The sequence below is a fragment of the Rhinolophus ferrumequinum genome, chromosome 11 (assembly GCF_004115265.2).
Source record: "Rhinolophus ferrumequinum isolate MPI-CBG mRhiFer1 chromosome 11, mRhiFer1_v1.p, whole genome shotgun sequence".
Classification (NCBI taxonomy): domain Eukaryota; kingdom Metazoa; phylum Chordata; class Mammalia; order Chiroptera; family Rhinolophidae; genus Rhinolophus; species Rhinolophus ferrumequinum.
This window is the reverse complement of record NC_046294.1, coordinates 42,863,074-42,935,162: the sequence shown is the minus strand read 5'-3', so window position 1 is coordinate 42,935,162 and position 72,089 is coordinate 42,863,074. Positions and strand designations below refer to the sequence as shown.

General features: G+C 35.1%; 2 protein-coding genes and 1 non-coding gene across 3 annotated transcripts; all 3 read left to right on the top strand.

Annotated features, from left to right (window-relative positions):
- The first annotated feature begins 20,364 nt into the window (after nucleotides 1-20,364).
- Nucleotides 20,365-67,431, top strand: IPO7 (importin 7). The gene is made up of 25 exons (XM_033120211.1): nucleotides 20,365-20,622; nucleotides 34,321-34,402; nucleotides 37,670-37,823; nucleotides 38,272-38,430; nucleotides 41,984-42,140; nucleotides 44,721-44,810; nucleotides 47,086-47,180; nucleotides 47,289-47,373; nucleotides 49,173-49,307; nucleotides 49,946-50,045; nucleotides 51,311-51,387; nucleotides 51,559-51,675; nucleotides 54,286-54,375; nucleotides 54,784-54,949; nucleotides 55,144-55,304; nucleotides 56,373-56,501; nucleotides 58,109-58,175; nucleotides 58,257-58,382; nucleotides 58,822-58,919; nucleotides 60,282-60,377; nucleotides 61,073-61,293; nucleotides 61,403-61,608; nucleotides 62,398-62,604; nucleotides 64,341-64,457; nucleotides 65,289-67,431. Exons 1-25 carry the CDS (start codon nucleotides 20,539-20,541, stop codon nucleotides 65,384-65,386), a joined length of 3,117 nt encoding a protein of 1,038 aa, XP_032976102.1. The 5' UTR covers nucleotides 20,365-20,538; the 3' UTR covers nucleotides 65,387-67,431.
- On the top strand, nucleotides 29,290-30,101 carry LOC117030257 (rho-related GTP-binding protein RhoG-like). Its single transcript, XM_033120212.1, has one exon. The coding sequence runs from the start codon at nucleotides 29,347-29,349 to the stop codon at nucleotides 29,695-29,697; it is 351 nt and encodes a 116-aa protein (XP_032976103.1). The 5' UTR covers nucleotides 29,290-29,346; the 3' UTR covers nucleotides 29,698-30,101.
- LOC117031436 (small nucleolar RNA SNORA23) lies at nucleotides 54,523-54,704 on the top strand. The gene has a single exon (XR_004424571.1). It is a non-coding gene; the product is annotated as a small nucleolar RNA SNORA23 (small nucleolar RNA).
- Nucleotides 67,432-72,089: the final 4,658 nt, after the last annotated feature.

The following is a 72,089-nucleotide window of genomic DNA, read 5'->3' as shown; positions in this document are numbered from 1 at the left end:
GCGCCGTAGAAACACAGCGGGTTTGGAAAGGGCTCGGGCCGCCGCCGTCATGTTAATGAGACATGACGCTCGCCGTCCGCACCTTCAGGGCGGTAGGAAACCACCCCTGACGGTGACCGGAAGAGCTGAGTCAGCTCAGGCGACGCCGCGAGGAGCGGCGGGAAGGGCGGAGGCGCCCGCGCCGTGCGCCGCAGCTCCAGGGCCCCGCCACCCCCCGCCTCCCGCGCGCGGCGTCGGACCAGTCTGCACCCCCGGCTGCAGGCTGAAATCCCCGGCAATCCAGTCACCACCACCCGGCTCAGGAGAGATCTGGAGCAGGTTTGCGGTGATCCCGCCAGAGAATTGGAATCTGAGACCACAAATTGAAATCTTGAAGTGGCCCCAAGCAACATATGCAAGCAACATAGGTTTCAGTGGAAGCTACTGACCTTGTGAAAGGAGACATAGGACTAAGTCTCAAAGACTGGTTAGATTTTGAAGATCAAAGGGGCTTGCGCAGGACCAAAATTGATTTGCCTGACTCAGTTCCAAAATGCAAATTAAAAAACACACACACAATTATTTTTTAATGCAAGAACAAAACTTCCAGAACTCCAAGAGAAAATAAACCTTGGTTTCAGAGATAAATTTCTAACAAGATAGGAGCATTGCAGAGGGACTTTCTAGGGGTGCCTGATAAACTTGATATGAAGGTCTTTTGCTGGTTTCTCCCCACTCCTCCACTACTGAGGCCAGAACTATATATATATATATATATATATATATATATATATATATATATATATATAATATAAATATATATAATATATATAAAAATATACATACAAAAATATATATTAAATATATATATATATATATATATAATTTTTTTTTTGGTAAGGAGGGTGTAGCCCATGTGGGGATCAAACTGGCAACCTCGGTGCTACCAGCACCATGCTCTAACCAACTGAGCTAACTGGCCACCCTCAGGACCCATTTTTGTATAATAATACTTTATTGGTTTTGTTCAAGTTTCTTTTTTAGTCAAAAAACAATACTATAGAAATTTTCGGGAGAAAGCATACCTAATTATAGTCCCTAAACTGGAAACCACGATTTCTTTTGCTTCTCTCAACATTTTATTCACAAGTTTTTATACAGCTGCATCATAGCTGTAATTTTCTATTTTACTGTATTCAAGAAGGTTACATATACATTTGCCCATGTCTCACAGATCTCCAGGATCACTACTTTAAATAACTGCCTTTTGCTCACCATATAAACTACTAAAATATGTTACTGTTGGTGTGCTTGTAGGTTGTTTATTAGCTGGAGTTGATCTTGTCAGTGTTTATCCTCCATCAGGAAAGGTTCTCAATGGGCAAAATGGTGGAAACTTATGAGGAAAAGTGGCTGCCAACCATTGCACTATAGGAAAGTTTATTTTTAAGAGTTGGCATCATTTCCCCAGATATTCATTAGATATTTTATCCCACTTGGATCATTACAGCCTTTGTTTAATGCTATAACTGACTGTGATAGTATACATTGAAAAACAGTAGACCTGTCAGGAGACTGACCTAGTAGGGTTCAGAATTGTGTCTGAGATATTTTCAGATTTCCATCAAGCAGTTTGTGTTCAAGTCCCACTGTTTACTTAGTCTTCTATGTAATTCAAAACAAGTTATTTAAACTATTTCAGTCTCAGTTTCTTATTAAAAAAATGGGGATAATAGTACACACTTCATTGTTGTGACAATTACATTGAGATCATATTTGTAAAGTGAGTGCTTAGAATGATGCTTGCACATAGTGGTCAATAAATGTTTATTTATAAATAAATATTATCTTTTTGCTATCAAAGAGAACCATGGCTCTGTACTGAGTAATTACAAGCACATCTGCTACGGCCTCCAAGGCTGAAATGGTGGAAGTGTTTCCTTGTGAACTCTCCCTACCATTTGAAAATTAACTCAATATGGAAGTCTTCTTAATCAGATCAGTAATTTCATAGTTAGAGAAAATGGATAAAGCTGAAAATAGATACAATGTTACAAGATCTTTTATTTATTTTTAAGATTTTATTGGGGAAGGGGAACAGGACTTTATTGGGGGAACAGTGTGTATGTACTTCCAGGACTTTTTTTCCAAGTCAAGTTGTTGTCCTTTCAGTGTTAGTTGTGGAGGGCGCAGCTCAGCTCCGGGTCCAATTGCAGTTGCTAGTTGCAGGGGGCGCTGCCCACCATCCCTTGTGGGACTCGAGGAATTGAACTGGCAACCTTGTGGTTGAGAACCCACTGGCTCATGTAGGAATCTAACCGGCAGCCTTCGGATTTAGGAGCATGGATCTCTAACCGCCTGAGCCACGAGATCTTTTAAACAAAGTTGCATATTTAGAAATTTAGACGTATCTGGGGCAATGGGACTGAAGGTGGGGGAAAAAGAAAAATTTCAAGAAACTATTACTTTTCCTCATTAGCGCTTCTGTACCACTTTGTAACCATGCACATATATTCTTCACTTTTTTGTCGTTTTGTTTTGGATGTGTGGCCTGAGTACTCACTTTTGAACAATCTGCTTGATGGTTCTTCAAACTGAAAACTAATCTGGTTCTGGTTTAACAGACACTAGACATTTGCTTTTTCATTTTTCTGTCTTAGGCACTGTTTTCAACTGCTGTTATTCATTCATCCATTCAATGGCTATTTGTTAACAGGTTATTATGTGCCAGGCACTATGCTAGATACTGAAGACCTTCTTCAAACAGCCTACCAAACTTGGAACATGTTGAGTGCCAGCTACATAGAATGAATTTTTGTTAAAGACTTCTGTGATTGTGGATCTGTGGGCTTATTGCTAGTGAATCTTGAGATGCTCTAATAGGTAGCTTTCTTTGCAACAGAGCTGCAACTAGAACATTCTACTTCAAATTACAGAGTCCTGCACATGTGAAATAAAGATAGGACTGAATTAGGCCCTGCTGGTGTGGGAGTCTCTTCCACTAATACTGCTTTTCTGGAGCTTTGCCTGAAGATAATGTTACACTAAAGAGCCCTGTGGGCACTTTGCTAAAGAAATTATTTGATTCAAATCAAATCAATTCAAAATTATATATTGAGTGCCTACTACTTACAAGTACTGAGGTAGGAGTGGGAGATGAGCCAAAAATGAAAACAACCTAGGCCTTGAAGCTCATCATATTTTACGAGTCTTATATCTTCCTGAAGATTGTTCTGATCCAGACACTTGTCTTTTTAAAATTTTTCATGGGTCTCTTTTACTTTCAGATTTTTTTTTGTTATAAAAAACACTAAATTTATCTGAGTACTGGACACTATGCTAGGAGCTAAGGATATCATTTCAAAAAATTACATTACTGACTGCAATGCTGTTGGTGTGATCTGAGTTACCCACACACGTGCTTCCTTCCATCAGACTGCATTTGTAGCTATAAAATTTATAATTTTGCTATGTATAGTTGCAAGCATCCTAGTACTACTTTATGACTTCTGGTGTAGTTGTCCATGAACAATTGCATATTGAAATCCATGTTATTTTATTATAAATAATTTCCTTTTATTTTTCTCTTGTATTACAGTTACGGCACTACATTGATTTCTTGAAAAAAACAAAACGTGTGTATATTTAGGCTATAGTATCTGTGGTCCTCATTTAAGAATAGTAGAAAGGACATTACAAAAAGAGAACTGTTAGGGTTCAGAACTACTATCTTAGTCAACTAAATCTAAATGGGTTATCCTGGCACTTATGGCCATCATTGTCTTGTCCCAGGGTTATTCCTCTTTGCTATACCTAAGATTAGGCCAAGTTGTTTACTTGATATTCCCAGTATTGGAGCTGTGCCTTCCACTCCCATGACTCTTGAGGTCACCTTGTTCTATACCACAGAACACTGTCACCTTTGATACATCTAATTGACCAGCCTATTCATAGTCTGTCCAATTACCCAAGAGTGGTTCAATAGGAATGATAATAATTAACCAAATCAATCAAATTTTCTCTTGCAAAGTTTGAATTTGAGACCCAGACAGTAAAGTAGTTAATAGCAGAGTCAGAAGCTGAAAGGCACACAGACAAAAAACTATAACTAAAAGTTATGACACAATATAACAATTGGGGAGTAGACAGCAGTGTTGAGTATACAGACACATAACGAGAAGTTAAGTGGTAGTAGCGGGAGCTGTTGATACAGAGAGAGCATCCCTACATTGTGACAGACCATAGAAAGGGATCCAGACAAAATACCTGATTTTTAAGAGCTGCCTTGGATCCAGCATAGCCTCCAGTTCCCACACTGAATTTAATCCCGTAAAAGGCCTCAGTCCTACATGATTGAGATTCCTGTCTTCTTTATTTTCCCACAAACCTTGAAAGAAATCTTTATCACTTAAAGTAATATGATCTGTGCAACCAAAGATCCTAACTACCACATTCTCTAAACCATGCTCTCCGATTTCTGTGCCTTTGTCATCTTCTCTGCTTGCAATGTTTTGCCATCACAGTCTTGGTATTACAGGTTATGTATCTAGAGTCCAGGTCAGACGCCACCCCTTCCACCCACCCACCCTGATATTTCAACTGCAAGTTAATGACTCCCTCTCTTCAGAGCTCATATTTCTACTTCTTTTAAGAGTATTTCTCACTCCCACCTCTGCATTATATAAAAACATCATTTCTATTACATTATGAGTATCTTGAAGTAATACAATAACTATTTCATCTGTTTCCTTCAGAGCAGAACTAAGCATGGAGCCATACAGAATAGGTGCTTAATTATTTACTGCTATTTCTATTGCTATGTTGCCTTTCTTCTCCCCATTTCTCAGATCTTAATTTTTTCATGGTGTCAGTTATCTTTAAGAACATAGCACTGAACCAAAACTGGTTTGCACATAGTAAAATTTTAATATATGTTTGCTGAATGGAAGATCTAACTTTTACTTGATATCTAGGTAAGCATCACATCTTATGCCCTGGGCATCACAAGGATATACACAAATATTTCAAATTAAATGTTTTCAGTAGTAAACATGCCCCTCCTACTGAATTGCAGATTTCTTCTAAAGGCATTACCACCCTCCAAGTCACTCAGGCTTAAAAACTTTACGTTGTCTTGCCACCACATCTGAAGTTGCCTTGTCATAGTATGTGTTTCCCCAAATGTAGAATATGAAACATAATGCCAGTAGTTTATCTGGAAGTATAATTCCAAAGGGCAGAAATGAGAAGTGAAATTAGGAAGGAGAAAGAACCAATACAAAGAAAGGCTTTTGGTTGTCTACCACTAAGGGAGATTGGCCTGTGGGACTGTGAGATTTATGAAATGTATCTCAGAACCATCTAACCAACTGAACCATCCGGGAAGGGGCAGCCGGATGGCTCAGTTGGTTAGAGCGCGAGCTCTGAATAACAGGGTTGCCGATTGGATTACCACATGGGCCAGTGAGCTGCGCCCTCCACAACTAGATTGAAGGACAACGACTTGGAGCTGATGGGCCCTGGAGAAACACACTGTTCCCCAATAAAATCTATAAAAAAAATAAAGAAGGGAAGAATCAGCAATCATTGCCCATAGGTCAAGGGTTGCCTCACAAACTATTAATTTCCCCACACAACCAGGTTGCACATGCATAAGAGCCAGGCATATTTCTAGTATGCACATTCTGTGATACAGCATCAGAGAAGCTCTGGGGTAGGAATTGAAAGGCCTTTGGCTAGGCCTGAGGTGAGGCTCAGTCACACAGACAGGTTGCATGAATATATGTTAAGAACTGTATTTGCAAGCCACACTTTCATGGATGCTGACAAGATATGAGACTCCTAGATCAGAGACAAAGGACTTTATTACTCAGGCTAATTAGTTTTATATTTGTATCAATGCTCTCCATTTCTGGAGTAGTTGTCAATACTAGTAAGAACTAATTGCTGCCCCTCCAGGGAGGAAGGGATCTGATATAATCAATTTTCCACCAAGTGTCTGGCTGGTCTTCGCAAGGGATAGAGTAATAATGAGGGCTCAGTATCAGTCTCTTCTGCTGGGAGGTTGGGCATTCATTCAGTCACAATAGCCAGATCAACTTTGGTTAGAAGAAACCCAAATGTTGTACCCATGCATAGCCCTTATTCCTACTATTATGGCCACTCCATTTATAGGCCCATTGTTTAAGCACTGAGATGGCCAAGTAGATTGTCTGGCTGATATCCACAGGATAAGTCATTATGCCTACCTGGTTTTTGAGTGCATCTTTTGTAACATTTGTTCTTTGGTGGACACAAAAGAACATTTGTTCTTTGGTGGACACATTATAATGAGACACAAAGATCTATACACTTTGTGCCTATTTCTTTAAGTCCATCCATTCATCTTTCCCCAGAACTCCTTATCCCCATCTTCCAATATTTCTTCTTCTAGGACCCTGATTAATCAGACAAAACATTCACCTCTAGGAGTCCACATATATCCATATCTCAGGCTACTTTCTTTCCATACAAAGTGAATGAATGAATATACTGTTCTCAATTCTACCTACTGGGAAGATTATCCTTCACCACTGTCTTTTAGGGTCAGTGTAGAGCTGTAATGCAGCATAGTCTATTTTTTATTAGTACCAACATATTAACTGACCTTTCTGTGAACTTGACCTAAGCTTCCTGTCCCCATCATTGGAGTGAATTGAAAGAGAGGCTTCAGTGCAGCGAAGGTAAGTGACATAGGAATTTGGGTCATCTGTCATTGTAATTTATTCATGTCTTCTGGTCCTGCTTAGACCCAATTCCAATCTTCATTTCATTCCTCAGCACCTAGAAGTTTCCATCTGCAAATCTTGGATGGTCTAACTCTGTGTGTGTACATCACAGTCCTGAGCCATGTTCTCGTGGGAGACTGCCACTACAGAAACTTGCAGGCTTCACTTCTCTACACAGCTCCCCCCTCTATGAAATCTCACTTCAAAGATTTCAGCAATTTCTCTTGTCTTAAACTTTTATCTCTGCCTCCTCAAATCAGTGGGATCCCTGGGTCCTGCCAGAACCCAGTTCGTTGAGCTGGGTTAGGAATTATTGTCAGACAGATAGACAATCATAGGGCACATTTTGTTAGTTCCTCAGGGATCAGAGTCTTACACTTTTTATTTTCCTTTACCTGAAAATGGATGCCTCACATATTTTGTTGATAAGACTATTCCTGTAGTTACTCCATTATGGTCAGAAGTGGCATGTGAATGGGTTTGTAATTTATATCAATGTCATTATGCTATAAATTTTATTAAGTTGCTTCCTTTTTCACACGACAACTGTTTTCAAGACCTGTTTATATTGCTATAGATACATAAAGACTGTTGCTTTTAACTACAGCATAGTGTTCCAAGGTGTGAATTTACTACTTTTATCTTTCCACTGCCCTGGTAATAGATATCTGGGTTGCCTCCTACTTCCCCCTACAACAATAAAAGCTGTGAAGAATATACTCTGTAATTATAGACCTAGGACTGGGAGTACTGCCTTACAGTATATAAGCATTATTTGATTTTGTTAAGTGCTAACAGATAATTTTCCAAAATATTTGAGTCAGTTTATACTCTCATGAACAGCACACAAGAGGGCCAAATCTTCTCATATACTTTTAAATACTTGGTATTATACAACTTTGTCATTTTTGTTATCCCAATAGAATAAAAATGGCATTTCATTGTTTTATGTTTCACTTATTACCCATGCCCTTGAGCGTTTCTTCATGTCACATTTAGCAATTCAAGCTTCCCCTTCTATGAACTGCATTTTAATAACATATTTCCATTTTTTCTTTGGGTCAAGACCTGATTTGTACTGATTTGCAGGAATTCCACATATATACTTGATAATAATCCTCTGTGGGTTTTAGATGTAAATATAATATCTTTATAGAGTCTGTGACTATTAACTTTATCTATGGTATCTTTTATTGGATAGAAATCGTTATTTTCATATAGGAACATTTTTGGTTTTGAGTTTTAAAAGCCTTTCCCTTCCTCTAAGTAAAGAAAAAAAACCTCTTACTCTTATTCTATTAGCTTCATAGTTGTTCTTTTCAAAATTATGTCTTTAATCTATCTGGGATCCACTTGTGTGTATGGTATGAAGTAGCCATCAAGTTTTATTTCCCTACTTATAAAAAGCCAGTTTTTCCAAAGCCACCCACTAAATAACCTGTACTTTTCCCATTACTTTAGGGTGTCACCTTTCTCATATATAAAATTCCTATTTATATAAGGGTTCAGCTTATGGTTCTGTTCCATTTCCCTATTTGTTTCTAAGTCAGTGACATGTGTGCATGCTTTTAATTACTATGGTTTTATGGTATGTTAATATGGTGTTATTGTGATTATATCTTATTTTCTATTATCATTTCTAGTTGTTTATGGTTGACATAGGTGAATACTATTATTTGTTTCTTTAAAACTTTTTACTGAGGTGTAACATACAAGTATATAATAGAGTGTGCAAATCTTAAGTGAAAAGCTAGATAATTTTTGCATGTGTATGTAATTGTTGTAACCACTATCCAAACAAATACATAGAACATTTCCATCATCCCAGAAGGTTCCTTGTGCCCTCTCCCTGTCAGTATCCCCTCCAGAGGTAACTAACTACTATTCTGACTTCGACAACCATTGATTCATTTTGTCTGTTTTTAAATTTAATATAAGCGATGTCATACAATATGTATTGTTATTGTGACTTATTTCAACATTGCCAGGGAGATTCATCTATGTTGTGTGTGTATCAACAGTTTGTCCTTTTTCATCACAGTGTAGTAGTCCATTGTATGAATTTATGTATCTGTTCCAATAATAGATATTTGGGTCATTTCCAGTTTTGAGCAATCACAAAGAAAACTGCTATAAACGTTCTTGTACATGTCTTTTGATGAACATAAACACTAATTTCTTTAGCGTGTATATCCAGGGTCATATGTATAACTAGTTTTTGTTGGCGCTGCCAAACATTTTTCCAAAGTGATTGTACCAAGTTATACTCCACCTGCATTTCATGAGAGTTCTAGTTGGTCCACATCTTAACCAATACTTTGTATTGTTAATTATTTAAATTTTAGATATTGTTTGGATGAGTAATGCTACCTTATGGTGGTTTTAATTTGCATTTCTTGATGACTAATGACACCAAACATGTTTTCATGTGTTTATTGTCCTTTTTTTTTTTAAAGATTTTATTGGGGAAGGGGAACAGGACTTTATTGGGGAACAGTGTGTACTTCCAGGACTTTTTACCAAGTCAAGTTGTTGTCGTTTCAATCTTAGTTGTGGAGGGTGCCGTTCAGCTTCGAGTTGTTCTTTCAATCTTAATTGTGGAGGGCGCAGCTCAGCTCCAGGTCCAGTTGCAGTTACTAGTTGCAGGGGGCGCTGCCCACCATCCCTTGCGGGAATTGAGGAATCGAACTGGCAGCCTTGTGTTTGAGAGCCCACTGGCCCATGTGGGAATTGAACTGCAGCCTTCGGAGAACTGCTTGAGCCACCGGGCCGGCCCTATTGTCCGTTTTGTTTTTGTCTTTGATGAGATGCTTATTTAAGTCTTTTGGGCATTTTTAAATTGAGTTGTCTGTTTATTTATTTGTTTACTGATTTGTAGAAATTTTTACATATTCTGGATATAAATCCTTACATACTTGGATTGATGTATCTTATTAACATGCCGCTATTTATTTATGTATTTATTTTTAACTTTTATTTATTTTAAGTGTGTTTTTCCAGGACCCATCAGCTCCAAGTCAAGTAGTTGTTTCAATCTAGTTGTGGAGGGCGCAGCTCACAGTGGCCCATGTGGGGATTGAACCGGCAACCTCGTTGTTAAGAGCACCGTGCTCTAACCAACTGAGCTAACTGGCTGCCCCGATTTATTTACTTATTATTTTTAAATAAACTTTTAATCTTAGAATAGCTTTAGATTTCAAAATTATTGCTAAGTTAGTACAGAGAGTTCCCTTATACCCCACATCCAGTTTCCCCTATCTAACATCCTATATTAGAGTGGTACATTTGTCACAATTAATGAACTGCTACTGATACATTATTATTAACTAAAGTCTATGCTTTATTCAGGTGTCCTGTTTTTCCCTAACATTCTTTTTCTTTTCTAGGAGCCCATCCAGAATACTACATGACATTTAACTTTTACGTATACTTGGACTCCTCTTGGTTACGATATTTATTATTTTAAAAAACTTTTCATTATTATGCAATTATAAATTCACAGTAAGTTGCAAAGATAATACAGAGAAATCCTGTGTATTCTTTACCCAGTTTTCCTATTACATCTTGTGTTAGTACATTATAAAAATCAGGAAATTGACATTGGTACAATGTGTGTGTAATAGTTCCATGTCTTATTATCGAATGAGTAGATTTGTGTGACCACTAGTGCAATCAAGATACAAAGCTACTCCATTGCCACACCTTCCTTGTGCTAACCCTTTGCAGTCACACCAGTTCTTTTTCCTCTTCTCTACCACCTCCTCTAACCCTTGATAACTCCTAATCTGTTCTCCACTTTTATAATATTATCATTTTGCCACTATTGATTTTTAAATTGACTTTATTTTTTAGAGCAGTTTTAGGTTTATAGAAAAAGTCAGCAGAAAATACAGAAAGTTCCCATGTACCCCTTCACTCCTCTCCTCACAGTTTCCCCTATCATTCACATCTTGCATTAATGTGGTACATTTGTTATCATTGATGAGCTGATATTGATATGTTATTAACTGAAGTCCATAGTTTATATTAAGGTTTACTCTCTGTGTTGTACATTCTCTGTGTTTTGACAAATGTATAATGACATATCTTTACTATTATAGTTTCATGTGGAACAGTTTCATCACCTAAAAATCCCCTGTGCTCCACCTATTTATTCCTATTTCCCTCCCATGAGCCCCTGACAACCACTCATCTTTTCACTTTTCTCATAGTTTTGCCTTTTCCAGTGTCATGCGGGACGGCCTGCAGGGTCTCTGGTCCCGCTCCCACATAAGAACACAGGATGTGGTTAGGCCAAAAAGGAACACCCATGGAGCCATAGCTAGGGGATTCATACCACTATAGACTCGATGGAGGCTGGAGTCACACGACGTGGCACCTGCTGTCCACTTTTCTGCCTGCCAACCGACCCCTTACTAACTGCAATCCGCTGTGCTAACTGCAATCCGCGCTTGCCAGCCACCATCTTCTTGCTAGCCCCCATTTTCTGCTAGTGTAGCCACAGCAGTTATATTAGTGGCCAATGGCTCGCTGGTTACAGCTGATGGACAACTAGCCATAGCTGATGGCATCCAATCACAGTTGATGGCCGTTTACTACCTGAGCCAGCACCTTTCCATGTGAGGCCGAGAGCCTGGAAACTGCACTCCTGGCTCTATCCCCACATCCAGAATATCAATGTAGTTAGACACATCTAGTATGTCATCTTTTCATAACGGCTTCTTTCACTTAGCAATATGTATTTAAGGTTCCTTTATGTCTTTTTGTGGTTTGATAGCTCATTTCCTTTTATTGCTGAGTGATATTCCGTTGTGTAGATGCACCAAATGGTTTGTGTATCCGTTTACTTATTGAAAAACACCTTGGTTACTTCCAAGTTTTGCCAATTATCAATAAAGCTACAGTAAACATTCAAGTACAGATTTTTGTATGGACATAAGTTTTCAACTCATTTGAGTAAATGCAAGGATTGCTGGATTGTATGGTAACGTTTTAAGTTTTGTAAGAAATCGTAAAACTGTCTTCCAAAGTAGCTGTACCATTTTGCATTCTCATCAGCAATGAATGAGAGTTCATTTTGCTTCACATTCTTGCCAACACTTGGTGTCACTGTTTTAAATTTTGGCCATTTTAATAGGCATATAGTGGTATCTTATTGTTGTGTAAATTTGCAATTCCTTAATAACATAGGATGTGGAGCATCTTTTCATGTGTTTATTTGCCATCTGTATATCTTCTTTGGTGAAATATCTGTTCAAATTACCATTTGTTGAGTTATCTGTACTCTGTGTACTACACGTGCAGGGCTTTTGCTAATCACTTGATATATATGATCTTGCACCAACTTAATGATAAAATTGCTGTTGTTCCTATTTTACAGAAGGAAAAATGGAGGCCCTCAGTCATGTCAAAGCTAGGAAGTTGTAGAGTCAAGATTCAATCCACGTCTGTTTGACTTCGAGGCTAATGTACCTTCTACTAAACCATAATGGTATTGAGGGTCTGTGGCTGACTATAATAATTTTTCCCAGCTAAAAGCTAGCTGCTTCTGAGTTAGCTCTCAATTAGATTGCCTTCCTAGAAAATGAAGGCTACGAAATACCCAAACATAGACCTCCTTCCTGGGAAATGGGGTAATCTGACCTGAGGTTATTTTTCTGGGTATTGCAGCTGAAGCTACCCCACATGTATTCTGACTTTTTCCTCCCTTTCAATCTGCCTGTTGTGCTAACTCTGAATATTAAACGACTGTTAAATATGTCTTGCATATTAAAGGATAAAATAAGTAGCATATCTCTCCCACATTATGAGTGGGCAAATAAAAGGAAATTTTTCCATTGTGAGTGAAAAGAATAATCCTGATGTGTGACTTTTCTTTTGATCCTCATGGCTACTCTGAAAACTTTAGATGATAAAGAGTGTCCACCTGTTCATAGTAGCTAAAAAATTGCAGAGAGTCTATTACATTGTTTTGTACACCTGAAACTAATTTATTAAAAATTGCAGCGTCTTCTGCTTCCAACCATGGTGGACTAACAGTGAACACCTCCTGTTGTAAACAACTAGAAACTGAACAAAATATGTGAAACAACTGTTTTCAGACTTCAAAGAAGAAACAGATTAAGATTGTGTTCCCTGAGAGAAAGAAAACAAATAAGGTAAGTCCAATAGTTTCCCCAGTTTTGTGTCCAAAGGCACAATTTGAACAACAGGGCAGGAAGGGGTTCACAGGAAGATTTGTGGTCTCACTCAGTCAAGGAGACATAGTTTAGGGCATTTAGGGAGGCCAAAGTAGATGGAGATGGTAGAGTAGGGTTTTGAAAGGAGGAAAATACACAGAAAAAGAGCACAAGAAAACCACAAAGAATCTCCCTGAGTCTTTGCTGAATATTAGGATGTACATATATAGGATGTGAAACTCAAAAGATTGGGCAAAAAATAACCAGAAAGCTCTGAGTTGCACAGTCCCTAGAGTTCTCATACGTCTGGGACCCTAGAGTTCCCACCAGCTAGAATATAGAGGCCATATTGATCACTTGGGACATGAATAGAAATCCCAAAAGGCCACACCTTAGTTGTACTGTGAAGTAGCCCTATATAATAAGTGCTAACTTTTATGTACCCTTAAAAATTTTATAAACAAGACTTGTGTCAAACTGAACCATAAATAACTTAATTGTCCACCAGGACAAAAACCTAACAGTCTTTAAAGAAAGACAAGAAAATTCACTCTCTCAGTGACATAAAATTCACAATATACAGTATTCAATAAAAAATTACCAGACCTAGTAAGAAGTCGTAAAATGTGACAGAAATTACACATAATTATGTACACCTGGTACATAATACCAGGAATGAAAGGAGGGATATCACTATAGATACTGCAGACAGTAAAAGAGTAATATATGGATATTATGAACAACATTATGCTAATAAATTTGACAACTTAGGTGAAATGGACAAATTCCTCGATAAACAAAAGTTGTTGAAATTGATCTAAGAAAAAATAGAAAACCTAAATAGTCCTATATCTATTAAAACTGAAATTCACAATTCAAAATCTTTCCAAAAAGAAATCTCCAAGTCTATGATGGTTTCACTGTTGAATTCTACCAAATATTGAAGGAAGAAATAATACCATTCCTACAGAAATTCTTCCAGAAAACAAAAGAGGAAAGAGCACATTTTATGAGGCCAGCATTACCCTGATACTAAAACCAGGTAAAACTATTTAGGAAAAGGAATCTACTGACCTATGTCCCTCATGAAGATAGATACAAATATCCTCAAAAAATATAGCTATGCATATTGAATCCAGCAACATGTGAAAATGGTAATACAACATGACCAAGTGAGGTTTATCCTAGGAAAGCAACATATGAAAATCAATTGATATAATTCACCATAGTAACAGAATAAAGAAAATCCATATGATGATATCAATAACTCTAAAAAATAGTTGACAGAATTCAACACCCTGTTCATGTTAAAAACTCTAAAATACCTAGGAATAAAAGGAAACTTTCAATTTGATAAAAAGAAAAACCTATCGAACTTTCAATTTGATAAAAAGAAAATGAAAAACCTATCGCTAAACAATGGGGAAATAGTAAAACTTTTTATATGCAGAAGACCTGATTACGATGTTTCCCGAAAATAAGACCTACCCGAAAATAAGCCCCAGTTAAGATGGTCAGCCAGATGGACGCATTTCGTACATTATGACGATGTTCCAGAAGATGACATGACTATATTTGAATAAATGAGGATTGTTGGACATGAAAAAATAAGACATCCCCTGAAAATACGCCCTAATGTGTCTTTTGGAGCAAAAATTAATGTAAGACCGGGTCTTATTTTCGGGGAAACACGGCATATACACAAAAAATTCTAAGGAATCTAGAAAAACAAACTACTAACATCAATGTTAGCTTAGCAAAATTGCAAGATACAAGGTCAAAAAAATTGTATTTCTAGATACAAGCAAGCAATAAATAATTGAAAAATGAAAATTTTAAATATCATTAAAAATAATATGAAATATTTAGGGATACATTTAAGAAAATACATTCAAGATCTGTACATTAAGAAAATACATTCACAATACCTGACAGAAAATTTTTTTTTCTTTCCATCACCATATATTTGATCCCCTTTATCCTCATCTACCACCTCCTCCCCCTTACAATTTTAATAGTTTTTTCCTTTCTTAAAATGTATATACATTTTTACACCATATTAGTAATATATAATGAATGTATTTATATAAAATTTTAAAATTTGCAAAAATATAGCACATGAAAATTTTTAACTATCTAAATAAATGGAGAGATATACCATGTTCCTGGATCAGAAGACTCAATATTGTTAAGATGTTAATTTTACCCAAATTAATGTATTGATTAAATGAAATAACTATGAAAATCCCAACAGACATTTTCTAAACTAGAAACTAACAAGCTGAATTTTCCAAATGTATTTGGAAATGCAAATAATCTAGAATAGTTTGAGTAACTTCAGAAAGGAGTAACAAAGTTGGAGGATTTATATTACTTGACTTTATGACTTACTAGGTAGCTACATTAATCAAGACATTGTGATATTGGCATAGGGACGGATAATATATCAATGGAATAGAATAGAGAGTTCAAACATAGATCTACATATATTTGGTCAATTGATATTCAACAAAGGGGCCAAGGTAATTCAATGGTCAAAGCATAAACTTTTCAACAGGTCGTAGTATACTAACAGATCCTGGATATTCATATGCAGAAACAATTAACTTCAATACTCACCTCACACCATAGAGAAAAATTAAGTCAAACTAGATCATATATCAAATATAAATGCTGAAACTATACAATTCCTAGGAGAAAAATCTTTACAATGTTTGGGTGGAAAGATTTCTTTTATAGAACAGAAAAAAGACAGTTATATAAGAGACAATAAATAAATTGGATTTTACCAAAGTAGAATACTGCTTATTGAAGATCAATTAAGAAAGCAAAACACAGATTGAAAAAAGATATTCACAATACAGAAATATGACGAAAAGAATTAAACCCCGAATATCTTACAACTCAATGGCTGGAAGTCAGCAACCCAATTTTTAAAATGCACCAAAGATTGAAACAGACACTTAATAAAAAATGATACAAATGGCTAATAGCACATGAAAAGATGCTCAATATCATTAATCATTAGAGAAATGTATATTGTGAGTAATGACCTACTGAATCACATACCACTACATATTCACTCTACCAGATACAATTAAAAAGACTGAGAATTTACTCTGCTGGTAAAGATGTGGAACAATGGGATGCCCATAAATTGCTGGTGGGAATGTAAAATTGTACAACCAATTTGAGAAATGATTTGTCAGTTTCTTATAAAGTTACTACAATACACACCAGTCATTCCATTCTTAGCTATTTATCAGAGAAATAAAAACGTATATCCACACAAAGATTTGTACACAAATGTACACATCTGCTTTATTCACAATAGCAAAAACCTGGAAGTGACCCAAATGTCCATCAACAGATGAATGCATAATTTTTGTATATCCAGTCAATGGACAGTCATTTAGCAAAAAGGAGAGTATTACTGATTACTCTCAACATCCTGGAAATGATCTCAGAAACATTACAATGAGTGAAAAGGCCAGACACAAAAAGTACTTGCTGAATGATTCCATTTATATGAAACTCTAAGAAAGGCAAATCAAATTGATAGTGATAGAAAACACATCAATGGGTATATGTGGCCTGGGGTTGAACATGCAGGATTAACAGGGAAGGGCAGATAGAGAAAATATTTATGTTGATTGTGGTGATGTTACATGGTGGTGTTACATGGGTGTATAACTTTATGAAAACCCATTCAATTTTATGTAAATTATAATTTGATGAGGTTGATCTTTAAAATTTTTATATGGTTTTGGGCATAAAATTCAATTTTGTGTAGATCAGTGTACTTAAAAGAATGCAATAATAAAATGGTCTGCATGTGACAATTTCAATACAAGATTGTCTTTTCCCTTTCCTTGCATATGCTAAGCTTTAGACACGTATGAGTCAAGCTGATGAATGTGCAGACTTATAGCTGTTGGGATAGATTCTCTCCTTTTTTCTTCACTTTCTTTAACTCTCCTTCCTCACCCTCTTACCTTCCTTTCTCCTCATCCTTTCATTAAAACCAATAACAATTAACTTTTGTATTGAACTTTATAGTTACAAAGCACTTTCCAACTTCATTTGATTCTCAGAATAATTTTAGGAGGCTGGGATAGGAATATTTACTCATTTTACAGATGGAAACAACAAAAATGAGGGCCAGTGAGATAACAATTATACCCAAAGCAGCACAGTTGTCACATGCTTTGGAACATAATTAATAGCTCTTTTCTTAACTTCCTTGTCTTTTTTTAACCCCTTACATTTTGAATTGTTTAGAGTAAAAATCTTACCAAGTTGTAAAAATGAATTCCATTTAGTTAGAAATATAATGATTATCTTCATTGAAAAAACTAAACTTTACGAAAATTTTCATCTAAAATGTTCTGGATATCTGAAATAGACCTAACATAGTAAGAATAGGATGTCTCAGTGATTATGGGATGTCTTGACAAAATCTTGTCACCTCAGACAGATCAGTCTGGGCCTTAATATACCTTTGGTACTTACCATCAAGGGCCTTGTCATTGGTGTTCACCCACAAAATTCTACAATGGAAGGCTGTAAAGGGAAGATTAAATCTTACCTTTCTTTTATATTCTAGCTATCATGGTCGTATCCTGAATCCCCATTTCCTCTCTGCTACCTGCAGCCAGATATGTTTTTTCTGTTTGAATAGTAGAGCTATCATTTATAAGATCAGTTAAACAAATCATACCTGCATTGATCTTTATCTCTTCTTGATTTTTGTCTAATCCTATCCCAGTTCAAAACCACCTTTGAAAATCCATAGTTTATACTTTTCATACTTTTCTGAATTCCTTAGACTTGCCCAGGGAGGCATAGACATAGCTATATTGGCTGTGGCACTGGCAACTGGAATTGAGGGGTGTGATAAGGTTACCTACTTATGTTTATACTGGCCTAATTTAGTGCTTTCCCCATTAATCTTCACACATTTATTTATTGATCACACTCTTTTCTGTGTCTGCCACAAAGAGATAGACGTGGTCCTGTCATGGAGAAGTTCACCTCTAAATTTCCAGTGATATCTGTGTTGCTAGCTTGACAAAATAAAAAGAAACCTACAAATAAGTTTGGTGTGCTAATCTCACTGCCAGGTAAGCTCATGAAGGGTCATAAAGCCAAGCTCCTGAGGTAGATAAAGGAATTCTTTATCTAGATAGAGTCCAGTATCCTATGAGCGCTGTTCTCTCTGAAGCTGAGACACAGGCCCCATTCTAGCTGTAGATCTGCAAATCTTGGTGGTTTTCAGTTCCCAGTACTCAGGGAGAGAGGGAATCAACACTTTCTGAGCACCTTTTATGTGTCAGGTGCTCTTATATACATTGTGTTATGTTGTGATTGTCACAAGTCCATGATGTACAAGTCAATTCTGGAATCTAAAATAGATATGTACTAGAGCAAAGAGGACTGACTTTGGAATCAGGAAGATAGAGGTTTCAGTTCTGGCTCAGCCAGTAGTTCATTCATTCCTTTCTTCATTTATTCACTAAAATATTTATAGAAATGCTGGTAAACATTCAAGATCTGTGGTAGGAGGTGAGGATCTTAAAGTGCATAAAATATAACCCTTGCAGAGCATTTGAGATCTTGCTTCAAGCAATTGTCATCAGTTTTGACATAAACTCAAATAAATTCTTGCAAAAGGTCTCTGTGCTCCCCTTTCTCCTTTTTGCAAACTAAAAACAATAATTGATTTTTTAACAAATTGTGTTTGAAGGCTTATGATTCATTTAAGTATCTATTGTTAAAAAACAAAATTCAACAGAGTAAATTTGAAGATCCAGTTGGATTTATTTAAGCATTCACGAATCAGGCAGCATCCCATCTAGCAACTAGAAGGTCACTGATGAGTTGTTCAAAACGGAAGTTTTTTATAGGCACAAAGAGGGTGAGACTAAGAAATTAAAAGAGTGGATTATTTCAAGTAAGGACACTTTCTATTAGGGGAAAGCAGAGGGTCTTCCTTCCCAGGCAGATTACCTCACTAGTGTTGATCAGGAAATTCCAAACTGATTGATTAGATTATGTTTTTGGAAGAGGGTGAAATTAGATCAGGTATTAAATCTAGGTTTGGTATCATGGGGCTTTCATGATGACATTTTGGGCCTATGGTTTTCTGTTTAACACTATGTTTGCATAACTTTATAACAAAAATAACAGATGTGAAATTATTCAAAATCTCACCATTCTAGAAAGTCAATTACTTTTACTTGCCAGCCTTGTTTCCCAGTCTTTGTCTATGTTACAAAGCTGTACCCTTACATAAATGTTTTTATGTTGTTACAAGGTATGTAATATTTGTAATTTTATATTTAAATGATATAAAATATTTTATTGTATATTAATTAGTAATAAATACGTTAATATGTTATATATTATATGGTGTGAAATTTTTATGAATGGATTCTTGTAACTTGCCCTTTCACTGTGATGGTCAGATATATCTGAATGAATATTTCCATCTGCTGAGTGTGGATGAAAACTTCCAAAAAGGAAGTTTAGGAAAGCAGATGTACATTTTTCTATATTTTTGTGTTTTTCAAGAATGAATAACAATAGGAAATTTTTATACATAAAAAATGTCATTTATTTACAAATTGTTATTATTATTATTAAATTGTTATTATTAATAAATTGTTATTATTAAATGCATATAATAGTCAAAATATCAACTTTTTTTGGTGTGGATTTCTGACACATTTGGAAAAAAAACTTGAAATCAGTTAACACAGCGAGAGTTAACCACTCCCATATTGCTCGACATTTCTCTTGAGAGGAGAAGTGATTCAGTGGGATGAAAACTTTGAAAACAAATGTCCTAGTTTTGAAATGCTAGGTGAACCTCTTACTTTCTAAGTGAGCTTGGGCAAGTTATTTAACTTTCTGAAAATGTTTCTTTAACTGTTTTAAAGAAGGTGGGTTTTAATAGGGATTATGCTTTTATTCCGCATTTCATTTATTTTACTCAATAAAAAGCCATAATTTTTTATTATAATAAACATGTTATGTGATAAATACCTTTTAAACATAAAGCTCATTTAATCTTTTGTTATTTCCTTAGGATAGTCTCATAAATGGGATTACTTGGGTCAAAAATTCTAAACATTTTTATGGTATAAAGAAACAGTCTCAAATTGCTTTTCAAAAGATTTCCTTCTATTACACAACTAGCAGCAATGGATTGCATCACTCATTGCATCGGATTCACCTTATAGCCACTACAAGTATATTATGATGTGAAAATTTGCAATTGATTATTTCAATTTTCTTTCTGTGGAGTCTGACGGTTTTCCTTTTTCATTAGCAAGACTTGTCAGGATGAGACTGCTCAGGGCCACGTGGGCTGCTGACTGCACACGTGGACTACATATCCCAAAGTGCTCCGCGGCGCGCTGACAGGAAGTGTCCGTAGCATCTCCCGCCTCCAGGCCGAGGCGAAGAGGTTCTATCCGGGGCCTTGGCGCTTCTCTTTCCTTTCGCGCCGGTTGCCGCTGCGGAGTGCGGCGGGTCCATGTGCGCAGTGAGCGGCGCTCTTCCTGGCTCAGAAGCACCCGAGCCCCGCGTTTGACCGAGTCCGCGCTGCGATGGACCCCAACACCATTATCGAGGCCCTGCGGGGCACTATGGACCCAGCCCTGCGTGAGGCCGCCGAGCGCCAGCTCAATGAAGTAAGGACGCCGGGTTGGCGGCGGCGGGCAGGCGGTCTGTGTCAGGCCAAGCCCTCCGGGCCTGGCCAGAGACGCGGACGGCGTCGCGGAGGGGCCCGACTGGAGGGGTGGGGCGGGGACCTGACGGCGAGTGCCACGCCGGGGCGCCTCAGGCTGCTACTGCTGCTGCTGCGGTGGTGGCGGCGGCCCAGGCTGCCTTTGCGTCGGATCCTGAGCTGGGCCTCTGGCTGCGGTCGAGGCACGAGGAGCCGGCTGAGGCTAGGCGGGCGTGACCGGCTGGACACATGGCTGGGTCGGATAGCCGACCGCCTTCTGGCTCATTCCTCACTCGTTCCTCGCGCCCAGGAGGGGGCGAAACTCACTGGGAGGTTTTTCAGACGTTTCCGGGAGCAGTCTCTCTGGCGCCGGGTTTTGGAGGGGCTCCTGGGAATGTAGAACTGGTCCATTGGGAGCTGCGCCTGTCAGCTTGTCACTTCACTGGGCTGCACAACTTTCGCCTCTCTGGCTGAGCTGCTAGGGGAAGCTTTCAGCAGCAAGCCCCCGCCTCTAATTGAGCAGGGTGAGGGTAGTGCGAGATACTCACATGAGTCTGATTCACTGCTCTTTAATAATGCCTCAGTCGGGAGGCAGGGCGACGTACTGGCAAGTGTCAGGTGAAGTGCACCCTTCAAGGTAGAGCTGCAACACTAATTTCTTTACTGACCTTGGGCAGGTCGCTTAACCTTTTGATGCTGAGTTTTCCCCATTCATAAAATTAGGCCACAGTGTTGCTGTGCCTGTCAAGTGAGACACTAAGACAGAGTGCCTTGAAACGTGCCAAGCTCCCTATCAAGAAGCTGAGGGTGGCTTCTTTTTTCCCACGTTTTTGAGGGACCCTCAAAACACCCTTGGAAAACAGCCTTATTATGTGGGTATTTTGTGCTATCTTTAGTTTCATTCTCTGTTTATAAATTTCTGCAACTTTTTATATTTTAGTGAGCATTTTAAATGGTTCTTAGAAGGACCGCTTTAACTTCCTATGACAGGTAATTGTCTTTGGTAACCATACTCCTGATTTTGGCAGCTTCACTGAGGTTTAGGGTACATTTTTTTTTTTAACGTAAAGGGAAGTCCTTTAAAATAGAAATTGAATTATTTTATGCTCCTCTTAGTTGGTAGGCAAATCATTTAAAAATGTTTATGTTGACTTAGGAGAAGCTGCACGAGTATTCCTAATTGAACATCATCAATGTACAATGCAACTTTTAGAGATCTCTGCCCTTAAGGAACTTATATTTTAAGACCACCCACAGACTTGAGACAAATTAAGTATAAAATTGTTTTAAAATAAAAAGTTAAATCTATTTTATATGTAAATGAGACCATCATTTGATCATACCAAGAGCTATGCTCAAATTCTGAGTCTCAAAGTAGCTTTGGGAAGGAACTTAAGATTTTTTTGGATAGGAAATAATGAATTGAAACAAGTTCCCAATTTGAACCATTACTAAACTATGGAGGGACTTATGGATCACTTATTAGTTTGATTTATTTTGTGATAGGTTAAGGTGAACATTATTTTGTTTATGAAGTATTAAATGCATGCATAAGCCTAGACACTCTAAAAATTTAGTCATAATATTTCTACCATGACTTTGCTCTAATTGCACATTGTTTTGACTAAACATACTTGCAGGTAATTACCAATTTAAATTATTATTATTTGAAAGAGTTGGTTCCCTTGTAGAAAAATAAAATAAGTAATACTTCCCGCAAATTTGAAAATTTATTCCTCCAGCAGGTATTGAATGTCTAGTTCTATGTACTAACATCTTGTAATAGAGAGCTGGGGTAAGTATTTCACAAGCTAGTTTTTGGAAGATAAACAAATAAAATAATATTCAGAGCATTTTTTACTTAACTGTTAAGCTGCTGTTAGGGTTTTGGAATACTCTGGAATAGTGAACACTATCTTTTCTGTCAAAGGAAATTTGGTATCTGGTCTGCATTTGTGTGATTGTTAGCTATTTATATTTTGTAAATTTCTTTTGATTATTACACCTAGATTTTTAAAGTAATCTTCCTAAGGTAACTTTTCTGTTAGAGTATTCTCATTTCTACATTCTAATGAAGTGATTTCATTTGAATAATTTTTGCTTTGACTTTCTGTGATGGAACCTTGATTTAGGAAATAGGTCCCAGATAAGTCTTGAAGAAGCTTAACTGGTAAGAATAGGAAGGTAACATTTTATATCTGACAGGGTCTTCTTGCTTTGACTAAGTAAGATAGGATGAACCAGTCATTCCATGATGTCTCTACTGAAGCTATATTTTGTTTCATTTAGTTAAAAGAAAAAGATCATTGACATTTGAATGAATCTCTTCAGCTAAGTGAAGTAATCACAGTTCTGTAAAAATTGTAAATGTTATCAAAGTATTATAGTGCAAATAGTTTTTTAAAAAGTGCTCATGCCTCAGTGATTATTTCTTCTGTTTGAAACCCCTTTTACTCAGTTATCTCCCAGACTTGTTCTCTCACTTCTGTCACTGTTCCAACTGTCTCCATATCACTAAAGAGTTCCTGGACGACCACTCTCCCTATCTCCCTTCGCTTGTCTATTCTTTATAGCGTTGATTTATCATCATACATGTTTTACTTAACTATTCTCACTATAATTTTGAATTTCAGGAGATCAGGAATTTTTGTCTTTTATTACTGCCATTCTTTGATTTGTCCATGTTAGGCTTCACTACTTGTAATAGATAACAACATAGGCTTTAGTCTGTTCTACCACCTCTACCTCAAGGATTTTGGGGGTATTTATATATATTTTTATATTACATATAGATAAAATTAAAGTTTCATTAAACTGTTAAAGATATTTCTTTGGCATATTTTCAGAAACATCTGACTTAGTATTCCCCACGGACTTACTCTGTAGTATGTTGAGAATTTTTTTTGAACTGCTGTTAAAATTTTAACAAACTTTGCCTCAGAGCCTGGAGAAAACCATTAAAAAGTAGAAGTATTCTTGGAAATATCACTGAAAACCACTTGAGCCTTTTTTTTAAAACTGCTGAATTCTGAACTAGCTGGAGGATCTTAGGAAAGTTATTTAACCTCTACGTATCATTTTCCCATATATAAAATTAAAGTAGTTACAGTATGTATGTCATTGTGTTATGTGGGTTTAGTGAGATGATGGCATGTAAAAAATTTCAGAAAGCATTTGGCACCTAGTAAATTCTCTCCAGATTATTTGAACTGTCAGTTGATTAACCAATCCAATATGTCATACATTTTCTTTTCTATGTTAGTCTACTAACTTAGTAGTTGTACGTCTCAATGGAAAATGATCAGCACTAATGGCGAAAGAACACCAGTACATATTCTAAGTAGGTATTGTTATTGTAAAATCTAAAATATGTGACATTTGGTATTCATTCACTCAACATTAATTGTTATGGTCCAGAGACTATTTGCTCTTGGGTATACAAAAACTGTGCTTTACTATATGTACAAACACAAACTCAGAAATACTTGTTTCTTCGTTTGTGAGATAAAGATAAAATATCTCTGAAGGTTTGGGGCAGATTATGTTAATAGACATCAGTCTCTGTGGTCTCTTCCTGCTTTAACTACCAGGGTTCTTTATTGAAAACCTTTCTGTGTACAAACCTTTACTCATGCTGCTCAGCTGTCCTGTTAAACTCTTATCACCTAAAACTAACATTTTTCCTCACGAATCCTATCTTAAATGCCATCTTTTCCCACCCTGACCTGTGGTGCTGTATAAACTCAAAACTCATCTTTTTAACATGTTGTATATTCTCCTTTACGTTTTATTTTAACTATTTTAATTTTTGAACCAGATGACTGCTGTCTCTTCTCTAAACATTCATTGACTTTTAATTTATCTCTAGTAGGAATTAAATCTGTAGATCAAGATATTTTTTTTAACCCTGGCGTATTAGCTGAGAGTAGACACTCAACAAGTAATTATTTCTGTTATTTAAAAAACATTTGAGTGCCTATCATGTGGTAAATACTATCTTTGGTGCTGGCGATTCAATACTGTACTCAAGACAAAGTCATGATTGTCTTGTAGCTCACATTTGAGCTTAAATTTTAAATGTAATGTCAGGAAGCGCTTTTTTTTTGAAATACGTATTCTGAATGATAGTTCCCACCCTGGTTCATTTAATAGCAAATATCTTTGTCCTAGGCACGGAGCCAAGAGGTAGATAGAAAGAAGTTCATGATTCCTGCTTTTTTGGAGCTCCATAGTCAACACGGCCCTCATAATACATGCGGTCCAAACTATAATAGAGCTATGTGTAGGTCTTGGATGAGGAAACTATTACATTTGCCTTTGGTTAAGGCAGATACAATGTCAGCATCAATACTCGCTCTTATACTTGCAGCCAAGAAAAATGCCCTAAGCAGAATTCAAAGGCTTACCTAGGAGCCTTTTAAACCCTCAGTTCCTAACTTAATGTGCTAAAAAATGGTTCTGAAGGCAGAAATGCTGCTTTCTTCAATGCTTTATATGAAAAAGTAAGTGAACTTAGCTTTGATAAGTTTCTTGATATATTGTGTTTGTCTTTTAAATTCATAAACTATTGTGAGTCACCTCTGGGATCTTCACAGATGATTACTATTACTACTGTGATATATTTTATTTATAAGTGGTTAATTTGATTTCAATTTAATAAAGGACTTACACATGTTTAATTCATGAAAATCTTAGATCTAGAAAATTGCAAAATCACAGCATGTTTATAGTACAATTTGGTATGTCTAGAAATTCAGCAAAATATTTATGAGAATATAGTGTATATTTTTAAAGACAGTATGTAGTCCGAGCAGGTAACATTCCTTAATTAAGACTGTCATGAAGTAGGTACTGTTTTGAATTTGGGAGAGGGAAAGTCCCTGGATACTTCGGCTGTTAGACAGGAAGTTGACACAGCATGTTAAAGATCTGACAGAGAGCACTATATTAATATTGGTAAGAAAACAATTTTCTTTTTCAGATATATTAGATGTATATATTATTTTACTTATTGTTTCTATCAGCGGCACATAAGTTTGATTTAAAGTGGGTTTTTTCTTTTGGTTGCTATGTAATTTATAATTTAAAAGTTTTTAAAAACTTCTTAGTTGGAAAGCATTTACGTATTACCGCTGTTTAATGAAAGACAGGAGGACACAGTGAAGAGCCTCAGCCTGGTCCTGATTCTACCACTGTGATGACTTAACCTCACTATGCCTCATTTCATGTAGGTAAAATAAAGTATTTGCTTTGTCAAATTCTCTAGTAAAACAGAAAGGTTAGAATTCTTTTTGAATCTTGAAATTGTCTGGTTGTATTTATTTTATGTAAGCTCTGATGTCACAGTGCCCTTAAATTAAGGCTCTCCCTTATAAATTGTGTAAAGTATACCGTGTTTCCCCGAAAATAAGACCAGGTCTTATATTAACTTTTGCTCCAAAAGATGCATTAGGGTGTATTTTCATGGGATGTCTTATTTTTTCATGTACAACAATCTACATTTATTCAAATACAGTCATGTCATCTTCTGGAACATCGTCCTAACATACTAAAGGTGTCTGTCTGGCTGACGATCTTAACTGGGGCTTATTTTCGGGGAAACACAGTAGTAGCTAATTGAAGTCCTCCTTGGTTGTATTCTAATGGAGAGAAATAATAAAAAGTTACCTCTTAAAGAGTAAACTTTAAAAGATACTAACATTAGGTGATTATGTTGGAAAATATGTGTCTAGAGGGGAAACTGATACTGGAGAAAACTGACTTAAGGTTAAATCTGGTTTGGTGAGCTGGTAAACACCCAGGAGAAAATGTCTAGCAGGCAAGGAATGTGGAACTGTAGTTTAGGGCAGAAAGCAGCATTGGAAAAGTAATTTTTTTTCTGCAGGTGAATTGAGAGGAAAGGAGTGTGATCCAGAGATGTGGGGTGGACTGAAGGCTACATTTTGGGCCATGTACATTTCTGGGACTGAGAAACAAGAAAACGGAGATTGGAGAATTGTGCATTAAAAGTAGAACAAAGCCAATAAAATGAATTTCATTTTATTTAAGTAAGAAGGTTGTTTGTGGGCAATTTGGTTTTCTTTTTCCTTAAGTTTCATAAATGTTCTACTGGAGACCGTGAATTATTTTTGTAATAAGTAAAAGCTATTAGAAAAAGAAAGCATTGTTGACATTTTTAAATGAGGGAGTTTAAAGTAAAATGAAGACTTTTGAGGTGCGAAGCTTTTAAAATACTGGTAAACTTGGAGAAAGCAATTTCCAGTTACAGGGTTAGTGTGTGGAATGCTAGTAAAGGAGTGGGGAAAGATTGTAGGTTAAAAGGATAGTAGGGTCGGGGGAAATTTGTTTATGTGGATAGGTGTATTTTTCATTTTTTTTTTCTTTGATAAGATTAGACTATTTTGGGGAGTAGGGAAGCTGCCTGTGGAGTAGTTTTCAGGCCTATTATTACCTGTTGTAATAATAGTTTTCCACCTGTAATGTTTTATAGTCATCTATCCTAGAATTGCACCCCTTATACTGCTTCAGGACCTTATAGTCCTACAGCATAGGTCTAATCATGTAAAAACTTTCAAAAAAAGTTCACACTTACTAGATCTTGATGTGGTCACAACTGCCTATTTGTTTTTGTCTTTGACTATTCTCTTTCATTCTCCTAATAATCTCTTTAATATAACACTCATACTTTTAAAAATCCTTTCTCCCCATTTCTGTGGGTTTAAGTCCTTTAGGGTCTTACTCAAAATTTTATCTGTTCAATTAGAATTAATTTCCCAACCTACCATTATAGTGATCTTTTATCTCAGTAGTGTCTGGCACATAAGGACTACTACTAAGTGGAGTGAAGAATTTTCATGAGATGGATTAAGGGTGAATTAAATTATCTGGGTTGTTGACAGATAATGAGAAGGTGTAAGAAGAAGTTGTCTAAAAAGGTTTTTATGTTATTGTTGGCAGCTTTCAAACTTAAGTATTGGTAGTTTTAGCTCTATGAAATGATGTATAATGGCCCATTTGTTGCTTTAATTCTGGTTCTCTGCTACAAGCCAGAAGCTTGAACAGGGGTATATACGAGTAATTATAGTGCCAGCATTCAGAAGTTACATTTATACTTTGACTCATATAAAAGGTTTATTGTAGCATCTTTTAAGGTCTCTGTCAATGTTTGCCAAACTGTTGAGAATACCATAATTACTCAAATTTTAAAGGGTTTTTGTGATAAAGATTGATGCTAGTGATATTTATACTTATTTTTTAATTATCATAACAACTCCCTCCCCCCTAGATGGTGGTACCTAGGTAAAAACTGAGTTTTTTCTCAGTCTAGTTGTTTCTCAGTCTAGTTGTGTAGGATACAGCTCCCTGGCCCATGCTGGTATTATGAGCCTTGCTATACTGAAATATAAGACCGGGTCTTATATAGTATAAGACCCGGTCTTATGTTAATTTTTGCTCCAAAAGATGCATTAGAGCTGATTGTCCAGCTATGTCTTATTTTCGGAGAAACATGGTACATAGATAACATTTCTTAAAATATGTATACATTTTTTTGGCATCCCTGGTAGATATGCCACATTTTGCTTTTCCAGCTCATCAGTTGATGAACATGTGGGTTGTTTCCATTTTTGAGCTATTATGAATAATGCGGCTGTGGAATGTTCAGGCAAAAGTAGTCTTGTTATTTTTTCAATTGAGGGATAACTTACATATAATACAAGTCTCAAAAATGTGTACAGCTGAGTTAGTTTTTACCTAGGTACCACCATCTAGATCAAGATAAAAACCGGGGGTGCCAAAAAAATGTATACAAGTGGACACTGGTCAGCGTTGCTCAAGCAGTAGTTCGGCGTAATCAGAAGTGTCTGGACGCTGGTGGTAACCACTTTGAGCACCTCTTGTAATTGCAGAAGTCAAAACGTGACTTGTATTCGTCTTTTGTTATCGGTATATACATATTGAATATTACATTGTTATCGGTGTGTGTGTGTGTGTGTGTGTGTATAATTACAATTTTAATACAGTTTTCCTTAAAATGTGTATGCATTTTTTTGGCACCGTCTGTGTAACATTTGCACTGGCCTATAAGTTTCTCTTGACTCTTCCCGATCAATACCTTTCCTCCTCCAAGTTACCATTATTCTGACTTCTGTTAACTATAGATTAGATTTGTCTGTCCTCCAACTTCATGCACATGGAATCACATGGTATGTACCCAGTTAGTCTGGCTTCTTAGCATGTTTTTGAGATCTGTATTGCTTGATTCTGTAGGTTTTTTTTTTTAAGTTACTGTATAGTATTTCATTGTATGAATTGTACCACTGTTTATACATTCACTTGTCATAGGACAGGTATTGTGCATAAGCTCTTATTTCTCTTGAATATATAAGGGTGAAATTGCTAGGTTGTAAGGTAGTTGCATGTTAGAAATTGCCTGTTTTCCAGTATGGTTGTACCAATTTATACATCTACCAGCATTGTGTGAGTTCACTTTTTTTTACCTCCTCACCAGCACTTTGGTGTATTGCATATATTGTTTTGAGGTAGGACTGTCTTGTCACTTGCACTCATTCTTTTGTATGCATTTGCTAATTTTTGTGGAGTGATCAACTCTTCCTCAGGTGTTGCAGATATTTCCCCTTTTTTAAAACATTGTTTTTACTTTTTATCTACTTGATACTAACACTGTTTTATGGATGACTTCTTTCTCAAGCCGCCCGTCGCCCCCCACTTCTCCTGTAGTGGGGAGGGCTCCAGTCCGCCCTCCTATGAGAATGTGCGGCACAAGTGGCACCCAGAGGTGTGCCTCCACTGCCCCGATGTGCCCATCCTCCTGGTGGGCACCAAGAAGGACCTGAGAGCCCAGCCTGACACCGTGCGGCGCCTCAAGGAGCAGGGCCAGGCGCTGGCCAAGCAGATCCATGCTGTGCGCTACCTCGAGTGCTCGGCCCTGCAGCAGGATGGCGTCAAGGAAGTATTCGCTGTCCGGGCTGTGCTCAATCCCACACTGGTCAAGCGTGGGCGGTCCTGCGTCCTCTTGTGACCTTGGCACTCAGCTTAGAGGCTGCCCCTGCCCCCCACTAGTTGTGCCTTGGCGCCTTGTCTGCCCCCAGCTGTGCCTTAAGGACTAATTCTGGCACCCCTTGCCAGGGGGCTCCCTGAATGCCTGTTTCTCCGTAAGGAGGCCCACAGGGAAAAGGGCTGTGGGCCCTGCCCCATTCTGCTTGGGAATACCAGGTATTCTTGAGAGCTCACCCAGGCCAAGGTTGGATCCCTCCCCAAGAAGCCAACCCAGTGCCCCCTCCCCATTTTCCCCTACTGACCAGTTGATCCAGCTTTCTACACAGATGTTGCTGCCTTCCCTCAGGTTAGGGACTCTCAGCTGTCCCTAACCTCTCCCTCACTGCTCTTCGAATTGCTCCCCCCTCAAGATGTTCTTTCCCTGTCCCAGAGGAGCCACAGAATCCTGAGAAGATGAATGTGCCCTAACTTGCCCCCATGTGCCCAGGGCTTATGCATCGCTGACAGGCTCCTACCCCCATCAGTATTGGTAAAAATCTCCTGTGTCTGGTGGCTGGGTGTGTTGGGGGAACTGTTTTATTACTTTCAGCTTTTGGTGTCATGGTTTGTTTTCCCCACCAAGATGATAAAAATACATAGCTTCTTTCCTTCAAGTACTCTAGCAGTTTTGTTTTTTATATTTAAACCTTAAGAAGTTAGAAATTGCTGAAAGTCCTTTGTTAATGTAATGTTTTTGGAATACCTATTGTGCTGTAGGAAGGTGGAAGTTACAGTGAGTGGTATATGCTTACTTTTAACTTACATGTATTGTGTCCAGCCAACAAAAACTGGTGCTTTTTGTTATTGTTATTAACATGACTCCTAAATATAAACCAATAACTTTGATGTGGGGTTCCAGTAGTAGAAAGTGGTCTTTTTCAACTCAGAAGGAAAAACTGCTTTATTGGGACCTCGAGAGTGTTTTATATATACAAAACTATCTGAGCTGTATTTTATGGATTCTCAAGGAACTAAAGATGAATTTGGCAATATTATTTTTATACTCTGCTGGCTTTAGTATATACTCAGAAAAAAATGAAATACTGCTGTGTATGGGTATATAAACAACATAACATGTGTTGTCTTGATATTTGCTAACATGTTTTCTATATTTTATTCCTTACAGCCATCCTGTGAAATATATTATACTAATTTTGTAATTGAGACTTAGATTTGCTGAATCAGCTTGCTCAAGAGTTAAAAATGTAAGAAGTGGCATCACCTATATTTATAACCAGGACTATCTGATTCCAGCAGTCTATTCCAGGAGTTCATAATTTGATGCAGGAGATAAGATATTCTGTAATATAAATGACCTAAAAAGTACCATAGTAATATGGATACCGCGTTTCCTCTAAAATGAGACCTAGCCGGACAATCAGCTCTGATGCGTCTTTTGGAGCAAAAATTAATATAAGACTTGCTCTTATTTTACTATAATATTTTGTAGTAATAATATATATTTTACTATTATATAATATAAGACCCTGTCCTATATTAATTTTTGCTCCAAAAGGTGCATTAGAGCTGATTGTCCAACTATGTCTTATTTTCGGGGAATCACGGTAATAGTGTCCTTTGTGGGGTCATCTGTCTACCCCTTAAATGTAAATACTCTTTTTACTCTATACTGCCCCTGGGTATTCACAGCTGCTTCCAAGGCATTTTTTTTTTTTATTCGTTCAGTTATTCATTTAATAAATTTGTTGAATATCTTAAATGCCAAGCATCATAGGAGGAATTGGATTTACAAACAATATAGTCCTTACTCTCAACGGAGCTTAAAGTCTAACAGGAGAGGCAGACATAAAGCCAGTCTATAAATATAATAATTACAAGTGTAACAAGTGTTAATGGTGCAAAAAAACCCTGGAGATTACGAGATTAATAGGAAGCGCTACTTTAGCTTGAACGATCAGTCAGGAAAGGCTTTTCTAAGGAAATGTTTAAGCTGAAACCCAAAGAATGAAACAACTCTGGTGAAGCATTGGAGAGAAGAGTCTTGATTTGGTAGGTAGAAAGTTGCAGCATGTACAAAGTCTCTGAAATGGGGTAATACGTTTGTTGTTGAAAGAACCTGAAGAAGGTTGGTGCAGTGAGGCAGTAAGGGTTGAGAAAGTTTCTTTAAATGAGGCTGAAGAAATAGGCTGGACAAGATAATACACAACCTGGTAGGCTTTGGAAAATAGAGTACAAAGTTGTCGAAAGGTTTGCTTGCAGGTGATTGGTTTATACAATTTTAAAGCTCATTTGCTGTTAAATAGAGAGAATGGCTGGAGGCAGACATTTAGAGGATGACAGTCACTGGGACCAGGACGATGTTAAGGGGATGCGGAAAGTGCGTGTGTTAATTATATAAGCATTTTGGGTATATAATTGACATGGCCTGATGAGTTGAGATGAAGAGAAAAGTATTAAAGATGACATTCAGACAGGTTTCAGATGTGAATAACTGAGGATAGTGATGAGAAAGGAGGAGGGTTGTAAGAGGTGGTGCAAAGAAATAAGTCACAGTTTTTAGTGGAAAAGATGCTTTGAACATAGTAAATCTGAGAAGCTTGGGAGATAATGAAGTTAGGGATGTTAAGTAGGTCTGTTAAAGTGATCCGGACTAGAAATAACATTTGACATGGATAGTATTTAAAGATGGGTTGGATGAAATCAGCTGTGGAGTGGAAAAGACAGCCTCTGAATCCTAGCACCAGGTTCTAGCATTTGCAGATTAAATAGGATGACAAAAACAGCAAAGGAGCCTGAGAAAAGGACCAGAAAAAGTAGTGTATGAATTGCATAAGTGGAAGGGTGTTTCAAGAAACTGATAGTGGTTAACTGTATTCAGATCTATTTAGAGTACTGAAAGGGGCAAATAAGGCCCCTTCACCCACCTGACTACTCCTGTTCAGGTCTTTAAGTATTACTTCTCTGAGTTAGGAGATTCGCCTTTTGTTTCTTTTGTGTTCTCTACTTCTTTGTTATACTTTATTGCAATTACCTGTTTATCTTGTTTTCCTTTACTAAACTCTTCCCACAAGGTCGTGAAGCCTCATTTGTCTTGTTCAATCCTGTATTCTCAGTTCTCAGCGTAGTGTCTTGCACAAAGAACACCTACATAAATCATTTTTGGAGTGACTGAATGAATAAAGTGTCGTCTAGGTTTTAATGTGAAGACATTTTTTACATCCAAAGGGAATATTTTCTGTTTCGAAAAATGTTTGGGAACGGGGGGAAAGTATGTCAAGAGGAAACTAAAATAAAAATCACTGTTGTTCATGTGATTACGTACAGAAAAATAATAAAACATGGGCTGGAAGGAGAAGAAGACATAGCTGGTGGTTAAATCAGAGAGGGGATGAAACAAAACATACAAGAAACAATTTAACTTGAATATTGAGTTTTTTTAAAAAAATGTCTGAAGTTGAGGGCGGCCGGATGGCTCAGTTGGTCAGAGTGCGGTGCTCTTAACAACAAGGTTGCCGGTTTGATCTCCACATAGGCCACTGTGAGCTGCGCCCTCCACAATTAGATTGAAACAACTACTTGACTTGGAGCTGATGAGTCCTGGAAAAACATACTTAAAAAAAAAAATTAGAAGCAAATATGACAAATTTAGGAATCATTAAGTAACTTTTGTACTGTCAATGAAAGTGACCCAGGTTCATAGTATAAAATTTGGAAAACAGTGTATAAAGAATAGCTCCTTCAACAAATGAGAAACAAGAACTCATAGACATGGACAATAGTTTAGTGGTTACCAGAATGTAAGGGGGTGGGGGGATGGGAGATGAGGGTAAGGGGGATCAAATATATGGTGATGGAAGGAGAACTGACTCCGGGTGGTGAACACACAATGGGATTTATAGATGATGTAATACAGAATTGTACACCTGAAATCTATGTAATTTTACTAACAATTGTCACCCCAATAAATTAAAAAAAAAAAGAATAGCTCCTCCATAATCCTACCACCCCAGAGATAACTACTATATTTGCATTTTTAGTATATTTCATATTTTTCCTGTAGGTGTTGCTTGGCATATGCATATAAAGGTATTTATTAGTTTGTATCCTGCTTTTATTGAATGTTCAGTTACTGATTTTTAAATTCTCTATTGAAATATAACATGCATACAGAAAAGTGATCATAAAGGGTAAAGATGATTAATTTTCACAAATTAAACACTTATATAACACAGCCATGTTAAGAAATAAAACATTAATAGCAATGTGGAAACCACCACCACCCAGGATGTTAATTTTTACTGATTTAGTTTTGTTTCTAGCCACTTAATAGACTATCTCTATGGAGAAATTATTACTGAATTGGGGAAAATAGGTATCAAAGGATATTGTTTTTGTGCTGCTGCCACCAGTGTAGGTTAAGAGTGCTAACTGAGAGGTGCAATGGAATGCAGGCAAATGCAAACATCCAAAATGTTTTAGGAGTTAGGATGTTAAATTTTTTGAGTTCATTTTTCCATGTAGGTGAGTGACGGGAAATAAGGCCAGGACTAATTTATGGAGAGCCTTTTGTGCCAGCCAAGCAGTGGAATAGAGTGCTTGAGAATAATTGTTTGCTGAAATTTAAAATGTATGTTTTTGATTATAGGCACACAAGTCTCTGAATTTTGTTTCAACCCTGCTTCAGATTACTATGTCAGAACAACTGGATTTACCTGTGAGACAAGCAGGCAAGTTTCCTGAATTATTTTCTTGGGTGTATGTAAATATATTGTTTAAACGGTTCATAGTTGAATAGCAGAGGCATCTTGGGATGGTCCTTCAATGATTTTCTTCCCTGAAAATCAGTTTGCTCTTACGTGTTTACTACAAACAGATAATTTTGTTAATTGCTGGCAGAGTAAATTGGTGGCCTTGTTAATTGGTGGCAGAGATCAAAGGAATGTGATATTTCCATGAATTAAAAGAGAAGCTGGAAAGAGAAATTGATGGGTTAATTAAAAGATTCTGTGTATTCCTTGTTTCTGTCCCTGATGGATGATTCTAAGATACAAGTATAAAGATACTTTATACTCTGCTATTGTTCCTTACAGATACTTGCTTTTACTGTTTATTTCAACAATTTGAAAAGTACTATTTCTTAGTTCAGGTTTAAGCAAGATAGTGAGCAATTCCTTTAGTATCAAAGTCTGTGAAAATGTGGCACATTATTTCTGGTATTATCTGTTGGAATAATGGAATTCACATCTTTACATCTTACTAATTTGCAGATGTATTAATTTTATAAGAAATATAAAGTACCAATAATTTTACCCTTCTGGAAAAATCAGTTATATTCTGGTGTTATTTCTTTCTGTGCTTCATTTAGTGTATAGTAAACATTTGCCTTTTTTTTACATAGTGTTAGCCTTAAAATTTATGTTTTACCATAATATGCCATGTGCAGTGAACTATTTCTCAATTGTTAGAATTTAATTTCAGATCTGTTTCATTAACAATTATATTCCCAGTGCCTAAAATACTGCCTGACACACTGAAGGTACTCAGTAAATAAGTGAATGAATGTAATGTAATTGCTTATTATATTTTTAAAAATTGGTATGTAAGTTGCACAAAAATGGAACATTTTTCATGCCTATAAAATATAGTAATTTCACTGGACCCTGGTCAGCAGTAAATCTTTTTTTAAATTTCTAATTAAATAGATAATGGTTGCTTTGATTGTTTTAACTGTCACTGTTTTTTTTTAACGAAGTTGATATTTTCCCATTTGGTTATATTTTAGATAAGAATCTTTGCCTGTAAATCTCAAATATTTTTTTTAATAATATGTTGAAAGTGTTTGGCATTTAGGAGGGACCTTAACACATTTTAGAGACTTAATTATGTGTATTGTGTGTGTTACGTGGCTCTGGTTTCTGGATACCCTGTGGATGAGTGATGTTTGCAATATCCTGTCCTCCACAGCCCTGCTCAGTTCCTGGAGAATAGTGTCTATCGCTGCTTTTATGGAGTCAACCGATCTCATATTTTGTCTTCCTCCTTTCTCGATGCCTTCTATTTTCCCCAGCATTATTGTCTTTTCCAAAAAACCCCTGCCTTCTCATGATGTGCCCTTCAGTTTTGTCATTTTTGTCTTCAGTGTTGTTTCATACTTTAATTAGTTCTAGGATGCACTTGTTCGTCTTTGTGGCAGTCCAGGGTATCAATAGAGCAAAATTAAATAGTTCTAGAAAGTTGTTTATTAGTATGTACAGAACCAGAAGCAACCAAACTACGAAAGTGGTCAAAAATTTTTTAATTATGATCATTACTTTAAAAATTACATCCTTGTAATAATTGAATGATACTCTGTAGAGATTATTTTCATTAAGTGCAGGTGATTATATCCTTAAACAGGCTTTCTCTCTGTTAATAAAAGGATATCAGAATCCCAAGAATCCAAAGCCATTGTTCTTAATGAATACAACTGACTAATATTATCTGTTTACAGATTTATAAATTGCTTTAACAGCTTTGTTCAAATCACACAAATAAATATGTATACCTAACTCCTTTGTGCATTACAATAGAAGGAAATACTCAGAGGCTGCATCAGATCTTCATTTTGATCTTTGTTCTGTTTTGGAGCTGTAAAGAATCAAAATTCTAGAAGTAGTATTAATCTGAAGCATGTCAGTCCCATATACGGAGTCAAGTGTTGTTTACTGTAGATGTAATTTATCTTAAAACTTTTGTTTAAGGGTATTTTGATGTGTAGTCTCTTTTTTTTTGAAATACTACAAGATGGGTATTTTAATTCCCAAGATGAAGCAAAGTAGAATATAAAATCATAGAGTTGTATCAGTTATTTTTATTTAAATAGGTACAGAACTCCAGGTAAGGGTTAAACTAATCAGAGAAGAGCCAGTGTTTTGTAGAATATAGGAATTAATTAACTTTGAATAATTTCCCTTTCCTATACATCCTGTACATTTGTGATGGAGGGTTCCCTCTTCCTGTTTGTCCCCACCATCCTTCCCTCATTTGTGGGGAGAAGACTGGATAAAAAATATTGTTAGTAATCTAGTTCAGTTTGAGTTAACCAGCAATGTACAAGATAGCAGTATGATAGTTGACAGAAAGTGGTAATCTGTAATTTTTGAACCCAGTAAATTCTCTCATAAATAGCGTGAAGTGTGATTGTGGTGTATGATTGAATGCTTAGATTTATAGACTTAAAGAATTTATATATATGTAATTTTTCTGCGATAGAAATCATTTTTGGGTGTATCTTAGTCAGTTGGGCTGCTATAATATAGACTGGATTACTTATAAACAGCAGAAATTTATTTTTCACAGTTCTGGAGGCTGAGAGGTCCAAGATCAAGGCACTGGCAGATTTGGTGTCTGATGAGGACCCACTTTCTGGTTCACAGAATCTTAGTTAGTGGGAAGGGAGAAAGCTCTCTGGGGTCTCTCTTATAAGGGCATTAATTTCATTCATGATATCAGAGCCCTCATGACCTAATCACCTACCAGAGGCCTTAATAGCATCATGTTGGGGGTCAGGATTTCAATATGGATTGGGGGGGGGGGCGCAAATATTCAGTCTATTGCAGTGTTACTAATTGTAAAAGCTCTTTCGGTGTGTGTCTTTAGAGGCTGCAGTTGGTAAAATTAATTTATTATATAGCTTTCCTACAGAAAATAGGATAAAATGTGTTATGAATAAATGTGATATAAAAAGTCTTAACAGTTTAATTTGTGGTGTGTTTATTTGCAAAGTTCTCTTAGGCTGTTTAATAAAAACTGTGGGTGATTACTGTAGCTAAGTATTAAATTTGTGTTTGATTATCAACTTTAAAATACTAGAATGCATTATTTTGTTTTTAAAAGGATAGCTTTACTAACAATGGTTGATCTGAAAGAAATAAATTGAGGTGTGGACACGTTTTTAAGGGATATTCACAGTGCTTTCATAGTAAATACTCTTTCTTTGTCAAAATATATTTTAGGTGTTATCTATTTGAAAAATATGATAACACAGTATTGGCCAGATCGGGAAACAGCACCACGGGATATATCCCCTTATACTATTCCAGAAGAAGATCGACATTGTATTCGAGAAAATATTGTAGAGGCCATTATCCACTCTCCTGAGCTCATCAGGTATATGTGTATATATATATAAATGTATATATATATTTTGTAAACTTACCCATTGTTGCAGGTATATAATTTGTGGGCTTTTTGGGGCAGGAGGGACATTGGGAGGTCTTTTCAGAAGATAGAAACCTGTCATTTTGTAACAAGAAACTTAACAAATGCTGTTATAGGAGAAATTTTTTGTTTTATTTTCTTACTGCAATTGAATTATGTTTATAAAACCAAAAACTTTTAAATTTCATGTAAAACTTGTGAAACACACTGTGATCAGATGAAAGGGGGTAAAGAAAACTATAGAATGCTGTCAGTATAATCTTTTGATATTTGAAATAGTAGGAACAGTTTTTGTTCAGTGACTTATTTGTCTAAACAGCTATTTTCCTTGTATGAGTTAGCAAAATTTTATCTAGGTAGCATTTCTTTCTCCTTATTGTTTATTGTTGACTTTCAGGGTACAGCTTACTACATGCATTCATCATATCATCAAACATGATTATCCAAGCCGTTGGACTGCCATTGTGGACAAAATTGGCTTTTATCTTCAGTCTGATAACAGTGCTTGTTGGCTAGGAATTCTTCTTTGCCTCTATCAGCTTGTGAAAAATTATGAGTAAGTGTCTCTTTCAATTCCTATAGAGTTTTCAGAAGTGGGAAAAGTTTGGAAAATTTAAGCTAATTTGTTTGAACATCTAAAATTACGTTTGGTGTATATATATTTAAAGTAGTGAATTATGTTTATTTTAATTCACAGTTTTCTTTTTGAAATGGCATTCTTATTTTATTATTGTTATTTTTTAAAGATTTATTGGGGAACAGTGTGTTTCTCCAGGAGGCCGCAGCTCGGGTCCAAATTCAGTCGTCATTTTAAATCTTTAGAGCCATCCAGCCGCGGCCCCACCCCCCTCCAAGCTCAGTGGCAGCTCCTTGTCTTTGATCTAGTTGTGGAGGGCACAGCTCACTGGCCCATGTGGGAATTGAACCAGCGACCTCTGTGTTTAGGAGTATGGCGCTCCAACCACCTGAGCCACCAGGCCGGCCCTGTGCTCTTTTTTCTTAATCATTATGTTTCCCTGTTCAAAAACGGAATTATCTCTCTAAGTCCTCAATATGGGCTCCTCATTATGTGCTGGTAAAAGTCCTAAAGATAAGCTTTTTTTAAATGTGAAGGGGATCAGAGTACATTAGAGCTCTTTATTCTGGCTTCCTGTGAATTTTTATCTTAATTTGAGTTCTTGATAAGTTTCAAGAACCTACTTTAAGAAGAATATGTTGGGATTTCATATGACCATTTTTAATCATTGTGTTTTGAGGGATTTACAGTCACCTGTTTCAGTGTTTGCATATTTGAGCAAATTGTAGTTCATATAAGTAGTTGGTATCAGTAAGAAAGATTATTTTAGACCAAGGGATCATTTTAGATCTAGGTTTAGGGATCAAAAACAAAATCTAACCTTAGAAGTTGAGATATGTAGCACTGAAAGTAGTAAGCCAAATTTTGAAGTGATTTTTCTCTTAAGTGTGTGGTGAAAGTAATGAAATTGGTAGGCAAATGAAAGTTTTAATATTTGAAAATTATGTGGCAGGCATGAGGAACACTTACACCATGATGGTGGCTTTATTTCCAGTGCTAACAGCTACACAGATGCCATTGTGAGCCCTCTAATTTTGGGGCTTGTAGTTAGCCTCCGATACCCTTTTTGGGTCCCAACTCAAAGTAGCTGATGAACTGCTGCTTTTGTTCTGAGCAGGAGAGAAATCATTCCATTTACAGCACTGGTACTGGTGTTTTCTTGTGTTCCCACCAGCTACCCATCTTCCTGCTAAGGAATGTTCCAGCTGTTGCTCCAACCTCTGTCAGAGTGCCAGTTGTTGTAGTTCTGGTAAGTGAGTGACTAAAATGAGAGAGAATAAATAATAAGTGGTCATTGTCGTTGAGGAGGTTCAAGTCTCTCCTGTCCTATAATCTTAGCAGGAGAGAGTGTGACAGGAATTTTTTAATAGGAGACACAGGAGGCTGCTACAATATTGGAATTCCAGTTCATTTTCAGCCAGTGTTCGGTTGTGGAGCACAAGGTGTTCACAAGGGATCTGTGTGGACTGAAGCAGTTCTAAGAAAATTCATGGAGAAATTGGAAGTTGTGCCTTCAGGAGCATAGATCCTCAGGAAGTACTTGTCAGTTGAAGGAGCACAGAAGGATCATTTGAAGAGGAAGGCATGTCACACCATGTGGAGTAGTATGAACAAAGAAAGAAAGGTACAGCGGTGGAAATTAGACACTGTCTTTAGTGGGTAGTGAGGTGACTGCTAAATGGTATAGATAATTTCTGTTGAGGTCGGGGATAATTTTGGACTTGAAAGTTGAGACCATGTTAAAGAGGGTTTTGAATGCCATGATGGGGAATTTGGATGTGATCTTTTAGGTACAGAAGAATCATTGAAGATTTTTTTTTAAATAGAAAAGCGATGGGCTGGTATTGAAGGATTTCCTATCAACATGGCTCATCAGATTGACACACCATATAGCCTTGTGGTGGCGGGCTTTTATTAGTGTCACATTTTCACGGGTCCAGGAATTTTCAGGTCTTACGGAATAGTAATTTGTTTCCTACAAAAATTATGTTCATACCCATTAGCTTAGATTAGCAACCAGTACCACCCAGCTCCCAGTTCACCACTCAATGTAGAGAGGGAGGTAGAAGAGAAGAATGTCTAACGTGGAATACCTTGTCAATGTGAGATATCACCTGGGTTGCATAAATGGAGAGAGGTGCGTAATATAGTTTTCAACCTTTATTGTTAAAAGGGAATATTGTCTATAATTATTATCGTTTGTATAATCAGATTGGATAGTGCAAATGGGTTCCTTTTACAAATTGTTTTATTGACTCAAAGATATGTACAGATAACCTTTTAAAGTGTATGCTAGATATACTTTCTCAACACATTAAAATACTTAAAATAACCTGTCAGTTAATTGTTTAACAGTCTTAGTTTTTATTAGTGTGAATATTTCTCTTGGTGTTTTTTTATTCTTGGAAATTTACTTTGGTTCTCATTTCACCCAATAGCAAAAAAGAATCCAGCCTTTTAAGACTTTCTACCTTCTAAAAATGTGCTCAGATATGTAATTCTTAAATATATTTTCCATCTTCAAAAAGTCTACCAGTAGATAAAACTGGATTCTGGTAAGGGAAAACCAATTTAAAGCAGTTTATATAATGTAATCTAGAAATAATGGAAGCTGGAGTTTCTTTCCCATGGTTCTAAACTATAAATTCAATTATTTAATTTCTCTTTTGAAATAAACCAATAGACCTTTTAACAACACAGTTAAAATGTTAAGGAATCTATATGCAAAAATGTCTCAATTAGTTCAGTAATTCTTTACCCATGACCTTGGAGGAAAATGTGGTTTAGAATTCAGGGATTTTTGGGTTTTAGAAAGGTAATAAGGTTTATATATGTTCTGTGAGTTCCTATTGAAATCTGTACCAGCAACTCAGTAGTCAGACGTATTATTATACCTACTATAAAAATATGTGAAGATTCACTCCAAAAGAGATAAACATCATAGATAACCTGTTGACGTCCCATTTTGTTGCCAAATGGTTTATAATAGAACTGGGTATAATGCTTTTAGAAGTAGAATCTTTTCTGCTTTGTAGATGCTACTCTGCTTTAATACGCTTGGTATGTAAATTATATAAGGTTAGTAAAATATAATTGATTTTATATCTATCAGCTGCTAATGTTTAAAAGCCAAATCATTGTAGCTCCTCAGTTGTACCAATATTCAGAATTAGATACAGCATAGTCAAGTTGTTAAGAGGGCATCCTTGGATCTCAGCTGCTGAAGTTCATACCTAGATGTATATAATAGGAAAGATATTTAACTTCTGTGCCTCAGTTTCCTCAGCTATTGAAGTGAGGATACTAATGGGGCCTTGAAGATTATGACCTCATGATAAATGCTCATTAAATTTTAGATATTCTATTGAGGTTTTCTCAAGTTTTTGCTTATTGTTTGGTTACATGGTAGGTTTTTTTCCTTCTATTTACTTATAATCGTGTGAAGAAACAAGTAGTTTAAATTTATATCTCATATGTGAATTGTGAAATAAAAATAAATTCTTACAGAATTAGTTTGTATTCCTACCCAAAGGTACAAGAAATCAGAGGAACGGAGTCCGTTGGTAGCAGCAATGCAGCATTTCCTGCCAGTGCTAAAGGACCGTTTTATTCAGCTTCTTTCTGATCAGTCTGATCAATCTGTTCTTATCCAGAAACAAATTTTCAAGATCTTCTATGCTCTTGTTCAGGTAACTTTTATAAAGCAATTTTTATATATAAAAAGTCTGTGTGGCTAGATTAAGTGGATGATTTGCTTCTCAAATATAAATTGTCAAAATTATAAGTCTAATCAAACATACTTTCCCAATTATACAAACAACCAATAAATCTTATAAGTGATCATTCTTAAGTTCTCTTAAAGCAATCCAACACTGTTTACAAAATAAGTAAATTTATCTTACACCTTTTACCTTAAGAATTCACAAGTCTGACATCAGTTACTTGGTTACAGTTTATATCTAACAAGTACTCTGAGATGGCAAATATGCATAGATTGTCCCAATAAATACAAAACCTATTCCTAAGCTTACACAAGAATACTAATACTGTGGGCTTGGCTGGCACAGAATAATGGACGTCATGCTTGTATATTCTAAGTCTTTCTGAGATAAATGATATCCACTAAGGAAATGATTGTGTCTATATTCTCAGTGGAATGTAATTACTTATGAAACAGTTTTTGATCAGTATTAAAATTCTGGTTCTTTTTGTGGTGTAGAGCCAGAGAAGGATTCATCTCATCTACTAGGACCTTTGGTTCAATTCAGGCCTTTACTTACTTTTTAAACCCCATTTGAATAGACCTTGTGACTTTACCTCCACTAAGATTGTAACTGACTCCATTGCTTGTTTGGATTTTGCATGTTTTTGCTAGATCTTTAAAGACAACCTACCCTATTTTGCCATGTATAATGCGCTCCTGTATACACACCCACATTTTTTGCACCCAGACTTTCAGGGGAAAAATCTTTCGTTTTAACTTTTTTTAAAAAAAAAAAAGATTTTATTGGGGAAAGGGAACAGGAGTTTATTGGGGGAAACAGTGTGTACTTCCAGGACTTTTTTGCCAAGTCAAGTTGTCCTTTCAATCTTAGTTGTGGAGGGTGCCATTCAGCTTTAAGTTGTTGTCTTTTCAGTCTTAGTTGTGGAGGGCGCAGCTCAGCTCTAGGTCCAGTTGCCTTTTCTAGTTGCATGGGACGCAGCCCACCATCTCTTGAGGGAGTCAAACCGGCACCTTGTGGTTGAGAGGATGCCCTCCAACCAACTGAGCCATCTGGGAGCTCAACGGGAGCTCAGGTCAAGGTGCTGTGTACAATCTTAGTTGCAGGGGGCGGGGCCCACCATCCCTTGCGGGACTCAAGGAATTGAACTGGCAACCTTGTGGCTGAGAGCCCACTGGCCCATGTGGGAATGGAACCGGCAGCCTTCGGAGTTAGGAGCATGGAGCTCTAACCGCCTGAGCCACCGGGTGGGCCCCTCGTTTTAACTTTTTAATTCAAATCTTTATTTGTTTACATTTAGGGTACTTGTTTTTTGTATTATAAAGGAATTTGGGCATTCATTTTTTAACATGATGGTACAAGAAATTTTATGTAACAAATAATTACAAAACAGAAGAGCAGATACAAAGTATAAGAAATTTTATGTACCGGTAACAAATTTATGACATTTACACATCATGGAAGGCCTCTTTGTGGTTGCAAGTTCGTCAGAAGTTCAACAAAACCAATTACCATATTCCAGGGTATTATTTTGTATATGGATATTGTTATTGATTTCTAGAGTTACACTTTTTTATTTTTAAATTAAAGTTTATTCGAGTGACTAGAGTTACACTTTTAACTCATAAGCATAAAAAACAGAATTAAAAATGTATAGATACGGAATTAGTACTACCCATGTATAATGCACATCCTTATTTTTCCATCAGAAATTTGGGCCAAAAAAGTGCACATTATACATGGCAAAAGACGGCAATGTCTCTCTTAACCTAAGGGCACTTGGCTATTCCATTGGCTCCTTCTTATGTAATTCTTTTTAAAGTGATTTGGATAGACAGCATGTATACATCTGTTTTTGTTTTTTTTCCCCCTAACTTGTAGGATCCCAACTTTTAGATTAAAAATAAGTTTTTTGTATAATATGTTTTAGGGCATAGGGTAGAATACTTACCTGTGCAACAAATTTTTTGAGACAGCATACCCTGATATAAAAATACAGCCCTTTCTCACTTGTGAAAATAGATGTCCTAAATTCTAAATAGGATATTGATTTTATGAGCCTATTAAGAGATAGTATTTGTTCCAGTACTGTTGCGAAATGGATCAACAGTAAGAAATCAGTTTCTGTGATTAACTCTTATATGGAAAGAGAGGCCTGTAACCATCTTTGAGGACGCCAGATAAAGTATTTGATAAAATTTTAGTAACCATTCCTGATTTTGAAAAAAACAAACTACTAAGAATCCTGAAATAGAAATTTCCTTAACTTGATAAAAAATGTTTACTAGAAATCCACAATAAATAATCACCTTATGGTGAAAATAAGATATATTCCTAGTAATTTGAGACTAAGACAAGGATGCCCACTGTTGTTGCCACAATTCAGCAGTGTAGATAACTAACCAAATCAGCCAGATAAGAAGTTTGCCTGTGTACTAAAAACAAGAAATGTGGATTGAATAAAGTACTTTTTGTAAGTTTTTGTAAAAGGAAATGGGATTTTCTTTTGTAAGGATTTCAAAAATTGATTCTTGATTTTTAATTTAGTATACACTGCCATTGGAACTTATAAACCAACAGAACCTGACAGAATGGATAGAAATTTTAAAGACTGTTGTGAACAGAGATGTACCTAATGTAAGTCTTTTTGTTTTTATATATTACTAAACATAAATACTTAATTATCTTTGGAGAATTTTAACTGCTATTTCCTGTAACATTCTTTATAAAAGCATGCAATTTGTGATGTAAAGTTTTATAAAGAGACACCGGTTCATTTGTTTACATATGTGCATATACTAAGTAAAAATTTATAAAGGGTTATTTCATATATTATTAAGTGCTTATACATATGATTATTTCATTCTAATTCTTCTATTTCTTATCGTCTCAGTTTTTAATTAAGAGCTCATAATATTTATCACCTCACAGTTACAAATTTTTTTCTTGTGACATGAACTTGTTGTTACTCTCTTAGCGATCTTCAAATACGTAATACAATATTATTAACTGTAGTCACCCTGGCTATACATTATATCTTATAACTGGAACTTTGAACCTTTTGACCACCTTCCTAAACTTACTATGGTAATCATTTCACAATACATACATGTATGAAATCATTGTGTTATGCACCTTACACTAATACCATGTTATATATAAATTATGCCTTAAAGATTGACAGTTCATAGCTAGATTGTTAGCCTAGTAATTTGTCAGACACCCATGAACGGGGGAGAACTTATAAGTTAATCAGACTTCATAGTTTTATAGAGATATAACTCACATATGATAAAATTTTACCCTTTCAAAGTGTCCAATTCAGTGGGTTTTAGTACATACAAAATTATCCAACTGTGTTATTTAACCACAATTTTTTTAAATAACCACAATTTTTCTTTATAACCTAGTTTTCTAGAGAGGTGAGGAATTTACAATCCTGAATACCCAGTATGTTTTTAGTGCTTTTACATGTCTTACTTATTTGATCAAAAAAAAGAAACAGTTCTGCTGAATTAATTTTAAACAGGGACATGGAAGGGTTGTGTAATTTATCCAGCCTAATTTTATTAGTGGCATAAGTAAAGTAAAACTAACCAGTTTGGTAGTTTATTGCTGAATTTTTTATTTAAAAAAAAGAAAATGCAGAAGAAATAAATAGGACATTTCTCCCACTCCATAGGAAACTAGTTTGATGAGTATTTTTTTGTGCACACATAATAGAACTATATAAAATATAACTTTAAAAGTTTTCATATATAATGTACCTTTTTTGGTATAATTTATAATCATGCACATGCACATATTATAAGAAAATAGTTCAATGAGTTATGACAACCATATGCATCCATGTAAATATTTCACCTAGAATGTTTACTCGTAGCTGGTTCTCGTCATCCCTACTATCGCCATTCTCATTTCTAGTACCAGTTTTGCCTGTTCTAGCACTTAATATAAAAGTAATTTTTTGTATCTACCTTCTTTTGCTTACTATATTTATCAGATGTATTCGTGTTGTGTTGTGGTTGTTTTTTATTGTCAAGTAGTATCCCATTGTATGGATATAATACAGTTTATCCATTCACAATTTGGTGGACGTCTAGGTGGTTTCAGGATTTTAGTATTAGATAAAGCTGCTATGAATGTTCTTACACAAGTCTTTTTGTGATCACATATTTTCATTTTTCTTGAGTAAGTACCAAAAATTGAATTGGGTCATGGAGTGGGTGTATGTTTAACTTTGTAAGGAACTTCCAAACTGATTTCCAAAGTGGTTTTCCCATTGCTTTCACTGCCAATATATGGGAATTTTAGTTGCTTCGTAGTCTCACTTCCTCATCGTAACTTAAAAATATGTCATGGATGTCTTAGGTCAATATATAATGACCCAATCCATTCTTTTAATGGTTGTATAGTAGTCTTTTATGGATGTTCTGTAACTAAACATCTCATTATTAATGTTAAGTTCTTGACAGTTTGTCACTATAACAAATAGTTTTGTAAATGAATGTTTTCACACATATATCTGTGTATTTATACTAATATTTCTGAAACTAGATTTCTGAAATGGAGTTTCTTATCCCCTTTTGATTTGAACTGTACTGGTTTTGGTTAAGCTACTTGCCTTGGTCTTGATTTTATGTTGTTAGGGTCTTGACCAAAATGTTTGGGTTAAAGCTTTTATAAGAGTTTTAAAAAGCATATCCTTTGTAAAGTAGTTGAAGCAGTGGGAATACTTATATTTAAATAAGGGTTAGTACTTTTCCAAATCTACGTTTTTATTATGAAAGGCCAACATTGGTAGAGCATTCATTTTTTGTGTGTGAATCTGTTCTTACCCCATACTGTTTCTCTTAGATTGCATCATCTCTTTCATCTCTTACTATCATTAATAAATGTCTCTTTAAATAAGGAAACACTTCAAGTTGAAGAAGATGATAGACCTGAGTTACCATGGTGGAAATGTAAGAAGTGGGCTTTACATATTTTAGCAAGGCTTTTTGAAAGGTAAGCTCCTTGATATAATGATGTAAGTTTATTTTTTCAGGCTTTTAGTTTGTAAGTCCTGATATAAAGCATTATAAAGAAACAATGGGCATGTTAATGTTCTTTTAGATATGGAAGTCCTGGCAATGTTTCCAAGGAGTATAACGAATTTGCTGAAGTATTTCTGAAGGCCTTTGCTGTTGGTGTCCAGCAAGTAAGTCTGAGATAATTTTTCTAAGTAGAAATATGGCATTTATTAAGTTAATTTCTGTCTTGCTTATTTCTACTTTCTTCAACATCCAGAGATTACATGTAGCAATCTTGAACATTTTGAATCCTATAACAGTTCTCAAACATTTGTGCTGTGGTCTTAGGATTCTTAAATTATTGAGAACCCTAATGAGCTTGCATATATAAGGGTTATACCTAGTGATATTTACCGTGTTAGAAATTAAAATGCTAATACAGTACTAATTCATTTAAAAATAGTAAACCCATTACATATTAATGTAGAGTACATGTTTTTTGTTAAAAATAGCTATTTTCCAAAATGAAAAATTTTTAGTAAGAGGAAATGGCATTGTTAAACATTTTTACTAATATCTTGAATGTCTGGCAGCTGTATACTCATCTACCTCTGTATTCAATCTGTTTCAATGTGTTATGGTGGACAGTTTGGTCTTAGGTATGAGAAGTTGGAAAAGGAAAGAATATTTTAATAGATTTTTCACATAATTGTGGAAATTCTTAAATATCACACCAAAATTTGACAATGGTAGTTTCTTAAAGGTTAACTGTAGTGCAGAGTTTGAAAGTAACTGAACATTTCATAGTCTGTTGCAGTAACACCCATTGGTCTATATTGCACTTTATCCACGCATGATTTTGTAACATTCTGCAGTGGTCATTTAGAGAATGTTGACTTGTTGAATGAGTGAAGATTTTCACCATTTCATTTTGCAATTAAAAAATCACATTCGTTAATACCACCACCAATCTCATCAGAAATATCTTTAAATACTGGAAAGCTATCAATTGAATCTAACAGTGGATTTAAAATTTTGAGAAGTCTAATTTTTCCTTGAAAGCTTAGATTTTAACAACAGTAACATATTGTCGGTTATTTCTTTCAAGTGACAGGCTACTTTTGTTCATTTTTGAGAAGAAAAAAAAAATCTGCCATACACACTAGTCTAAATAACCATAATTTGTGTATCAGTTTTTCTTTCAAGTATATAATAGTGTTCGATGGAAGAAGCTACTATTTTAGTATTTCTTCTAATAATTGTCCCTCAGTATGTAGAAGTGCTATGTATATACTTCCCTTTTAATAATAATAATAATAATTCTGGTTCATTAAGGACTTTTTTTTTAAACCTTTTTTGGTGGCATTAAGGACATTCTTAAGGAAAGCTTGTTCTGTGATTATGTAGTTGTAAAAAATATGAGGACACTTCAGGGCCACTCCCTTGATTCATAGGCACAAAAAGTTTTACTGCCATTGCTTTTGTACCATCGATGCAAATGTCAACACAATAAAAAGGGCAAATAACACCTTAGCATTGTTATGAAAATAGTTTTAACCTCACTGACGCTTTGAGAGGTCAGTGGACCAGATTTTGACAATCACTGTTCTGAAATATGAAATAGAATGAAAACTGGCCAAACATTAAATAGGTAGGTGAATGGTTTGGGTAAGGTTTTCTTCGAAGGCAATTTTAGCAATACAGGGCTGTCTCCGACTCTTGTGGTATGTTCAGTACTTATGGCTTTCCCTTTTTATATTTAATCTGAAAATAGTCCTTTGATAGTGTTACTTCAATTTGTTATTTAAATGCCTTGGGAATAAATACTGTTCTGAACCAATATATAATTTTAAAAATTACTTTTTAAAAGTTATTATTTTATTATGATGACTTGGATATTAAAATAAGTGTCAGGTGTTTTTGCTGGCCTGTAAGTGGTTAATTTTCTACTTAAATTTTGGTTTTTCATCAAAAATTTTTCCCAAAGGTTTTATTGAAGGTGTTATATCAGTACAAGGAGAAGCAATACATGGCTCCTCGAGTTTTACAACAGACATTAAATTATATTAATCAAGGAGTTTCTCATGCCCTCACCTGGAAGAACCTGAAGCCTCATATACAAGTAATAATTTTCTATCTGAAATGTTTTCTAGAAAATATAATGGAAACAACATTAATTACGATAAATGTGGAAAAATGCATTTTTTGTTGACTAATGTTGCTTAGTGTAGTTCTGGTAATTGTTTTGAGAGTAGAGCAGAAAAACAAGATATGATACCTTGACATAAACGTATGAAAGGTATTTTGTGATTATTCAGATTATCTGCATTTAAAACTGTTATCTTAAAATTTGCCTTTTAGTTCTTACTATTGGATTATGCTTAGTTAACACTTTCATTCTGTAATTTGGAGTAAGCAAAGGACTATTTTACCAGTTCAGTTTTGAGGATAATTGGCTTGTTTATTATTTCTATGAGTAATTTGCTTTATTTAGAAATGTAGGACTTGATAGACTAAAATTTCATGTTGTATTTTCTCAGAATACTTAATTGCTACCTATGTACACGTTTTATTTCATAATTACTTGTTGCACAGAGGAAAGAATATGTGTACATTGATAGTTGATCTATGAATGCAAAAAAGCTTTAAAAAATACATGTTATAGAATTATTTTTATTTTACTGCTTAACAGAAGAAATTTGAAGGTTTAAATTTGAAGACTGACTTAAGGTTATTACTTTCTCAACTTCTGAATTGCAGGGTATTATCCAAGATGTTATTTTTCCATTGATGTGCTATACAGATGCTGATGAAGAACTTTGGCAAGAAGACCCTTATGAATATATACGCATGAAGTTTGGTAAGGAATTTTCACTTTTTTAGAAATAAAATGTCAGTTAAGGTTGTGTATAGGAGATATTTAACGCCTCTTGCCTATGGTACTGAAAAATCTGTGTTTCAGTGTACTGTATTTTGCAGCGTATAAAGCGTTCCCATGTATAGTGCGTGCCCACGTTTTTGGCCCAAATTTTCAGAGAAAAAAAATCTTATGTCTTAATTTTCTTAGGGATTTTCCAGTAATTTTTGTAAAAATATCACCTAGATTGCTAGCTCCTGCCTAAAGTGTACAAAGAGAAATGTCATGCCTTTCACCCTATGGTAATAACGTCGGCATCACCTATCTTATCAAGTCAGAGTCACTTGCTCTTTGGACAATATGTTGTTCTTCGTTTCATTTCATTGACTTGTTGGCCGAAATTACTTTTGTTTCTAGTTCGTGGTAAGCTCAACAAAACCTATTATTGTATTCCAGGGTATTATTTTGTGTACAGATATTGGTATTGATTTCTGGAGTTACACTTTTAACTCATAGCATAAATAAAAGAATTAAAAACATTTATATAGATAACGGAATTAGTACTTTCCATGTATTATATAATGCACATCCTTATTTTTCCCTCACATATTTGGACAAAAACGGGGGCATTATACACAGCAAAATACGGTAATTTATCCATTGTTTAGACTTTAGGGGGAGTATTCATTAATTATGGCATTAGATAGTGATAATCTTCATTTTTAGGAGATACAATACAATAGTGTTATTAAGTTATTAGATGTGCTTCTGGCACATGCCAAAACTGTTAGAAATTCAAGATTGTATCTTAACACTAAGCATCTAAACTATACTTTTGGATCCCATATCAATCGTCATATATGTGGAAATTAAGAAGATGCGTACTGGAAGCTAGAAACACACAGTCTCTTATGGAACTAAAGAATTGTAATTTGGCTAATATTGAATAGTAGTCCTTTCTACCAAAATCTTATGTACTTTTAGTAGTTTGTACTTCCATGACCCTGTTGTGAAAATTTGTATGAAAGAAAATAATTGTTAGAAAAAATTGATGAATTAACATTTAATTTGTACAGAAAATACTTGGAATTGGGCTTTTGTAAAATTATATGGGGATCTGGATTCATTTTCATATTCACCTCACGTGAAGAGTGAGCAAAATTTTAAGATCCTTTTTTGTTTTTTACAGAGCATCATTTATCAATTATGTAGAAATGTTTGTTGAAGAAATTACTGTTTTCTGTATTAATTTTAAATTTATTCTCTAGATGTGTTTGAAGATTTCATTTCTCCTACCACTGCTGCCCAGACACTTTTGTTTACAGCCTGTAGTAAGAGGAAAGAGGTAGGTTAAGTATTGTGTAGAATACTTGTGCTTTAATACTTGTGCTTTAATATTTAAAATTCATCCCAATATACAGTTTTTAATGTTGGCCATTTAAGTCATTTTGTCATTAATGTTTTTTAAGAATTGTTGGTTTATCCAATAAAGTATTACTTTTCTCTTTTAATCTAGGTACTGCAAAAAACTATGGGATTTTGCTACCAGATTCTTACGGAACCAAATGCTGATCCTCGAAAAAAAGATGGAGCCCTGCATATGATTGGTTCTTTAGCTGAAATACTTCTGAAGGTATTTCTGTGTGTGTGTGTGTGTGTGTGTGTGTGTGTACACATGCACACTCAAGTAGTTTAATAACAGCTTTATTGAGATACAATTCACATACCATACAGTTGACTTTTAAAGTGTACAATTCAGTGGGGTTTCCTATATTCTGAGTTGTGTAATCATCACCTCTAATTCGAAAACATTTTCATAACTCTATAAAAAGCCCTATTAGAGGGTGAGATCCAAGATAACAGATTAGGTAAACGCTATGTCTACTGCAGCCCAGAATCACACCAAAATTACAAATAAATGATAGAACAATCAACCTCAAGAATCATCTGAAGACTAGCGGAAGAAGAACCCCTATGGCAATGGATATAAAGAAGATGTTACATCAACACTGTTTATGATGTTTTTTAAAAAAAGAAACCCTTTTTCTTTTTAAAAAAAGTAACCCTAGTAGTTACTTCATTTTCTCTGAGACATTCCACCCCCTTTTCTCTGAGACATCCGTAGTCCAGGCTATGCCTACTCTATTTTTTTTGTCTCTATAGATTTGCCTATTTTGGACTTTTCATGCAAATGGAGTGATATAACTTGTGGTCCTTTCAGTGGCTTTTTTTACTTAGCATAATATTTTCAAAGTTCACCCATGTTGTGGCATGTGTCAGAACTGAATTCTTTCTAATTGCCAAGTAATATTCCATTGTATTGATACACCAGATTTTATTTATCCATTCATCAGTTGATGGACATTTGCATTGTTTCCAGTTTTTGACTATTATGAACAATGGAGCTATGAACATTTGTGTATGTATTTTTAGTGTGGGCATAATGGTTTTATTTCTCGAGTAATACGTAGGAGTCAGATTGCTGGTCATATTTTAAGAAACTGCCAGACTATTTTCCAAAGTGGCTGCCTGTACCATTTTGTATTTTCACCAGTAGTGTATGAAGGTTCCAGTTTTTGTGTCCTCACCAACACTTATTATTGTCTGTCTTTTTTGTTATAGCCATCCTAGTTGGTGTCATATGGTTTCTCGCTGTGCTTTTGATTTACATTTCCCTGATGACTAATGATATTGAGAATCTTCTTATGTGCTTATTGACCATTGTATATCTTCTTTGGAGAAATGTGTATTCAAATCCTTTGTCTATTTTTAATTTGAATATTGTCTTTATTGTGGAATTATCAGAATTCTTTATATGTTGTAAATATTAGACCTTTTACATATATATAATTTGCAAGTATTTTCTGCCATTGTGTGGGTTATTTTTTCAACTTTCTTGATGGTGTCCTTTGAAAGTATAAGTTTTGATATGATTTTGAAATGATGTCCAGTTGATATTTTTTGTTCCTTGTGCTGAAGGTACTTTTTTTGTGTGAGTGCAAGATAATTATAAAATAATGGTTTTGTTCTCAAACATTTGATCTTTAAGGAAACTTGTACACATGAATACTTCCTAGGAACATCATGCTTTTGTGACATTTCTAGTAAAGAATGAATGACTGGATTGGGTTTATCTTTAGACTCTTCAACTTAATTGTACACATTGTGTCTGACTTCATAAATAAGATCAGAAATTTGTTTTCACTTTAAAGTTAATAAATGGCAACTATTCAAATTATGAATAAATATTTAGTCACAATACGTCCACTCCCAATAACCTTGCTCTATATGCAGCTGTAGTGAAATCGTCACCATTAATTTGTGGGTATATTTTGTGCAGCTTACAGCTTTTCTATACCTTTCTATCCATCCTTCTCTTAGTTCATAAAGTATAAATTAAAGACAGTAATTATTATTAGTTGTATAGAAGGCTGGGAATCGAGTGAATTCTCTTGGCACATGCAGATTTTTTGTTTTAACTTTTTCTTCTTAAATAATTTTAAACTTAAAGAAAAATTGCAAAAATAGTTCTCATTACTCTTCACCCAGCTTCCCCAAATGTTAGCACCTTAGATAGCTAGTCATGCCATAATTCTCAAAACCAGGAAATTAATATTGATATGATACTATTAACTAATGTATAGATTCCTTTCACATTTCACAAGAATTTCCACTAATGTCCTTTCTGGTCCATAATCCATTCCAGCATTCCACATTGCGTTTAGTTCTCAGGTCTCATTAGCCTTCAGTTTTGTGTTTATCAGTTTTTAATGTTGATTTAATATGCAATTCAAGGAACTGTTCTTAAAAGCATGTTACCATTTAGGAAAATACAAGTATCTTTTTAGATACCCAGATTATTACCTTGAAAGCAGAATGTTTCTCAATCTATTATGTTCATTTAGAAACTTTCTAGAGGTTTTTTTAATTATAAGAGTTTTATAAGAAAAAAGTTTTATAGGGTATGGAATAAGATTAACTACATTCCATTACTTAAACATAGCTAAGACTTGGCATAATTGCTTTCTAAACAAATGATATAAAGAAGTTGAAAGATGTATTCAGTGTTTTTTGCTGGTAGAGTTCGAAAATAAGAAAATTGGATGTCGATCCTGGGGTTCAAAGAATCAGAATAAATGTGTTTTAACATTAGTAGTCATTTTTAACTCTGGTGTATCTATTTGGCATTTGAGATGGTTATATTTGGAACTCTTTCAATAGTAACTTTTGTTTATATTTACAGAAAAAGATCTACAAAGATCAGATGGAATACATGTTGCAGAATCATGTATTCCCTCTCTTCAGCAGTGAACTAGGCTACATGAGAGCCAGGGTATGTTTTAAAGCTGTATTAATTTATATATTTATGTCTTGTAATGAACGACTGCTTATGTAAACTTTTAAATGGAAATTTTTAACATTCACTTTATAACCCATATTTCATTTTACACTTCTAGTTCATGTAAATTTGTAAATGGCTGCTATAATGTGTGCATAGTTTTCATCTGTGTCTGATAGCAGTATCTGTCTGTGTTTTGCATTCAGATCTTGCTATCCACACAAACATGCAGCCAAAGAGTAAGTTGGGATCATAGTACTGGTCTAGTGTTGTCTTAATGGACATAATTTCCCACTGGCCAGCCTCCAAATTCCCACACACAGAACTTTGGGAATAGAGATAACTATCTTGGGCAAATTTAATGTATATCTATAGTAACTCACTGCATTTTTTTTAAAAAAGGCTTGCTGGGTCCTTCACTATTTTTGTGAAGTAAAGTTCAAAAGTGACCAGAATCTGCAAACAGCCTTAGAGCTGACACGAAGATGTCTGATTGATGATAGGGAAATGCCTGTGAAAGTAGAAGCTGCTATTGCACTTCAAGTGTTGATCAGCAATCAAGAAAAAGGTAATGGGGTTTATATCTCAAAAAAAGTACAACGCGCTTATGCATATTCGTACAGGGCATAGTCCTACAAACTTGACACATTATCTTCCTTTTTATGTGAAAGTATCTCTTTTTTATTCTTTGGTGTATGTTGTATCAGGTTTTAAGGAGTTTTAGCTATTTTAGCCACAATTTTTTTCTCTTTTTTCTTATAGCTAAAGAGTACATCACACCATTCATCAGACCTGTAATGCAGGCTCTTCTTCATATTATCAGAGAAACAGAAAATGATGATCTTACCAATGTAATTCAGAAAATGATATGCGAGTATAGTGAAGAAGTTACTCCAATTGCGGTAGAAATGACACAACATTTGGTATGTTGTTTGAACCATTTATGCGTTGCTTATAGAAGTTATTTTCACAGCTTACTGTATGTCAGATAACTGTTGTAAACCCTTGATATATATTTAGCTCATTTAATTCTAACAATCCTTTGTGAGGAATAGTCCTATATTGGGAGAAAATGAGAGATATAAAAAGATTTAGTAGCTTGCCCGTAGCTAGAATGGGCAGAACTGGGATTCACACCGGAGCTGTAGCCTTTACAATGCAGATTTTTAACTGCTACCTTACGTTGCATTATGATTGCCTTGTTCATATGATTTAAAGATAAAGTAGACATAATAGTTACTAATTTTTTTAATGAAATTTATGTAAATAGTTATTTTATAGATGGCCTTTGTTTACTATACATTGCCCCAAACATCTGAGAATTCAGTAAATTATTTAAGCGTAATAGAAAGTATGAACATGTGCCCAACAAGTATCCATTCCTTTTCCCCCTACAATGATTTATTTGATCCAGTTTATATTCCTGCTGAGTATGGAGATTTCAAGAATCTAACTCTTGATATTTGCTGTGGATTTAAACAAAGGCACAGAGTTTTGTGAAAAAGTGTGTTCTTAACACCTGATGTTAAAATGGATAAGGCCATTTGAATAAATGTAGCATTTATTAAGTATGTATATTGCATTTATAATAGTTTGATTATTAGTTATACTCCTCAGAAGTTTATTTCAAAGTGATTGAATATTACAACAAATAAAACCTTGATGATTAATGTACTTGTATTTGGCCATTGTCAAATGTTAGCCAGTAATATTAATAAAAATATTCATAATACTAAACAGTTTCTATGCCTTGCCTCATTTAATCCTTGTAATATCTCTGAAGTTCCCAAAAGATGGTAAGGTCCCCTAGTAAGTAGCAGAGCGGTACCATTTAATTATAGAGCCCGAGCTCTTTGATGTTTCTTAATCTATTAGAAACATTGATTGGTTGTCCTGTCCCAGTGAGAACATTTTAAAAATCAAAAGTTTTAGACCATAATATATTTATACTAATTTAATGACAAACGTAAATTATATTCTCTTGAATCTAGGCAATGACATTTAATCAAGTAATCCAGACTGGGCCAGATGAAGAAGGAAGTGATGACAAAGCAGTCACTGCTATGGGAATCCTGAATACCATCGACACCCTTCTTAGTGTAGTTGAAGATCATAAAGAGGTAAGAAAATGATCCAGTGTTGTAAAGGTTTTAGGTTATTTCAAGCCATTCTTCATCAACTGTTCTATGCTTTTTGGAGGGTTCTGACATAACAGTTCTTTGGTCATCTTCTCACACACCTTGATTCTGCCATCTTTTAACTAGTCCATTTTGTAAGGATAAGATTGGTACCTTACTTTAGGTTCTTTACTTAATTAGTAGGAAGAAGAACAAGTTATTTGTATTACCATGTGTTTACCTCAAGGCTTAGAAGTTTGGCTTCCTCTTAGGTTACCTTACTCAGATCCATATGATTTCTAGCAAAACATTCTACTTAGTTTCCCTTTTCAATAAATTTTTTTTTTAATTATGGTAAAATACACGACATAAAATTTACCACCTTAACTATTTTTTAAGCGTACAATTCATTGGTGTTAAGTACATTTCACATTGTTGTGCAACCATCACCATCATCTTCCTAGTTTTTTTTTTATATTGTTATCCTTTAGAAAGATAAGAGAATTTGTAATCGTGAATTTTAAAAATGGAATTTTTAAAATATACACTAATGAGAACTATACAGAGAAAACTGTAACCAATACCCTTTAACCAACACCTAAATTTCCTAGATTTTAGCAGTATACAGTATATACTTTAGACTTTATGTCCAGTAAAATAAACAATGTCAGAGAGATGTAATTGAAGCCCTTAAGGTACCAGCCACTTCCTAATCTCATTTCCTTACTTCCTTTTCTTAGAAGTAATCACTGTCCTGAATTTGGTGTGTATAATTCCAATGCAGATATTTATATATGTAAATTATGTTTTTGAATGATCTACAAATTGCCTTTTGCAACATGAGATTTTAATAAACTTTTGTATTCTGGATTATAATTGGAGATAGGCATAACCCTATAGCTAAGCTACCTTATGGTTAACAAATCAGTTGTTTACTATATTTGAAGAGTTGAAAATACATTAAACATAATATGTATTTGAGATGGATGTTCTCCTTTTATATCTGATTAGTAAATTTTATCTTTTTCCCTCCCCCTTTCTAAACATCTTAATGAATTTCAGAGACTTGGGATCCAGTTGAAGACCATCCTGACAATTAAAAAGGAACTTGTATTTTCTGTCTTAATAACTTGGCCTGGTTCACTGTATCTAACATAATTATATAAATGGAGGTGACTTAAGAATTATTGGGAGTGGTGGGAATAATGCCTTCTTTCAAATAATTTTTCTGTAAAGCATTGACGGTGACTTTTCGATTACAACTGGACTGAATTCATCTATGTACACAAAAAGATCTAAAGTTAGTCTGTAGAATGGTTGTGGCTCCTCTATTTTCATAATTGTGTTTTTCTAGGATGTTATTTTTTTCTTTCCTTTTTAGGAAAACTACACGTTGTTTTGTGTTACTCTCGTTGTAATGGTATTTCATTAAATTTGAATCCCAGGTTGATGCACAATATCAAAAGACAAGTCATTTCAAAGCAAAGACTTAAAATGATTTCTTAACAATATTGACTTTATATTTAAATGCAATGAATTACATTATACATTATTTAGTAATTCATTCAGTGTGCTGCAATTCCATATGATTTTTTTTTCTTCTCTTTTAGATAACCCAGCAGCTTGAGGGAATCTGCTTACAAGTCATTGGAACTGTTTTACAGCAGCATGTCTTAGGTATATACCTCTGATTGTACTAACAATTTACTGCTATTTCACATCAGCAAGCATTGTCCTAATGACTCTGTTCTCTTTTAGAATTCTATGAGGAGATTTTCTCTTTAGCACATAGTTTGACATGTCAACAAGTGTCTCCACAGATGTGGCAGCTTCTACCTCTGGTATTTGAGATTTTTCAACAAGATGGCTTTGATTACTTTACAGGTAAGTCAAGTCAGCAGAGAAATACTGAGGATTTCCCCCTATTTTGATTAATTTTTAGTATGTCAGTTGAACAAATACTTTTGAATATTCTAAATGCTTCATTGTTTGGATAAGTTGTCAGTAGTAGTTAATGCTCAAGGACAACCCATAGCATTGATTTCCATTGCATATTTTGATTTAGTTATTAATTTAGTCTTTTGGGTTTTTTTAACACATATCTCACCCTCCCCACCCCCCAATCTTGGTATAATCTTTTAGCTACTAAATATAAAGGAATTCACTTTAATAATGATTCATTACTACATCTAATTATAAATGAATATATCTTAATTAAAAGTGAATGTTAGGGACAAAACAATCTCAGATTTGCTTTCTTTTTCTAAGGGGATTTTTCAGAAACAAAGCATTCATATTTAACTGATGCTTTTTATTAATACAGATATGATGCCTCTACTTCATAATTATGTGACTGTTGATACAGACACACTTCTGTCTGATACCAAGTATCTTGAAATGATATACAGTATGTGCAAAAAGGTAGGTCATTTTTAATTAAAAGGACATGATGCTGTTGGTATAAAAAGTATGAAATTGTGACGCTACATGATACCACATTATGGCACACATATTATATGGGTCTGACAGAATAAGGGCTTTAAAAGTTTTAACCTAAAAAGACTTTGAATCCTACATGTCACAGTAATGGGTTTGATAAGTATTTGTGTTCTGTCTGCCCTCTGACATTTAATTGGGTGTTACATTTTTTTATTTTTAGAGGGCCTGGAGCTTACCTTAGCTTAGTTCTTTAATAGGCTTTGGATCAAAAGAAGGAAAGAATCCAGAACTTGAGGGATTTTTGAAAGGATCAGGAATTATTAGAGATATTTTATAAAGAAAAATCCTTGGAGGCTGCGGGTTTATGGAGGCTATACGGTAATTATATAGTAAATAGCAAGATTGTAAAATGTGAGGGTTCTTTTAAAAAAGTCAAAAGTACTGTGCCATTTCTTGGAAAAATCATAAGATAAATTTATGGTAAATGCTACTTTAAAAAAAAATGCTTTTCTTAAACTAGAGGTGCGACTAAAATATTTGAATTGGTGTCCTTCTATAGATACAAAAGTTAATATAATTGGTAGCATTTGAATTTCTAACAGTACTTGTTGAGAAGCAGCAGGCTGTTTAACACCAGGCATTTAAAAGCTGATTTTGTTTCACGAAGTCTTTAGATGTGCTTGTCCTCATTGATATCACAATAATCACCTAGTTATGTTATCCAATATTTATTGCCAATAATATTGTTTATGTTAATATTCTGGGAACACATTCTCTATACTATTGTATTCTAAAACACTTAATCCATAACACTTTCAGTTCTCTAGTGTTAATGAGGACCTCAAGTCCATGTTTTTTATTTCTTGTCTGTGGACATATTGCTATTAACAAGGTGCCTCTTCCTCCACCTCTCCCACTTCGATGTCAGTAGTTTCGATGTTTTGAAACTTGTGTAGCGAAAAGGTTTTCCTAGCAATATCAGCTTATTTTTTTGTAGTTCTTTACATAAGAGCCAGATGTCCCTAAGAAAGATAATGGCTAAGGTAAAGGTACTTTGGCATGTTTGTATGAGAAGGTAGTGGTTGTCAACATGCTATAGTCCAGAATGGCACTACAGGGGGGGTGCTTTATGTGTAAACCAAGATCCCAGATTGCTGGAATATGACAGATAGACAGATAACAACTCCATATCCTCACAGATGTTTTAGACTATAGTCTGAACATTTCATTCATTCATATTAATTTAGAATGTCTTAAATACTGCAGAGATACTAGATAGGGATGGAAATTCTCAGATTGGAAGATTTCATGATGCCTCACTGCAATTTACATTGTGTTGATTAGGTTCTTACAGGAGTTGCAGGAGAAGATGCAGAGTGTCATGCAGCAAAATTGTTAGAAGTCATCATTCTGCAGTGCAAAGGGCGCGGCATTGACCAGGTCAGTGTGGCTAACTAGTAATGATTCATGTGTGAGGCTTCAGAGAAGGAATCTTTCCACACTTTTTTCCTTGCCATTTGTTTTGTTTTGTGCATTATTGTTTATTATGACACCTAGATAACATTGGTTTAAAATTTAACCAATATATAATAATGATCATATGTTTAATATGTATATGTTAAATATGACTGGCAAGTTTTATGGCTACTTGTTATCATGCAAGGTAAGTTTTGACTTAAGATTTTTCAGTGTGTTGTGAGAGTATTGCTTGCCACATTATCTATCACTTTGCAGTAAGATAGATTTAGTCATTAAATTTCTGTGGTCAGTTTCAATAGCAATTTTTTCCCAGCTTTATTAAGATATACTTGAAATATAACGTTGTATGAGTTGAAGATACACAATGTGATGAATTAGGTGTTACATGCATATACTTTGAAATGATTACCACAGTAGGGTTAGTCAATAGGAATATTGTGAATCCATGATTGCTATTACGGTGAGGCTCTAATATCTCAGTGAAGACTTGTTTTTCTCTAAAATTAGATTTCCCCGTGAAACGCCCAGTAATAAAAACTGTTGTATCATCTAATGGGGAAAAAAGGGTTAGCTGAGGCAACAAGTAATTTAATATGGGTAGGATAGTTAGATTGCTGTTCCTTTCAATTTTGGGATATTTTGCTCTTTCTTTCCAGTGCATTCCCCTATTCGTGGAAGCAGCTTTAGAGAGACTGACAAGAGAGGTGAAGACAAGTGAACTTCGAACAATGTGCCTGCAAGTTGCCATTGCAGCTTTGTATTATAATCCACACCTACTTCTTAACACCTTAGAAAATCTTCGCTTCCCTAATAACGTTGAACCAGTTACAAATCATTTTATTACACAGTGGCTTAATGATGTTGATTGTTTCTTGGGGTAAGTGACATATATTGGACATTTGTTTTTTTAACTTTGTAAGGAACTGTGTTTATTAAATTAAAAAAGAAAGAAGAAAATCTTTATTTTATTTTATTTTATTTTTTAGGCTACATGACAGAAAGATGTGTGTTCTGGGCTTATGTGCTCTCATTGATATGGAACAAATACCACAAGTTTTAAATCAGGTTTCTGGACAGATTTTGCCAGCTTTTATTCTTTTATTTAATGGATTAAAAAGAGCATATGCCTGCCATGCAGAACATGAGAATGACAGTGATGAAGATGATGAAGCTGAAGATGATGATGAAACCGGTAAGGGATTTGCGATGAAGGAAGCCAAACCTATGTATTTAAAAATAGCGCTGGATATTTTATTTTGTTAGTCCTTCTCTTCAAGAAATGTGGAATTGTAGCCAAATGTTTTCATGTTGTTCATTCATTCATAGAAAGACTATCTTACCTTCCCACTAGTGTAAGGTCCACGAAGGCAGGAACTTCAGCTATATTTCCAACACATAAAGCAGTTCTAGGCATTTATGGTTTTTAGTGGTGGCAAACGTCTGTCATTTATTAATGCTAAAACAAGCATCCTAGCACTATATAATTAAGTTAATTGAATGTTGCCTAATACATTTCATCTGTAGACTACAAGAATATAAATTGATAGAATGTTGGTTAAGATAAATTACTGTAACGGTTTCAAGATAAGATAGTTATTGCCATTTTTGTTTTTTATCATTTATTAAGCTAGCCTTGAAAAAAAATCTTGCAAAATGTGTTCTGTAGATATAACAAACTATATTACTTTACTATTGGTGTTTGGTTTGGTATATAACATAAGGCCTAGAGCACACCCCAGTCTAAATCTCACATTATGCAATCCTTTTTGAAACCTCTAATATTAATCGTGATTGGGTTTCTTGGATTTCTATGAGATTTTTTTTTTCTATTGCTGAATATATACTTAAACACCAAGTCCTAGAACTCTTCCTTGAATTTATTCAGTTGTGATTTGTAATTTACTGACAGTTATCACTGTCAGTTTGTTGAGTAACAGAATATTTCAGTATTAACAGAAGCACCTATTTTATGACTTGCCAGAGGAACTGGGGAGTGATGAAGATGACATTGATGAAGATGGTCAGGAATATTTGGAGATTCTGGCTAAGCAAGCAGGTGAAGATGGAGATGATGAAGACTGGGAAGAAGATGATGCTGAGGAAACTGCTCTGGAAGGCTATTCCACGATCATCGATGATGAAGATAACCCTGTTGATGAGTATCAGATATTTAAAGCTATATTTCAGAGTAAGTCAACTCATTATATGTAATTCGAATACCTCTATATAATCCATTTCCCTGAAGCAATCTGTTTTTATGTCCCTTAAAGGGAATTGGAGTATGTCAAATCCAAACTAGAATGTGATTTAGGATTGTTAGGCAAAGGAACCAAAGTTATTTCTACTGTTGCCATAGTTGGAGAGTATTTTCCTCATCCTATCATTTTTTTTTTTTAGATTATAATTTTGAAACATGCACATAATAGGAAAATAGTGTAGTTCAACAAGTTTATATAATGACAATTCCTCTTTCCCACTTCTGATTTTTAGCCTCCCAGCTTTACCCAGAAGTATCCATTCTTCTGTTTTTGTGTTTATGGGTTTCTGTGTCTTTTCTTCCCAGCCAAATCTACACTTACCTATTGAGAATTTGATCGTTTATAAATAATGGCCTTGGCGTCCCTTTTCTTTTTCTCCTGTGTCACAATGTGTGTGGCTACAGAATATTAGGTGCAAGTTGGTGCTTTTTTTTTTTTAACCATTCATTTACTTGGATTTCAACAAAACACCATTTCCCTCAGAGTTAATTATTGCACTATATCATTCCTGTGCATTATCAACTTTGATGTATAAAATAAGTTCTCTGATTAGTCTTCCAAGCCCATAGCAAAGCAATTTTGATGCAACGTTGCAGAAACACAAAGAAATGGTTTCTGAACATGACAGGCAGCAAGAATTGACTGAGGTGCCAAGAACTACTGTCTTGCTTTTGTCTATGGCTTTGTGTTTTGTAGATTTAAACACATGTTAATCCCTAAAGGATTAAGGAATTAAAATAGAGGGCTCATGCACAGTAAATGCAATAAAGTAGAAATATAAAATCATGTGATTGAAAATCAGTTTTCATTCTTGAAATTCCTCCGTTAAAAAAAATTCTTTTGTGGAAAATCTTTATAGAGAACATTTTTGCTCATTGTCACTGTCTCTCACCACACACACATACACACACACACCTTTGTGTAGTTATTTAATTGAAATAGGGAAATACATGGTCAGACTTGATATCTTTATACATCAATTTATCTAGTGCATGTTTTCATGAAACATTGTGAGATTTTTAATACCTGGTCTTGTGATGCTGGGAAAATTTGTTCTCGTTTTTTCACAGGTTGAGTTTGACCATTATTTAGGATATAACTTTAAAAATGTGTGAGCATTTTAATTTTAACTTAAACTTAAGTACTGCAGAGCTATCTTTCTTTGGAAAGACAGTAGGTATATTTAAGAAGGGTTTTGAATCGGGAGTACAGAAAGAAATGAGGCATTTATTTTGTACCATTCACCCCTTTCTTGAATTTACTTAATGCTTCTGATTTTTGTTTTGTAACTTGGGGATTTGAGAAATCTAACCAAAATATCCTTGATTATTTTCAAGTTGCTTTAATTCTGAATCTCGTAAGGGGGTCAGATTAATTTTATTCCTTAATTTTCCTTAGTTTGTTACTTATTATATAAGAATGGTTTACGCTCTGAATCCTTATTTGCTAAGGATATGAATGTAATTATGAGAATGATTATATTTTTTGAGGCATAAAGGAAAACCAGAATTCTCCCCCCCCTCCACCCGTACCATTAACTTATTATTGGGGGAATATAAAATAGGTCAGAATTTTGGTACTGGAGATAGACTATAGGGAACAGAATAGAAAGGAACTACCAGGCCTGTCTTATTGACCTTTTCACCTTGGTTTCTTTTCTTGATAGCTATACAAAATCGTAATCCTGTGTGGTATCAGGCTCTGACTCATGGTCTTAGTGAAGAACAAAGAAAACAGTTACAGGATATAGCAACTCTGGCCGATCAAAGAAGAGCAGCCCATGGTATGTTAATTGACCACAGCCCCTCTTTAATGCAACTGATAATTTGGTACAGCTTTAAAATTTTATATTAAATGATTTAAAATTATATAAAAGCTACAGTTGTTGCAGGTGATAGGAATTCACTCTAATCTGAAGGAATGAAATGAAGTAATGAATTTTGTGTTTGGCTATAGTTTACTGGTTTAAAGTGTAGTTGAAGACTGTGCAGGAATTTTCGTAAGGTCACTCAAGCTCATGGTGACAGCTTGATAGTCGAAAATCCTATTAAAAGTAAAAAAAAGTTTAAAGTTATGAAAACTGCTCTTCTAAGTTTATTAAAGAAAATCCTGACATTATCTTGTCTTTTCATCCTCAAACATTCCAGTCAGTATGCATTTCTAAAAAGGACATTTAGATAATGTATAGCCTAACAATTTTCTATATATCTTAATACATGTTAGTCAAACTACTTTTATATTCAACAAAGGGTCCTCCTGTTTTCTAAAGTGTTTTTATGGTTGGGTTTGGGTTTGCTTGCATTAAATTCATTAGCTGTTAGTCTCTTTGAAGATTGGATCCTACTGATTCAGTATTTGACTAAAAATGGGGTATTTAAAGATTTTAAAAAAAACAACAATGGGAAGTGAAAGCTAAGAAGTCTACAGAATACAACAGGAGAATTTATCTTGTCTACATAATAATACTTGTCTCGGCTCCTGTACATTTAGAGGGAGAACTTTGGAACTTCATGCCTAATACTAGTAAAGCTACGGTTAATGTCAGTTTCTTCTGTTCTCCAAAGCAGTAAGATGACTAAATGCTCTATTAAACTATCACTCACTTGTTTTCTAGAATCCAAAATGATTGAGAAGCATGGAGGATACAAATTCAGTGCTCCAGTTGTGCCAAGCTCTTTCAATTTTGGAGGCCCAGCGCCAGGGATGAATTGAGTTTCACTTTCCTTCCTGCTGTGTGAGTGTAGTGAAGAGCTTGTGTTCCTCCCAGTAGCGGTTCCAGAACTGGTTCGTGTTATCCACTCTAAACTAATTGATCAATAGATGGACAAAAACCCAGGAGGTGGGACCTGATCATGAAACTTGGCACTGAAAAAGAAACCAGAGGGATTTTGGGGGGGAGGGAGGAAACTTGAGGGGGGGGGCATTTTCTTTATTTTTTGAAGAAAGTAAGATTCTGACTGAAAGTTCAAGTGACACTGTGGAAATACGAAACAAGAGGGGATGTCATGAAGGCAGCTTTTCTTTTTCTGAGGAAAAAATAGGCATGGGCTACAGGACTATTTAAAATGTCTCATTTACAGTATAAGCTCAGAGGTAGATGTGATTTTTACACCTATGAGTATTTGTCCGATTTCTGTCTCTTCCTCACCATTGGGTATCTATTCTTCATATGTAAATAAGATAAGGTAATTGATAACCTTATTCAGTCTTCATCATTTCATTCATCAAATATTGTTCCTATGTAGATTATTGGACATTTATTGTAGCACTACATAAACTGATTAAAAAAAATCTGTAAATGAATTAGCACTTTCATATTGAAACAAGCCTGCTAGCCTATGTATAAAATAGCAAAATGTTTGCTGTTTATAAAAAGAAGGGATGTAATGGGGCGGGGGGCAGGGGTAATTTCAAGTTATTAATTTAAAAATGAACTAGCAATTTTGTACCTGGTGACTTTGTGGTGCGCTCACTTCTGATAGTGACTTGAATTCGGTATGTTAAAAGGGGTTAGTGGTATTTCATTGCTGCTAAAAAATGGCAACTCCCTCTGTGTCTTGTTTTTTCTTAAAGCTCTCAGTGTACAAGTGGATATTTGGATACAAGACCCTACTGTAACAAATAAGAAAGGTGATATTTGAAGCATGTAAACTGGATATAAAGTTCTACTCTTAAGGAGTTGATCAAAGTATGGCTAAACATCTATATATGCAATCTATTAAAAGAACTTAATTCGGCTATTATGTCTTAATTCGATTGCAGTGTTTTCCTAATTATGAAAGTTTTTCCTCATTGGCTTGTTTTTATCCTGTACCGAGAAAGTGTGCAAAATTCACACTTTTAAAATTTGACATTTAACACCTGCCCACCCCCTTTTCCCCATCTCTCTTACCCCTCTTGTTGATTGTGGTATCTTATCTTAAATAGATAGGTTGAAGGCACATGGTTCCCTCCAAAAACCACTACTGATACCACTGCAAAAACAAGCCGGCAACAAGACAACATAGAGAGGTTGGCTTGCTTCCCTCTCTCCTAACTGCATGTTCAAAAATAAGCCTTTATTGATCTTAAACATCTGTCAGATGAGTCATACATTGGGTTATTTTTTTATATACATGTATACACACAATATTTCAAATTGAAAGCAACATCTCAATGGATTAAAAACTATTAAATGCTGTTATCTATAACAGACTAGAAAATTTCTAACTGTAAAAATGAAACATGCACATATTGATATTTAAAATGCATAATGAAGAAAACCCATTGGTGTTGTGTTTTTCTTGTATGCCAATAATTAAGCCACTATTGTTGGCACTGTTTGGTTTTCTATTTTAACACTGAAGGAGTGAAAAGTTTCCTATATTTATGAATTTACTATGAAAATCTTGGCAAAAAAAAAATGAAAAAAAAGAATTGTCTGTCTAAAATGTGTGGATGAAAACTGTTAATCAAGTGTGTTTCTACTTTTTTCCCCCAAGTTGGACACCATCTGTATACCCTAGGTTGCTTAAGGGGATTTCACTATTATATAAAATCAATAAAATTAAAATGGAGTAGTTGTATATATGCAACATTGTGTACAGAGGGGAGATATTGAATAGTATCAAACGTTTTTGTCTTCCTTTACCTTTTATCCCCTACCTAATATTCAGTCCACTTTTTTAAATTTCAGACTTCACTGCTCTTTGAATTGATAATTCCAGTTTTCACTGTTATTGGAAAACCATATCTAATAAAGGTTTTAGTTATTCCCATGCACAGTATGAAAATTCTCATTCGCTGAGGTTTTGTTTCAAGAAAATGTATTGGTATGTCTTTGAGAACAAGTTTTATTGTTTCCTCTGTCATACAATCCAAACTAATTTCCATTTATGGATTTTAACTGAAATTAAAGACGTTAAAATTAAACTTATATTTAATATTAAATAGTGTTCAAATGGTAGTTTCTAATGCATCAAATATATCTCAGTTATTTTCCGTATTTCTTAAATTTAACATCAAATTATTTTCTTATAGATTATGGATCTTGATACGTCTATTTCTAGATAAGATTATAGGACTTTTGATAACTTTTGAGTATATTTACAAACATGTAGTTCGTTGCATGTAGATTTTATTTAACATATAGCTTTTCCCACGGTTTCACTAACCTATAACTTAATTTTTAATTTACACAAATTCTGATTTTGTTTGGGTTTCAGTATTCATCTCAGTGGCTGACACTAGCGTAAAATCTTTACTCTTTTGGTAAACTTAAGCAATCCATCTTTTAAAAACCTATTCCTTTATCAGTAGTCAATAAAGGAAGTTCATCTGTTTCCCTGCAGGTTATAAAATGGTAATTACTAACCTACACACTTTTATCAAGGTGGTGACTACTATGCTCACCCCTGGAAGAGACCAGGGTGTGGAGCAGGATTGGCCAAACCACAGCCCTAAGGCTACATACTGCTATTCAGCCCCAGGTATACCCCGAAAGCAAGCATGTATAAAAAGTCATTAAAAAATTGTATTACTATGACTAAACCAGGTCTTGGGGAAGAGATAGCACAATGCCTTAAGCATAGGCATTCCATGCTTTGTAAAATGAATAACCTAAAATTACATTAAAACTTATCAGTTATAAAAATGTCAGCTCTGTTTATATGTGTTGGTGAAGATTATCTGTGACTATATGATAGCTACCTGCCTGAATTTTAGGTTTTACCCTTGAAGTTGGCCAGCTTTGCAATACTTCACACTTTGGTGCATGTGTTTCTTACAAAGGGTAAGTAGGTACCCAACTAGAAATACAGGATTCTATCACTATGGAAGGAATAAATAGCTTATTTTTGGTGTGTGGTAATCCCCCCTCCAGGTTTTTTAAAGCACAGGTGATAATTCCTTTGTATATTTACAGATTGAAATTTGTCAGTTATACTCTATGTGATTCCTATATTTAAATGTTTCCTCCTATCGGTCTTTTGATGTTTCCTTCAAAATCCTTTTAATAAACTCAAACTAGAAATACAAGGGAACTTCTTCAATGGAAGTTCCTGAAAAATGCATCTACCAAAAACCTAAAACTAATGAACTTAATGATAAAAGACTTAAAACACTTTACACCTTGAGATCAAGAACCAAAAAAGCATGCCCTGTTGCTGCTTCTATTCAACATTGGACATGAAGTTCTAGCCAGGGCAGTTATGCAAGAAGAGGAAATAAAAGACATCCAGATTGGAAACGAAAAAATGAAACTATATTCACAGGTGATGTGATCTTACAGGAAACTCTAAGGATCTACAAACAAAAAGTGCTAATGACTTCAAGGATGCAGAACATGAGATCAACATACAAAAATCAGTGGTATTTCTATATAGCAATGAAATGAAAGTGATACTAAAATTCTATGTACAATAGCATCAAAAAATACACAGGAATAAGTTTAAAACTGAAAAACTTACATTCTAATCTATTGAAAGAGACCTAAATGGAAAGACATCCCATGTTCATGAATTGGAAGACAATATTGTGAGGATAGCAATACTCCCCAAATTGACAAATTCAGTGTAATTCCTATAAAAATCCCAGCTACCTTTTTTGCAGGAAATGATAAACTGATTCTAAAATTTGTGTGGCAATACAAGGGATTCAGTAGCCAAAACAACCTCAAATGTGAACATGATTTAATAATCCTGACAGTGACACTGGTATAAGGATAGACATACTGACCAGTGGAATAAAACTGAGTAGAAATAAACCCTTAAATTTGTGGGCAATTGATTTTTGACAAGGATGCCAGACCAATGTAGGAAAGAATATTTTCAACAAATGGGTCTAAGACAGCTGGGTAATCTGCATGCAAAAACATGAAGTTGGTTGGATCCCTGCCCCTCATATTTAAATACAAGATCTCCAACTATAAAACTCTTAGGAAAAAATGTAGGCATAAATATTTGTGACTATGAATTAGATGGTTTCTTGGATATAACACCCAAGCAAAAGCAACAAAATAGATGACTTGGACTTCATCAAAATTTAAAACTTGTGCATCAAAGGACACATTCCAGAAATGGTAAAGACAGTCCAGAGTAGGAGAAAATATTTGCAAATCTTTAGTGTATAGGAACACTTTACAATTCAATCAAACGATTGAAAAATGGGGAAGAATCCAAGTAGACATTTCTCTAAAGATAAATGACCAGTATCATTGAAAAAGATGCTCAACATCACTAGTCATTAGGAAACTGCAAATCAGAATAAAACATTTCACACCTACTAGCATGTCTATAATCAAGAAGGTGGACAATTGCAAGTATTGGTAATGATGTGGAGAAATTAGAAACCTCATACATTGCTGATAAGATGTAAAATGTTTATTGTTAAAAAGTTTGGCAGTTCCTCACCAAGTTGAAAATAATGTCACACATCAATTCCACTCCTAGACTATACACACACGCGCACATGCACGCAAGGTCGGACAATTAAGTTCACAAACTCATCCTAGAAAAAGTGCTACATACCTCATTGCTGAATATCACTATGGTCACCTTCGAAGTACTCCCCTTGGGAAGCTATACACCAACACCAGCACCTGGTAGTCCACCCTTCAAAACAATTTTGGAACTCTTTCTGGAATGTCTATCAGAGCTGTCATCGTATTACCCTTGATGTCCTGAATGTCATCAAAATGTCTTCCTTTCAGTATTTCCTTTATCTTCAGGTAAAGAAGTCATTGGCCAGATAGGTGAATAGAGAGGATGTTCCAATACAGTTATTTGTTTACTGGCTAAAAACTCCCTCAGACAGGGCTGTGTGAGCTGGTGCATTGTTGTGATGCAAGAGCCATGAATTGGTGAAAAGTTCAGGTCGCCTAACTTTTTCACACAGTCTTTTCAGCACTTCCAAATAGTAAACTTGGTTAACTGTTTGTCCAGTTGGTACAAATTCATAATGAATAATCCCTCTGATATCAAAAAAGGCTAGCAACATCATTGCAACAAGTTTGTGAACTTAATTGTCAGCCTGTGTGTGTGTGTGATTATGACTGGCTCTAAATATATTCAAGAGAAATGAAATGAAATGTCCACACAAGAATTTGATTGTTCATAGTAGCATTATTATAGCCAAAAGGCAGAAACTACTCAAGTAGCTGTCAGTTGAAGAATGTATAATATGTGGTTTGTCCATAAAATGGGGTATTTGGCAATAAAAAGGAATGAAGTGCTGTTACATGCTACAATGTGAACGAGCCTTGAAATCAGTGAAGTCACAAAGAAATTGCAGTTAAAGAAATGTCTAGGATTGGCAAGTCCACAGAAACTACATTAGAGGTTGCCAGGAGTAGGGGGGAGGAGGAAATGAAGAGTGACTGCTAATGGGTACAGGGTTTCTTTTTGGGGGTGATGAAATATTTTGGATTAGATACTGGTTATGGTTGCACAGCCTTGTGAATATACTAAAAACTACTTAAGTATATACTTTAAAATGGTGAGTCTTATGGTATGAGTATCTCAATTTTCAGTTTTGTTTAAAGGAAGTCTCCAGTTTGGTTAAAGTTCTCTAAAATGTAAAATGAAATGTTTATTTAATACAACTAAGTTTTACGTATGGTTGTGCAGGTGTTACCCATATTAGTGGGAAAATAGATTGTATTCCCCCAGTATTTTGTTTTGTTACTAGTTTGTTTTTTAAATCCTATTACCCTATCAAACAATCTAAGGTAGTGCCCAACTTTTGGTTAAATTTTGGGGCAACCTTAAAATTCCTTTTTTCTGTAAATGTTGCATCTGTTATATCTTTCACTGTAATATAATTAGGAATTTTAAGACTGAGCCAAACTTCCCCCCAAAATTACAGCACTTAGTGTTTTTCTATAAAGTGGTATCAACCTGTCTGCTTGTTTGGAGACATGATCTTCACCTTAAAAAAAATTGTCTCACAAATGTTTTCCCGGAAGATAAAAATCATGTTGAAAACTGGTTTCATTCATGGACTATCCACTATTTAACTCGACTGCTGAAACACTGCAGACTTATGTATACTAATGAAACTTGGATTTCCCTTTGTCTGGAATGCTCTACTTTAGATTTAAGCAAATGTAATTAGAAGCCAAAATGATAACAAGAATCTTGGAAGGTAGCCAGTTTTAAAGGGACACCTGGAATCTTAAGGGGCTTTAGAAGATTTGTAACCTTTTGTAAATTAAGGGTATATTTCCCTCTTAGTTTGCCACTAAAATTTAGCACCCATTAACAATTGGTAAGCCTTTGAGCTATTGGGTGATTTTTCAAAGATATAATGAATGGGGTTAACAAGTGGTCCAAGGGTAGAGTTAGTAAAATGGAAATACTGCATTCATACCAGAATTACTATACATCAGCTTATGAGGGCAATCATGCAATTAGCCACTAACATTATTAGTTGTACTATA

Bases quoted from the DNA above. Each gene is read 5' to 3' on its own strand.
- IPO7 (XM_033120211.1), top strand. From the start codon at position 20,539: ATGGACCCCAACACCATTATCGAGGCCCTGCGGGGCACTATGGACCCA. The intron at 34,403-37,669 runs GCAAGTTTCCTG...AATATATTTTAG, and splicing joins TTTACCTGTGAGACAAGCAG to GTGTTATCTATTTGAAAAAT. The intron at 37,824-38,271 runs GTATATGTGTAT...GTTGACTTTCAG, and splicing joins CACTCTCCTGAGCTCATCAG to GGTACAGCTTACTACATGCA.
- LOC117030257 (XM_033120212.1), top strand. From the start codon at position 29,347: ATGGATGACTTCTTTCTCAAGCCGCCCGTCGCCCCCCACTTCTCCTGT.